Here is a 72089-nt window from a genome sequence, read left to right as displayed (position 1 = left end):
AACTGTATTAAAATTGTAATACTCAATATATACTGATGACAAAAGATGAATACAAATCACGTTTGACTTCTGCAATTACAAGTGTTGCTCAAAGTGGTTACCATCAGTATCATTTTAATACAGTTTTTTTTCTTTCTTAGAATGTGTATACATTATTTTGGCTATGCACACACACACACACACACACATTACTCTTTATATATCTGTATGTATGTATGTATGTATGTATGTCTATGTATATATACATTCTATCAGTCCCATTTCTTTGGAGGACCCTTAGTCTCGTTATCAAGCATCTCACCTAATTTTACCAGGACCCTGTCCTCTCCAACATTCTTCTGCATCCATCTTTTTCATTACAACTTATGAGTAGAATAACTGTTTTTACAAAGTAACATACTGAATTCAAGCAATAGAATCCTTTCTTTTCTTACTGCAGGGGAATCTACAATTATCTCAAAAGGCTACTTCCCCCACCCCCAAAAGAATTCTTTATATTTGAGCAAGGAGAATAACAAATCTTTACTTGACCAAATTAGTTTCTTAATTGATCTTGCTCTTGTAGTTAAATGTATTATGTTAATTCTGAACATTTTTAATAAGTAGATTTATATTAGAGACCAAGTGTTAAAATTGTTTAAACTCGAAAGGCCCAGTTTACAATGAAATGAAACAGATTCTGGTAGATGATACTGAGCTGCCAATAAGGATTAATTGAAACTCAAATGTTCTTTCTTATTAGTTAATGATGTAATTGTTATTCATCCAGCCTTCTTGATTTTCCATGTTTAATAATCATGCTTGTATTTCACTCTAGCCTTTCTGTTTAGTTAACCAATTAATTAAGGATGGGGATATTCTGCATTCATTAGCATTTTAATGGGTGGATTGATTCCCTGCAGCCCAAACATCTACATATGTTCAATTTTTGAGCTTAGCTTTATCTCCTTTTAAGTGATTATCATCCTTAATTGCAGATACTAGAAATGAAAAACCGGGCTCTAATATACCCAGTCCAATCCAGCTCATTAAAACTGCCACTGGAAGACAAAGTGCATGTGTTGGTACAAGCAGCAGGAAGGACTCGCACACCGCCAGAACAAGGCATAGCTCATCACCAGCCCGGGGTAACTGGTCCTGAGGTCTGGGCCGTGGCTGTCCTTGAATCCTTGAAGTCCCAAGGGCAATAAATTTGTAGGCGCATCCATTGGCCTGAGGTTCACACACATCTAATTCTTGTTTTCTTTTCCAAAAGCCTTGGGATCCAAAGCCATCAACATTCATTGAGTTGATTGGCATCGAATATTGAAAAGTAGGACATTGTCTCTGAGTCAAAGACTATCATCCATGTTTTAAAGAACCTTTGGAACATAAGCTACAAAGCTTTGCATTACATTCAATTAACCACAGCAAGTCAAATACTGGCAAAAGAGGGCTCTCTGGGTGCTGACTAGGAGAAAACCATTTGCATTAATAGGGTAGGTAGATAGAAGGATGGATAGTTGCTAGTTATGCATGAATGCCTGTCTTTCATTTGGGGAGAAGGCAGAACCAGCTGCATGATTTGCAGGGCCCAGTGCAAAATGAGTGGTGTATATGTACGTTGCATTTATCTCCTCAGCTCCCAAGTTCACTGCATTGTCTCATTGGTCTTCTCTTACAAAACACAAGTTCAAAGATTAAATTATTAAGAATTTCAAGACAGTGACAGCAGAGCATTAAAACCAAATGTGGGTCCTTCTGAGTGCTGGTCCCTATGTAACTGCACAGGTCACACATCCCTGAGTAAGGGTGAGACTCTTCATCCCTTTATGTTGGAAGAAAGCTTTGATATGAACCTTTTTGTGTGCCAAGGTGGGTTTCTTTGGAAATAATCCTTTTTATTTAAATTCAAAGATGCCAAATCTATCATCTCGATACACTGGCTCCGCATTGTCAGATGTTACTAAGTTAACTCTGGTATCGTGACTTTGGCTTCCCACAGTGGATCACATCCTATGAAGAGGAAAATTTAAGACTAGGATGTTAGGGGCTGTGGTGGAAGTGAAGCAGCAGAGTTTTGGGTTTAAGAATATGGGCTCTAGAACGAGAAAAGCTGCATTCAAACCAAGCCTTTTTCATTTCTAGTTGTATGACCTTTAGTGGCTTTCTTAATCTTTGTTTCCTTTCTTGAAAATGGGGGGAGGGAGCATGAGGCTCCATAGGGTTGTTGAACAGATCAGATCCAACCTAGCATATAAATATTATGCAGAGAACTTTGGGGATGTCACTGAGTTCTTGAAGATCTAGAAAGTTTGACCCCTTATTCCATCTCAACCCATTCAGGGTCTTTCTTACTATTTCCTTGAGCCCTCAGAGAGCTCAACTTTTCATGGTCTGCTTTGGCTCTGAGATCCTACTTGTGCTCAGTTACTTCAGTAGAGATATAACCTCATTTTCCCACAGCGCTGTCCCTGGCTGGAAAAGTCAGACATGGAAGTAGACTCCATGTCTGGATTTACACATGCATGGGCACAAAAAGTTCACCAAGACCTTTGTGTGTGTAGCAAAAGTGTAAAGGTAGGAAGGAGGAGTAATTTGCATTGCAGAACTGGGAGAAAATGCTGTTAAAATATTCTTTATTTTCCCCAACTTGGTTTCTAAACCAACCTCCATGTGAGGAGAAAAGAAAACCTGAAACCTCCTCTCCTGTTTTCTTACTCAGATCAACGGAGGCTTCCCTTAGGTTCACAAGTTCTTTCCAATCTAGACTCAACCCTTTTGCCATTCTGAAGTGGCCCTTTATAAGGGCCCTTTATAAGGTATTTTCCTAAACAAAGATTATTTTTCATTAAGGTTAACATGATGACATTATATGGATGAAGAGACTAAATTTAAATACTTTGTCTAAGATCATACAGCTAGGAATTGGTGAAGTTAGGATTCCAACCCACATTTTTCTGAATGGGGAGTCCAAGTACTTATCACTACATTGTGGTTATTTTCAAATTTGAAGACATTTATTATTTATCAGTCTCTGTGCTACGAGCTTCACATAATACTTAATCTTCACAACCACCTTGCTAGATATTATTATTGCTATCTGACGATGAGTTATCCGAGGCATAACAAGATTAAGTAATTTGCACAGCTAGTGATGGTAGATTTGAACTTCAAGTCTAGGTCTGTTGGATTTGGGCTTTTAACAACTACTAAGCCAATACGGCGTTCAGGAGTGTTTCCTGCTTACTTGGATTGACTGTATAGGTGTGAGTTCACTCACATCTTCATCGATTGCAGCATACCCTCTCTTCCGTGTCCTTCCTGCCTATATAATTTCAGTGGTGCAGTCTTATAACCAGGATACGTACCAAAGAGTCAGAATAATTAATAAGGGAAGGAAAGAAATGGAAGAAATGAAATCCAATCCACACAGAAGAAAATTAAGGTATGCGGTAGGAGGAAAGTAAATTAAGAATATAGGGTTTTAACGACATTTGAAAGGGTTTTAGTTTATTTTGGTAAAGTTGTTTGAAAATGACCTACACATTTGAATAGGTCATTTCAAATGAGAAGGGAATGAGATGAGAAGGGAAAGATGTAAAACCACTGATGAAAGAAAAGTATTTTGGTTTATTTCTTTGGTTTCCAGAGATGTAGAACAGGACGTGAGAGACCCAAACACTAAATCCTGTGTCCCATGAGCACTTCCGTCTCACACAAAATAGCTGCTGTATCTCAGGGAATATCATTTGCTCCATGATTGAATGGTATGTGTGCATCTACTAATATATCCTTCAGATTTAGGATATCTTCTCAAAAGAGCTTAGGCTCATTGTTCTAAAAGAAGTGGATTAACAAATAGAATACTGTTTTAGCTTGCCACTTTGTCTTAACTTGATTTTCCCACCATTCACTCATCCATTCAACTGTGCCAGGCACTATTCTAGGCTCTGGGGTTACAAGTCAAGTGAGGTGTTTCCTCTTATAGAGTATATTTGCTACTGCAGGGTGACAATAATACTCAAATCCCCAATGACACAAGAAAACAGAACAAGGTAGGGCTAGATAGTGCCTGGGGGTTACTTTACACTGTGGTCAAGGATGGCCCCTGTGATCAAATGACTTTTAAGCAGAGACCTAAGGGGTAAGAAGAGGTCAGGGATCTGGGGAAGAGCATTGCAGAAAGAAAACAGCATGCACCACGGGCTGAAGGAGGTCACACAGATAGTTTCTTTTTCCATACATATAATTTGTCCCCTGAAGCGTCTTTTCATGTCATGACACTGGGAGGGCCTCTAAAGTCTTGGTAGACACAGCAGAGGGAGTGAGTACATGGCTTTATAACTATTCATATCTTGCCATCGCTCTCATTAGGGCTTCAAAGGGGCCAATGGGCCACAGATTAAATTGTGATAATGAAGAAGAAAATGTGGTAATGAATGTTAACAAGTTATCACAGAACTGACTTTTTCTTCTTTTTTCTGTTTGTGCTAGTTTCCAAAAAAAAAAAAAAAAAAAAAAGGGGGGTGGGGGTTACACAATTTTGAGTATATCTAAGACAAATACAGGCTTCACTTCCCAAATGTATGTGAAACCAGCATGCCAGGTGAATTACCTGTCTTCGTTGTATAAATAAGGACTAAGGATCTTGGAAGCAAACAATGATGAGACTGGATGGGTAGGGAAGTGAGGAGGGTTGTTACTGGGATAATTTGATTAGGATCAATCATAATGTATCTCATGACTTCTTCTAAAAGAACTGGCAAGATGTTAGAATCCCATGCTCTCTTCTAGATAAAGTCAGTGGAAATATACTCCTACAAAGAAAATTCAGGAACCTGATTAAAGAAGAATATATATGAAAATATATATATATGTGAATATATATATCTATATAGAGATATATATTTCATTCAATACAGTAACTGACTCACTATTTCCAGTGCCCCTCTAGGATAGTTCTATTCAGTCCAACTCAGAAAATCCAAATGTTTTGGAACTCAGTCACTAACAGGACAGCTACCGGACATAGCAATTGATCACCTGTAGGAAAATATGAGGAGCTGGATCCTGGTCACCACAGTGACGTTCACCTACAGCCAAGTGCAACCAGCTCTAGAACACTTAGAGCGATGGGATGTTTGAGTCTGCAAAGTCCTAAGAGAGTGTCTTTGCACAACTCCCAATTCCAGAGATCACAGACTTAGCTGTCATGTCTCCCATGTCTACTTGGGTGGAACTAAGAACTCACCAGAGGGAAAGTGCACATATTAATCGATCAGCACAGTTTTATGAGATGTTTCAAAATCTTCAAGTTCTTCTTCATGTCTAATTAATACAACTACTGTACTGACAAATTGAGATATTACTAGGAGTTGAATCACTTTGGTCACTCTAGGAAAAGTTGGTTTATGGCATTGTGATATAATCAGAATTAATTCTGCCTTTCTTTAACCTAAACTAGGTTTATCTATAGTGATGTCTGTTTTCATCACTTTGCTGGATAGTCTCTGCTTCTCCCTCCAAGTCCCCTTTCCATCCTTCCCCCATGCTACTCTCCGCCCCAGAAAACTGACCCCTGCAGCAAGCAGGCTTTCCTCTCAGATTTCAGGTCTGGTTTGGCTGATACTGTTGGTATTAGCTGGAGATAAGAGAGTGGGAAGACAGAAATGTTGAGGTGTTTATTCCTCTGATTCCTTCCCTGCCTGGGCCATAACTCCTGTGGAAAGGAATCTCTCTGGCAACTACAACCACTCCTGTCTCCAGGCTCCTGTACCTGTCTCCTTCCCTTCCGCCCACTGGCTGAGAGAGGGTAAGAGCTCCCTCCTCCTGCTAACCCTGGGGTGCTTTGTTAACCCTTCTTGGTTTCCCTTAAACTCTCTCAGACCTTCGCAAACAGTCACTTTGTTAAACTCTCTTCCATTACCCCATCTATTTCCTATTAGAATCCTGACTGGCAGACTATTTTATCTTCAACCCATTTGTTCCTGGACCATAGCAGGCATATAGTTCAGTCAGGACCGAGACCCCTCTGGGTATTTCAAACTGGAAGGGATTGAGGACACGGATGTATAGAATCTTGGGAAGAACTTGGGAAGGAAGATCAGAGAAAACCTTGTTCGTTTTCCTAAGATCAGGAAATGACAGAAATTTCTCAAAACAGCAGGCAAAGCTCCCAGCAGTATTAAAATGGATGAATCACATTAGAGAGTTTGCCCAAACCTCAGCCAAGTACCTGCACACGTGTCACTGATGCTGGAGGGGACAGCAGCCTCTCTTCTCGTCCACCTTCTGAATCTCATGTGGTCCCTCTCTAGCAGGACTTCATCTAGAATCCTCCTCTCCAGGCATTTGGGAGAATGTATCATTCCCCAGCTTGTTCCATGGGATGTAGGGCATCCAGGCAGGGAAGAGAATGATGCTGAGCTGACAAGAACGAGTCCACACAGTGAGCACTCAAAACATATTGGACTCACCCTGGAAAATTTCCTTACTATCCTGGTACCTCAGTTTCCTTTTCCTTATAGCGAGGGATAATAATAGTAACTAGTACCCACCTCACAGTGTTAGAGTGCAAATGAAACGAGTAAGACATATAAAATACTTTCACATGAGGAAGAGCAGATGTTCTTCCCTTTTTGGGCCATGCATCCCTTTGCCTGTCTGGTGAAGACTGTACATCTCTTTTCTCAGGAACAACAACAACAAGTTCTGAAATTTAAAATAATAAGCATTCATAGGAAATCAATTATATTTTAACTACAATAATCAAAATAGTTTTTTAGACTGTGATATAGTAACACACATATTAAATGACAAAATAGAATGGCAGCACTAGTGGCTACCATAATTGCAAAGACGTGTGTTCAGCATAAATGATATTCCATGTTATTTAAGCACCTGGAATGTGGTAGCAAAATATCTGAACTCTGTTGGTAACAAAATCAAGGTACTGCTTATACTACCCCGATTTGTTGTCTTTGTCTGTAATTGAATGGAATGCTAAATTTCAGTAAGGCAAGAGTGAAAACAAGATGTTATTTTTTTTCCATTTACATTCTCAAAACCCCAGAATTAGAAAAATCAATGCTCCCAGTAGAAATAGCGGGACTTTCTTAGAGAGCTGGGAGCACGCAACCCTCTCCTTCAGGCACCCAAGCCCGGTGTCTTCCTAAGGACATGGAGTGGAAATCAGCCTTCCCTCTTTTCTTGCTCCCAGGGGTTTTCTTCTTCCGTGGGGCAAACTTCCCACAGAATTGAGAATCACTTGTAAACCTTAAATGACCCAGCTACCAGCTGACACTCCTGGGCTGCATCAACATCAGAGGAAAACATTTGGAGACAAATGGGAACATGATACAATGTTAAACACCGAGGCAAAGAGTGAAACATCCAAAACATGATGCTAGTTGTGAGTAGATAAGGTGACAGCTGGATCTCACCAGGAAGAGCCCAGGCTTGAGTGTCAGACACCTTTGGGTTGCAATTCTCGCTCTGTCACTTCTAACTCTGCCCTGGGGCAGATGACTTCATGTCTCCAAGCCTCTGTCCTCACCTGCAAAACAGATAATAATAGTACCGACCACATAGGGTTACCATGAGGATTAACTCGGGTAAGCCTTATGAAAAGATTCAGCACAGTGTTTGACGCAGAATAGGTGTTCAGCTAATGTTAGCTTTTAGAAGTAGCACGACTATGGAAATTCTTTTCTGTGTTGTTTTTCAAGTTGTGTGGGAAAGACAGCAGCTGTAGCCTATCACCTGTACAAACATGCTGCTCCTAACATACCATCCTAACTCTACTGAAGGGAATCAAACGCAGGCTCACGCTACCTCAAAGGCCAGGATATGAAAGGGAAGCCGGTGGGTGTCCCTTCCATAAAAGCAGAGTGTCTAACAGAGGTAATGGCCCATTGCAAGACTTCAGTCACTGGGCTGAGTGACTGCATTTTTGTTCTGCGTTAAACCTGTAAAATCCTGTCATAGCTGTCTGCTTTGCAAATAGAATTCGGTCTACTGCCAGACTCCGAAATAAGATGCTCAGTAACTTTGCCCCAGCTGTTCACTTCAGTTAGCATACGTCAATACAAGTGAGGTCTATTATGGTTCAGTGATTTTCCATCACTTGTCAGTCAGCGCAGCCTCCTCTGCTCCCCTCTGTCTCGTGGCTCCCAGATTTCTTAAAGAATTTCTTACCATTTTGCTCTGTTTCTGTTTCCCTGGCATCTTCCTTCTCATTTTCATTTTGAATGTTTTGTGAAAAACAGGCAACAAGTCTCAACACTGGCCAGAAAATGAAACGCATACAAACTTAGGAACAGGAAACTACACACGGCCCCCCCGCAAGAGTCTCAAGCCTAAAAATTAATCTCTGAGAAGCTATTGTTTACTTTCCCAGCATTAATTAAGCTAATAAATCTACCACTTTCCCAGCTAACAATTTTTAGTCCAAGACATATTCCAAAACAAATTCCTAGGTGAGGCAAGATATTTGCAAAGTAAGTCCAGGGACCCACTGCCTGGAAAGTGTCAAGGGAATCTGAGAGCCTTTGTCTTCATTGACACTTACAGCCCATTTTAAAATGACATGGGTGACTGCGAGGGGTGACAAGGGGCCACATGGCAACACCCCAAACTTGCTAGAGGGTAAGACTAAGAAAATTCAGGATGCACAGGAAGCACATATGGTCTGGAGGGCCCCAGATTCCCACAGAGAATCATACATTTATATAGCATAATTATGCAGGTTTTGATTCAATATTTTTTATTTGTTCCCTTGAAGACTTATGTAGGTTGAAATTATTTGAGCCAGTTTAGAGTCCAGAGAACTGAAGACTGGAGAGGTTATGCTCTGTCCAAAATCACTTGTTAAAAACGGTAGATTTCTTTATTATGGCACTAAGGAGAAAGTGAAAATCCTGTTGGATATAGTCTGGATAGTTGTGTAACTCAATTAAACCACTTTTCTGGAGCTCCTATCCTGTTTCCCCAAAAATAAGACCTAGCCGGACAAGCAGCTCTAATGTGTCTTTTAGAGCAAAAATTAATATAAGACCCAGTATATTATATTATATTATATTATATTATATTATATTATATTATACCCTGTATTATATTATAGTAAAATAAGACCAGGTATTATATTATATTATATTATATTATATTATATTATATTATATTATATTATATTATAGACCCAGTCTTATATTGGTAAAATAAGACTGGGTCTTATATTAATTTTTGCTCCAAAAGACACATTAGAGCTGGTTGTCCAGCTTGGTCTTCTTTTCGGGGAAACACAGGTACCGACAGCACCTTGCTTTTTGTTTGACAGAAGGCAGTCAGTCCATCACCAAACAGGAAGCCTCAGAACCGATCGTCACTCACACAGCAGAGCGGATGCTGTGAATTTGGATTTTTTCCTGAAACACTTCTACCTTCGCTCTCCAGACAGCTATTATCTATCAATTCATATTGGTCCAAATGAGCTAAACCTAGTTATCATTACTAACTAGTCCAGTGCTCTTTCTACAACACATCATATCCAGCTGTACAGGGGGAAAAATTTTTTTAAAGGAACTACTTTAAGTTCTGCATAAACTATTTCTATCATTTAAAAAACAGCAATGACACTTCAGGACACAGATAACTATCTAAACGATCTATCTTTCCATCAGCCATGTATTGGTGGCCATCGTGCTCATGGAATCTTAACTACAAACTAGACGGCAGTCTTTTCTCTTTCCCGCGTGATTTCAGCCTCTCTGCCTATGACACCTGGTATAAAGCAGCAGGGGCTGCAATACATGACTAGTTATGGAACATCTATGCGCCACATACCCTTCTAAGAGTTGGGCATGCAGCAGTGAACAAGATGAGATCTCTATTCTCACAGAGCTTACATTCCAGAAGAGCCAGACAGACACAATAACCAAATAAAAAACAAACACACAAGATCACTTCAGCGACTGAAATGAGCTGAAGAAATAAAACAGCACCAGGTGTTTGTGAAGCCTCCCAGACGACCCCTAGTGATTAGCAAGAAACGGCTTCACCTGACAGCGTCTTGCACTTCCGCTGTAGCTGAAGTAGGTTTAGTCACAGCCAGAGCCGCCTCAGCGTGGAGATGATGGTCAAGTTACTCTCACGGACTACCTTGGGCTCCTGGCGAGAAATGGCTTTACCCGACAGACTTCTTAACATCTGCTATATTTGAAGTATGTTTAGTCAGAGCCATTAGCAAGTAAATGTAAATTGTCTTTCAAAAAAGAGAGAAAGAAAACAGGATGAAGAGGATAGAGTGGGCTTTGAAGACCTCTCAGAAGAAGTATTTGAACTGAGACCTTAATGAGGAGACGGTGTGGGGACAGAGCCAGGAGTGCAGTTTCCAGGCTCTCGGCCTCACGTGGAAAGGTGCTGGATCAGGTAGTAAATGGCCATCAACTGTGATTGGATGGCCATCGGCTGTAACCAAAAAGAGCTGTTGGCCATTAATATAACTGCTGTGGCTACGCTAGCAGAAAATGGGGGCTAGCAAGAAGATGGTGCTGGCAAGCACAGATTGCAGCTAACACGGTGGATTGCAGCTAGCGAGGGGAGTCGGTCAGTTGGCAGAAAAGCGGACAGCAGGTCACACGTCGTGTGAATCCAGCCTCCAGTGAGACTATAGTGGTATGACTCCTCTACCTATGGCCCCCTTGGTGTTCCTTTTTGGCCTAGCCGCATCCTGTGTTCTCATGTGGGGAGCGGGAGCTGAGACCCCGCAGCCTGCCCCACACGACAAATGGAGCAGCCAGCAAGGTCTCCCACACGACAGAAGAGATCATTATTTGTGACCTTGGAGCAAAGCATGTCAGCCTACACAGAACAGGGACAGTATACGCGGGCACTGAGCCCACGTGGCGGGTCAGAGGACAAGGGAGAAAGCCACGTTGGTGGGAGCCGAGCAAGGAAGGCGAGAGCATTACCTAAGGTAAGACCAAAGGGCTGGCAGAGCCAGATTATTTTAGTGCCTTGGAAGCTATGGTAAGGAGCTTGGGTTTATTTTACATTCATTTGAAAGTCATTGGTGGGTTTTCAGTAGGAGAGAGACCTGAAGTGATGTACATGTTTAGCAAGTCAGTGAGAACACAGCGCAGCTGCTGCCCGCAAAGCAGCTGACAAGCGGCAGCATTGTGACACAAGGCGGTAGGTGCAGGGTGAGTGCCAGGTGCTCAGTATAGCTGCTCCGTGGGCTTCGGCAGCCTTAGGCGTCCAGCTGGTAAATGGTGTTTTGATCGCACCATGTTTATAGTCTAATACCAGGAGTTTGAATTAAAGGGTAAAATTAGTTGGAGCCTTGGAGCTCAAGGGGAAAGAGTCATCATTTTAATTTTCCTTGTGAAATGCAATCACTGACTTTCAGAGATTACAGTAAGATCTTTTCAGTCCCTTCAGAAGGGACTTGTGAGGTACAAGTCCCGACATCCAAAATCTCATCTCTTTGATTTGTGGACACTGTGCATTGAGAAACAGAATTGAGGACAGTTGGATTTGGGAACATTAGATATCCTGGGCTTTAGAGGAATAACTATGCAATGTCCCCAGTTGGGCAGTGGGACCCTCATAAGGGGTGGCAGACAGTTCTTGCATCAGCTATTTGTGATCTCCACAAACATTGTCATTAGCTTGCATTGAGTGTTTGAATACTGAGAGGCTTATCAAGGATTATAAGACCTGCTTCAGAGAATTCCTGATGCGTCTTCAAAGGTAAGACATAAACACATGAGCAGTTAAATAATACATTGCAAAGTGAGTAATGTGATATGCCACAAGGAGCTGCATGATTGATTTTTAAATGAAAAAAGTATGAGAAAAATAAATGTAGGAAAAACTGAGCTCATAGCTACAGAAGGATCTATCCATTTATTTATTTAATTTGTTTAGTCACTTAACAAATAGTTATCACGTGCTCACTTTGTGCCCAAAACTCTGCTAGGTGCTGGAGAGGAAGAGGCGAGCCCACGTGGACATGTTGCTGGGTTTACATGTCAATAATTAGAATTGTTGGAAGGGACTCATATCTGCTTACGTGTCAGATTTCTCATCTTTTCCATTCGCCCCCAGATTAATGTGCGTCAGTCAAACTGTGAACTTAGGTTATCAGAATTTCCTGTGACTTCTCCCAACACTGGCAGAATTTGAGAACTATCCAAATATTAGCTCCCTATTACCTTTCTCCAGTGTTCCCCACAGAGATCACAAACCCTGGATTCTAATGCCTCTGAGAACAAAGAGCTCTTTACTTTGACATGTCTGTTTTTATCACTGTGTGGCTTTAGCAGTTATCCATGTTTTCTTCATAGTGAAACAGACTCACTGCCCCTCTGCTCTTTTCATACAGTCGTCTGCCTGTTCATAGGGAAAGCTGTGGGCTCAAGCCCCAAAGGAAACCTTGCAGACCTTCTCTGCTGGGACCAAAGAAACACTTAAAACACTGCAATGTCAAAGAGATAATAATATTTTAAAGATAATAATTAAACTACTTCGTTACCTTTCAACATACACGATAACATAGTGGGTGAGGTATAGACAGACTGTTTCAAGCTTCCTTAGGTTTAGTTATTCATTTAGAAAAGACCACTATCTCATTCTTTTTGTATCACAGAAAGGTGTGTTTAATTTAATAAGCAGAACATATACTCACATTAAAGCCAAATTTCCAGATTTAAATGGTGGCATTGAATTTCAGAAGTTATTTCCTAGAAGTTTGTCTTAGCTCCTGCTCAATTAGGATGACTTGGCAATCATAGAAAGTGATGATTTGCATAGTGGTTTTCCATGTTTGCTAGTTCTCAGTGACTTCTGGGACCCTGAAATATATCTATAAGCAAATAAACTCATTTGCATATTCATCATTGCATTTCAGAAATTCTTCATCTTGCACCACTTAGATTGACATCTTATAATGACGTTCATGACAAAGCACGCTTCCATTCATTAATCCAGTGTCTGCTATGTGGTAGCACCTGTTGTGTACCTGGGCCCCAGTGGTCAATAGTCCCCATTATCTCAAGGGATAGACACCCAATCAGGAGGCTCCGAGCCTTGACTGGCTTTCACAGCTGGTAAGTCCAGGCTGCAGGCACAGCTGCTCACTCAGGGGCTCGTACCACGTCCTCAAGACTTGGTCTCTCTCTTCATCTCTCAGTTGGTCTTCCCCTGGGCTGGTCCTGTACTCAGGTATGTTTCCTTCGTGGAAGCAAGGTGATTGCCAGCATCTCCAGGCTACCGTGTCCTCTCAGCAGCACCAGTGGAGAGAACTGCCTTCCCAACAGGCTACCAAATTCCTGTAATTGAATGCCATTGGCCTCGATTGAGCCATAGGCCCATTTCTGGATCAGTTCTAGATTGTTTCAGGGGGGTAAACCATGCTGATTGGCCAAACCTGGGCCATAAGGACACCCTGGAGCAGGGCTGAGGCTGCAGTGGGGTCATCCCGCTGAACCTAATAAACACTTGGACAAAGAGTGAGAAGGAACAGTTCTGAAAGAAAATGGGGGAGTGGATGCTTGGCAGGCAGAAACAGAACAGGTCCTTTGCAGAAACCTTCTGCTAATGCAGGGTTGCGTAATTTTTGACTTAGAAGAGAGGATGTTTCCAGTGGGGAGATAAATGAGCGCTGATCTTTGTATTTAGCTAGTTAGTAGCAGGGCCCAGGGCAGAACCAAAGTCTTCTAGTCCAATTGGTCTTCAGTGACATTTCGTTTTATAAAGTCAGTCACATAATGTGTTGCATCCATTGCAAAATGAAAACGTGACGCCCCTTGTTCAAAAATGGAAGCCGGCTAGTGCAGCACATTAAACCAAGTGCACAGATCACAGTCCCGTGAAGCCGACCCTGGTCAGGAAGTACCATTCTTTGTATGCAGTGCACAGTATTTGTCACAGTACACGCATGCAAAGAATTAGAAGCTATTCCCTTCAGTTCCACCCAGTTTTCAACCTATTGTGGAGACAGAGGTTACATAGACACTGACAAATATACAATGGCTTTAGAGAAATACATAAAACTGGGTTCTCATGTCAACCAATATGCTACAAGAGTGAATGCTATCTTGGGCTGTGTAAATAAAGGTATTCATTCCATAAAGAGAGAGCAGATAGTCCCACTCAGCCAACATTGGTTGGTTCTCCCATCTAGTATTGGATTAGGCTTTAGCTGCTGTATCCCTTAAAGACATTTTTAAAAGATTTGAAACCATGTCATTTGTCCATAGTACCAGGGTTTTGTTTTAGTTTCTGCTGTTTATGTAAGTACATGTTATGGATTGAATTGTGTTCCCCCAAATTCATACATTGAAGCCCTAACCCATAATATAACTGTATTTGGAGATAAGGCTTTTAAGACAATCATTAAGATTAACTGAGGTCATAAGAGTCATAAGGCCCCCTCATAAGAAGAGGAAGTGACACGAGGAACGTTGGACACACAAAAACGGCCATGTGAGGACATAGGAAGCAGACAGCTGGGCCAAACTAATACAACATCGGATAAATAACCATTTAATGAATAAGAGGAATGCTTAGAGAAACTGAGTAACCCAGAGGAAATTTAGAAGTATTAGAATTATCTATGGAAGAAGGAGTGTGTTCTGTGTGTCCCTAGAGGGAAGACTAAAGGCCAATAATTGGAGGTAATGGAAAAGTAGGCATTACATCAACAAAAGGAAGACTTTCAACAGCTAGACATTATTATAATTCCTCCAGGGAGAGTTATTATAATTATCACAGGCTTCTAGAGTTTAATAGCATCTCAGAGGGAGTCCAGTTGCAAGGAAAATACTAGTGAGGAGAGACCGATAAAAGAAAAGCTCAAAGTGTGAAGCTTTTTCGGATAGGAAATGAAGGACAAGATTTGCCTCACCAGGGTGGTTACTGCCTGATGTTCTAGAGAGAGAATTCTTTCTGAAATTCAGGGAGGAAAAGGGAAGGTTGTGTATTTCCTAACTGAATAGTGGGTAATAAATCAATTTGCAAAGGAAATTATCAGAGCTGAGACTGGGCTACTTGAAACTGTGGCTTAATGTAAATTAATTATAAAGCAATTTTAAAAAAGTGTATCTCAAATACTTGGCAGAGTTTACCTGTTACTTTGCTCTATATTTGGCCCACTTTTATCGATAGTTAATAAAGAGAACCCACTATACTGCATCGATGTGAATACATTTCCACAAACACACACATGCTATTGGGATATTTATTTCCCTGAGGGTACTTAGCCATTAATCCTACAACCCAAGTCTACACTGCTGTATTACCAGATACTAGAGAGGAAGTAGTATCAGTTCATCTGACGATGTCAAACAGAGCAGAGGGCCAACCCAGAAGGGAAATCAGTTTATCGTTTTAGAATCTGTTTCAACCATTAATAAAATTATAACATCATACTAACCACTACTGATGAGTGAAGAAAACAATAGTTACAAGAGCATGAAACATAGCAGATCATTTCAGGTGAGGTCAGGACTTACCTATAAGGCACTGAGATTAATCCCATTGTTGCCTAGTCCAAAAAGCACACATTAACCAGCCTTTTGTTTTTTTCCTAACACTCTGCCTAATGCTCTAGGTCAGTGTTACCCAATAGACATAACGGGAACCACATATGTGATTTTAATTGGCCCGCAGCAAATTCCAAAAATATATTTAGTTTACTTAAATAAACCAGGTGAGGCAATACGTACTTCACCTCAAATGAGTGGCCTGGCTGTTTGTGTATTTCACCGTGTATGGCCCTTGGAAAAAAACGTTGAAAAAAGTTTGGACACCCCTGCTCTAGGCAGTAGACCCTAAACTGTTCCCATGCTCCTCACCCAGGGAAACTGAGATTAAAACAGTGTGTGTTCTTTTAAGCTGCTAACTTTCTGGTGATTTGTCATACTGCAAGAGAAAATGAATACATTCTGTTTGTAATTATTTGAAGCATGCAAATCTGAGAGATTTTATAGGTGGCACAGGCTCACACTGAGCTACAGAATCAGAAAACAACGGCAATGTTTCTGAATACCTATTTTCCAAATGCTCTATCCAATACAAGAATTTTTTTGGTCTCCTTCCCACACATTATTAAAATGTTAATTTTATAAAGAAGGGATAGACTGGGTTTTAATACTTCAAAAATGTTTGCCAAGTGAACTAAAACTGATAGGCCCTTGTCATTAAAGAAAAAAAATTAGCAAATTCTGCATTTTTGTAAGAGAAAAATATGTATCTTTAAGTTCCACAACACTTTTAGTGAACCCCTAAATGGTCAAAAGAAAGTTGTCAGTTCTTTATAAAGTTTGGATATTAACTCGTTATCAGATATATGATTTGTAAATATTTTCTCATTCAGTAGGTTGCTTTTTCATTTTATTGGTGGTTTCCTTCACTGTACAAAAGCTTTTTAGTTTCATGTAGTCCCATTTGCTTATTTTTGCTATTGTTGCCCTTGACCAAGGAGACTGGTTCAAGAAAATATTGCTAAGACCAATGACAAAGACCTTACTGCCTATGCTTTCTTCTAGAAATTTTATGGTTTCAGGTTTTACATTCAAGTCTTTAATCCATTTTAAATTTATTTTTGTATATGGTGGAAGATAGTGGTCCACTTTCATTCTTTTGCATGTAGCTGTCCGGTTTTCCCAATACTCCTTATTGAAGAGACTGTCTTTTCCCCATTTTATATTCTTGCCTCCTTTGTTGCAGACCGATTGCCTATATATACATGGATTTATTTCTGGGATCTCTATTCCATTGATCTATGTGTCTGGTTTTGTGCCAGTACCATACTGTTTTGATTACTATAGCTTTGTACTATAGTTTGAAATCAGGACGTGTGATGCCTTTGTTCTTTCTCAAGATTGCTTTGGCTATTTGGGGTCCTTGGTTGCTCCACATAAATTTTAGCATTCTTTGTTCTTGTTGTGTGGAAAACACCATTGGTATTTTGATGGGAATTGTATTGAATTTGTATATTGCTTTCGGTTGATGGACATTTTAACAATATTAATTCTTTTAATCCGTGAGCATGGTATATATTTCATTGCAGCACTATGTACAATATCCAAGATAGGGCAACAATCTAAGTGTCCATCAATAGATGACTGGATAAAGAAGATGTGATACACACACACACACACACACACACACACAAATATTACTCAGTCATAAAAAAGAATGAAGTCTTGACATTTTCAACAACATGTGGTCCTAGAGGGTATTATGCTAAGTGAAATAAGTCACACAATAGATATAGGAAAGAAACTGGTGGTTACCAGAGGAGGGAGGGGATAGGAAACAGGTAAAGTAGGTGAAGGGGATTAAGAGGTACAAACTTCCAGTTATACAATAAATAAGTCATGGGGATATAATGTACAGTATAGGGAATATAGTCAATAATATTGTAATAAATTTGGATGGTGACAGATGGTAACTAGATTTCTTGTGGTGATCATTTCATAATGTATACAAATATTGAACCACTATGACATACACCTGAAATGAACAGGATATTGTATTGTATGTCAATTATACTTCTTTTTTTTTAATTAAAGTTTATTGGGGTGACAATTGTTAGTAAAGTTACATAGATTTCAGGTGTACAATTCTGTACTACATCATCTATATATCACATTGTGTGCTCACCACTCAGAGTCAGTGAATCTATTGTATTTTAAAAGTCTTGATTTAATTTTTTTAATTAATTTTAAATTAATCCCATCAGTGCAGTTATTTGTTCTTTTGTGGATTTGACTTCTTGCCTGTATTAGCTTGCCTGTGAATGATGTAAAGAATAAATTTCAAGTTTGGTATTATCTATGTAACATCCCAGAAACTTTTTAAAAAATTCATACAGAGGAGCCACTCTATCAGTGAATATATTTAAACATTTTTTGAAGAAAGTATTGTTTCAATTATAGAAGTTATTTACTCTCAAAAATATATCTTCTTTGGTTATCTTTCTGTTAGTGACACACCAGAAAAAGGCAATCCTTCATGTTGTTTATTATTAAAACCTACTGTAGCAAACAGCATACTTGTACATCAAGGCATGCTAGACTCATCTGTACTTCCGTCTTGGCTGCAGAACAAAACTCCTATCATGTATCATCTGTTCTAGAAGTTGTTTCTTCCAATCTTCAGCAGTATTTGTTATAAATATTCCAAAAGTGATTTGCTACTGTGACATAATAAAAATATACATAGTTCTGTCACTGAGCTCATAAAACCTTTGGACTTTCCTGAGTGACAGAAGTGTCTTTTGTCATTCATAACAGTCCCCTTTCTGATCAGACCTGAGTTTATGCTAATGAGGTAACTAAAGGCAGGACCCCTAGATAGCTTCAAAAAGGTAGTGCGTCACCAGAAAGACCAAGCATGTGATTAGAGTGTTGGAGCTTTCAGCTCCCTTTCTTGATCTTTATGGAGAATAGGGTGGGGCTAGTGATTGAGTTCAACCACCAATGGCCAATGATTTAATCAATGATGCCTATATAACGAACAAAAACTCTTAAACAATGAGGTTCAGTTAGCTTCTGGGTTGGTGAACACATCAATACATTGACATGCTAGGAGAGGAACATGCCTGAGAGGGTATAGAAGCTCTGTGCCCCCTCCCACCTCTTCCATTTGAGTGGTCCTGAGTTATATTGTGCAGTCCCATAGCTTGCCCTCTGCATCTCTTTCATTTGACTGTTTCTGAATTGTAGCTTTTATAATAAAATGGTAAATGTAAGTAAAGTGTTTTCCCGAGTTCTGAGTCATTCTAGTGAATTATTGAACCTGAGGCAGGTCATGGGAAGCCCCAAATTTGTAGTCAGCTAAGCAGAAGTGCCTTTAGGCTGACCACCCTATCTGTGGCTGGTGTCTAAAGCAGTCTTGTGGACTGAGCCCTTAACCTATGGAGTTTGTGAAAACTCTGAGTAGTTAGTGTCAGAATTAAATTGAATTGTAGGACTACAATATACCTATATAATCTATACATAAATAAACATATTCCTCAGTATCGCTGTCAACCAATACTGAGTGAAATCATGTAGCAACGTGACATTTTTCTAAAATGGAAGTTAGGGGACTAGTCAAGCCTACTTAGCTAGTAATCATAGTGTGCTGGGTTTGAAAAACAAATTCAAGGGTAAGTTTCTATTCCTATTGATGACACTGCATGTGTTAGGTTCCTGAAAAGCTTCCTCGTTCATTTCAAAAATATTATATTTAGCAGTTATTTTGTTCTTGGCTTTATGCTAGATGCTGACCATAAAAGATAAACAGGACAAATATGGTCTCTGTTGTCAGGGAGCTTTCTTTCCCTTATTTATTCTCATCAAGGAAACAAACAAGGAGTTGGACAGAGAAAGGTCTAGATCTGTTTTAGGAACAGTGGCCTTGAAAGGCTTCTTTTGGGAGGTACCATTTAAACTGAGACTTAAAAGAAGAGAAATGGTTAAGTGATGCAAAAATTCGGGAAACACATAGGTAAAACTAGATGGTTGGAAAGAGCTTGGCATGCTTCAAGTATTGTACCAGTGTAGCTGTATATACTTGGTGAAGAGGAGAGTTTTGTAAGATAAGGTTGTAAAAAAGGAAGCACGGAGTAGATTATTTAGGGCCTCGTGGCTCATGTAAGTGCAGTTGGAAGCCACTGGGGGCTGATTTCCTTTTTAAAGCTGATCTTTTTTGATACTACGTGGAGAATGGTTGGGAGAGGGGCTCAAATGGATGAAGTCATCCAAGTGAGAGACAGCAATGGCTTAGACTAAGGTGGTGCCAATGGATAAAGCAATAGTGGACAGATGGGAGGACTCAGAGATGAAATGAACAAGATTTGCTGGTGGATTTGATATTTGAAGTGAAGGAAAAACAAGAATGAATGATGTCCATCAGGGTTCTTGCTTGAGTAACAATGTGGAGGGTGGTACCATTTACTGAGAGGAGGGTGAGTGAGCAAGGGTGGAATCAAATTTGGGATGGAAAATCACGAGTTCCCTTTCATTCATATTAAGTGTGAGGTGCCTGTGAAACATACACGTGGAGAAGAATGATAACGTCAAACTGAGTATGAGTGGAGCTTAGAAGAAAGGTTTGGACTGGAGGTGTAAATCTTGGAATCATTAGCATAAACACGGTATTTAAATCCATGGGAATTAATAAAACACCCTCTCTTTACTCCAGGATCGAGCCCTGAAAACCGTAGGTATAGAAATCTATTAGCTATGCAGGTACCAGCAGTAATATTGAGAATGAGTAGCTTATGAAGTTGAAGGCAAACCAGGCAAACCAATATAGTATCATGAAAGCCAAGAAGGGATAGTATGTCCGAAAGGAGACTCTTATTCTGAATGCTGCTGAGAGAGTCACTAAGATGAGGATGTTGCTTTGGCAAAAGGGAAGTCACTGGAGACTTTGACAAGAGCAGTTTCAGTGGAGTAAATGGGAAGAAGCCAGATTGTTAATAAATAAGAGTCAGCTGAAGGCTAGAAAGTGGGGTCAGCATGTGTAAACAACTCTTTTGAGAAGATTAATATAAAAGGGAGCAGAGAAATGGGGCCGTGTCTAAAAGACTATGTGGGGTCAACGGAAGGTTTGGGGTTTTGTTATTTATTGGTTTTATGATGGGAGATATTGGAGCATGTTTGTTTGCTGAGGGAAATGAACCAGTACAAAGGAAAGAGAGAGACTAATGGAAGGAAAGGGGATGAAACATAAAGCTGGGGGTAGCGGGTGGGGTGGCGGGGTGGGGTTGGCTTTGAGAGGAAGAGGGACTTGACCCCCACTGTGACTGGAGGGAAATAGAAGAGGATTCCAGATTGTAAGTATAGATCGGTTCGGTGCTTTGGTTGTTCAAAGATGAAGTATTCCCTGGTGACTTCTAATTTCTCCATGCAGCATGTGTGGGGCTCATCATCAGTGGGGAAAGGAATGTGGGAAGCACGTGGGAAGGAGATGGAGAAAGGCATGAAATAGCCTTCTCAGAAAATGGGAAATCCAGTCTATTGGAGAAGCAGAAGCATTACTGGAGCACATTGAGTACCTCATGGAAGTGAAAATAATATGAATTAAAGTGAAAATAGCTCCGTTTGTGAGTTTTTCTGGTAACATTAGTCTGCTCGCCTGTAAGCCTGGAGAAGACAGATGACGCTCATCTGGGCTGATGTTTTTCCAGCAGAAGATGGAGAAGGAAATGGAGCTAAGTGGATGTGTAAGGCAGTTATTATAATGATGGATGATGGAATCAAGACTACATAAGATGGTAAATGAAGCCAGGAGGGACTTTTAGGGAGGAGAGGAGGGTGTAATATGTGATTGCAAATTTTCTGAACTATGAAGGGACTGACCTTAATCGGTTGACAGGTCAAAAGCTTAGACAATAAAATGGTAGGTTTTCCTGTTCAGGGCCATGCACCTGGTTTGGATTTCTCTTTTCTCTGCAGAGATTGGCTTGAACATTTATTTATCTTACTTAATCCTATCAGTAATTGTTTAGCCAACGGGGTTTGGTATTTTCCCCAGTCATTTCAAGGTGAAGCTTCTACTTTTGTTATATGAGTAATGTCTCTGAAGTTAGACTCCTTTCTTTGCTTCCAAAAAGCATTTAATTTAAGATCATCTCGAAATCAGTAATTTTCCCCTTTTCCACTTAGTGTTTCATGCGGAGAACCAAGAGTCAGGTGGAGGAAAGCAGACCAGCCCCGTTGCTGTTCTGCACCCTCCATGCCATCCAGGATATTTTACCTCATTAGCCCATTTATAGTCTCTGTCAGCAAATAAAGTGACAACACACACCTGTCATTAGCATCTAAATTAAATCCTCCAATGCCATATGGCTTGCTTCTTAGCAGGAACCATGTCTAACCACACATATTCTTTAAAGGTCAACAAGTTTAGACTCTGGTGGTTCTGCAGAGGCAGCTGAAAATAAACATGGCTTGGTGAGCAATTATTTCTTTTTTTAATTGCTTTTTAAATTATAGTTGATGAACACTAGTGTATTAGTTTCAGGTGTACAACATAGTGCTTAGACATTTATATACCTTGCAAAGTGATTGCCACAATAAGTCTAGTCATGACCTGTCGCCATACATAGTAACGGCAATATTATTGACTATATTCTCTATACTGTACATTATATTCCTGTGACTTGTTTTAGAACTGGCAGTTTGTACTTCTTAAAACTTCTGTTTTCACAGTCTCCAAGATTTGAACTCGGACTTCATTCAAAAAATGGAAGGTCAAAACTTAGGGAAAAATATGAATATCACTTTGAGTCTGGGCCTACTGAATCACTTTCAGTTAAAAGACCCACTCTTGCATGATGTGGCCATTATCACATAAAAGTCATCCTCAGATACCCACATTGACCTGGCCCAGCTTATGTTTTGCTCCCTGTGTATCCTCACGTCTCACTTCTCTCTTTTGCATGACATCTGGCACTGTTTACCTGGCTTCATCTTTTTGCTGTTTCCCTCAGCCTCAAACAGATTCTCCCTCTGGCCGTGTCGTGTTGTGAACATCTTGAATAATAAGCATCCTCTGTAGTGTAGTGTGGCCTCTGGAAGCTTAGATGCTGACATAGGCCTTCAGAAGCACCTCAGTCCCTGGATTTGCTTTGACCACAAATGCAGACAGTATGTGCTTTGTCAATACTCTTAGTCAGTTGCTGAAATGGCAGGGAGCAAGTCTCATGTGTCTGCCAGAAGCCAATCTTCATTGCACAGGCCTGTCTGGCCTGAAGAAGCCATAAGAATAGCGCTCACCCCGCAGAAGCCACTCAATGAATATTTGAATGCATAGTAACAATAGATAATACATAGAGACTGTTGACTTTGTGAGGATATTACCTGTACCTAGCATTGTTGTATAAAATGTAATTTAACCTTGAAGTAGGCACTATTATACCTTCCATCATTAAATTAATACAGTATAGGGAAAGATTTCAACTCAGTCTCCTTCTGTACCCCACTTCGGTCAACGAGGAGACGGAGTTTTCAGACAGCTCTCAGTCTCATCATTATAATTGTAGCATCTATGGCAGCATTCCTATTCCCAGCCCTAAGCAGTGGGGGCAAACATTAGATTCTGAAGCCAGACCAACCCTCTGGGCACATAAGACCCAACGTGGATAGCTAATGTGCACTGGTCATTTTCTATAAGCCAGGTCCTGTGCAGGTAGTCAACATGCATCATCTCATCAAACCCTCACTACTTCCTCTAGGTATTGTCCTTCTTCTGGTTTTTCAATGAGTCAGTCAAGGCTCCAAGAGGTGAGTGACTCATCCACAGTTACCCAGCTAATAAGTGATGGAGCCAGACTCAAACCCGGGTCCGTCTGGTCCTGAAGCCAGTGCTTTTAACCACTGTACTTTCCTAAAGGAGTGAAACTTTATATTGCAAAGTCATGTATCAAGACTGTTTTATCTTGAACTTTTACAAAAGCTCAATTGACCAAATGTTTACCTAGGATACTGCCTTATAAGGTCTTCTACTTGGTCAAAGTTGAAGAATTGATTTAGAAATTGCCTCACCAGTTAACAGCTACCTTTCTTCTCCCAAATGTTGTCAGTTCTGAGAAAAAGGAGAAATAGTTTTACACACACACACACACACACACACACACACACACACACAAGGGAATCCTCCTCTGGAGTGGAAATGGGGCCATTGTTTGACCCTAGTCAATGATTTGTTGAACTTTCCTTCCACTCTTAATGTGAGTTTTAGCTGGGAACTGAGATAGCTGAAGCAAACTGAAACTTTGTTAATAAAAGAAAAGTAAAACTGTCAATTGAGGTCTTTAGTTTTGGGGATAAGGGCTCCTCTGGAGTGAGTGGGCTATCTGACCTTCCTCTCTGAATGAATCAGGCTCTTCTGCTTGGGTTTCATGGCCATCAGAACTTGTCTCTTGCCAATCTATCCAGTTCCAGCCCTCACACTCCTTGGTGACCAATAGGCCAATCCCCACTTCTCTGTCTCTATGTATGTTTTTGCCTTCTTGTCTCCCTCCTGCTCACTTACTGAAATTTGCCTGCGAAGTTGTCTACCACCAGCCATGATCTCACCATCCCTATAAACTCTTACCTGACTGGTGTGCTGACCAAGGGCACAAACTTTGAAGTTCAGAAGACCTGAGTTCAAATCTCAGAGACTCCACTTACTGTGTGACATGAAGTAAATGCTTTAACTTCTCTGAGCATCATTTTCTTCATCTGTAATAGTGTGAATAATCAGACCATTGCAGGAGTTGTTAAAAGAATTAAATGCAATAGCACTTGTAGAATACAACTCAGGGTCTGGCGTGTAGCTAGTGACTACTAAATGTGATTTACCTTTATGCTTCTCACTAAGAGGCCTTTAGTCTAAGCTGTTGGCTCAAAGAAAAATGAAAGATTCATATTATTCATTTGGGGTGTGCTGATAGAATAGGAACGGTTTTAGAAGACAGTCTATTGTAACTTGTCTCCAAGAAGGCCACCATCAATCCCTTCGTTCCTATACTCACATATCACTTTACCATCTAAAGGTGAAATCCTTTCCTCCACCAAGCCTTTGAACCTAGCTAGCAGTGACTTATTTGACCAGCAAGAAACGGCAGAAATGACATTCTGAAACTAACAAGGAGAGGTTCAGTGAGGCCTTGCAGGTTCCTCCCAGGTCTCTTAGAACACTTGCTGTCGGAACAATCACTTAAGGAGAAGTTGACATCATGTAAGAAGTCCATCTATTCTAAAGCCACTGTGCCATGAGAAATCCAAGCTGCATGGAGAAGCCCAGGATGATAAGAAAACACAGTGAAACATGTGAATAGAGGCAGACACACCAAGGAGCACAGAGACCCCACTCACGTGAGCAAAGAAACCATCTTGGAAGTGGCTCCTCCAGACCCAGCTACCCTAACTGGTAAGATCTGAAACCATAAAACACCCAGAAGAAAACAGGGGGGAAGATCCTTGACATTGGTCTTAGCAATGATTTTTTGGGATATGACACCAAAAGCACAGCCAACAAAAGCAAAATAAACAAGTAGGACTACATCAAACTACAAAAGAAGCAGTCTATAGAATGAAAAGGCAACCTGCAGAATGGGTGAAAATATTTTGCAAACTATGTATCTGATAAAGGGTTAACATCCAAAATATGTAAGGAGCTCATACAACTCAACAACAGAACAAAACAAAAGCCCAATTTAAAACATGGGCAAAGGATCTGAATAGATATTTTTACAAAGAAGACATGCAAATGGCCACCACGTATCTGAAAAGGTGTTCAACATCCCTAGTCATCAGGGAAATGCAAATCAAAACCATGATGAGATACCACCTCACACCATTAGTATGGCTTTTATCAAAAGACAAGAGATAACAAGTGTTGGCAAGGGTGTGGAGAGAAGGAACACTTTTGTACACTGTTGTTAACATTAATAAGTACAGGAATTATGGGAAACAGGATGGAGGTTCCTTAAGGATAGAACTACCGTATGATCCAGCAGTACCACTTCTGGGTATATATCCAAAGGAAAAAAAATCAGTATCTTGAAAAGATATTGCACTCCCATGTCCATTGCAGCATTATTCACAATAGCCAAGATATGGAAACAACCTAAATGTCAGTGAATGAATGAATCGATAAAGAAAATGTGGTATACACAAGTACAATGAAATACAATTCAGCTGTAAAAAAGAAGGAAATCCTACCATTTGTGACAACAGGGATGAACCTGGAAGTCGTTCTGGTAAATAAAATAACCCAGACATGGAAAATCAAATGCTGTATGATGTCACTTATATGTGGACCTAAAAAAGTCAAACTCACAGAAACAGAGAATAGATTGGTGGTTTCCAGGGACGGAGGGGGAGTGAGGAAATGTTGGTCAAAGGGTATAAAATTTCAGTTATACAATGAATGAGCTCTTGGGATCTAATGTACAGCATGGTGATATAGGTAATAATTCTGGATTATACATTTGAAAGTTGGTAAGACAGTAGATGTTAAGTGTTTTTACCATACACACACAACATAGGAATTATGTGAGGTGATGGGTGTGCTAGCTTGATTGTGACAGTCATTTCACCATGTATACGTATGTCAAATCGTCTGGTTGTAGATTTTAAATTATACAATTTTTATTTGTCAGTTATACCTCAGTAAAGCTGGAAAAAATTAAAAACATATTTAGAAAGTGAAAAAACTTAAATCTTAAAAATGAAACTACTCAACCAAACTCTACCCAGATTCCTGATCCATAACGCTATTGGCAGAATAAAATGGTTGTTTTAAGCCACTGTGTGGAGGGTAGTTGGTTAGGCAGCAACAGATCCTGGAGCACGGTCTTAGCCTTTAGAGACTTACATGGAGGGTGGGCAAGGCAGTGGTACAATGACATCGCCCTTGGTGTCTGGTGTGGGAAGCAAATCAGCATTAGGGACCCCTGGAGACTGTCCCAGTCAAGCTTTTCTCCTGTTCTGAAGACTGGCCTGGGAGGTACCTCTTTCTTATATAAAGAGGGTTTAATATGCTGGGTGGCAGAAGGTAAAATAATTAAAAAGAAGGCTTTGGAGTCATAAAAACGTAGGTTTAGAGCTTGTCTTTGCCACTTGTGACCTTGGACAAGCTGCCTTACATTTCAGACCTTCTGCTCTCTCATTTGTAAAATGGGATCATACTTACCTCTCAAGGTTTTGTAAAACTTAATCGAGATAATGGACATAAAGCACTCAACAGAGAGCTAAGCACAGAGTAAACATCCAATAAATAGTAACTATAACTATTAATACACATGTATTCACTCTGATTATTCAGCTTCTCTTCATGATTCCACAGTAGAAAACCTTAAACTTCATACCCTACCTTTAGAAAAGCTAGCCTAACTTCTGCCAAGTAATTTGTATCATGACACCCAGGCAATATTTACTTACACTGCCAGCATTTGTTCTCATGGACGATGATTTTTCCCATCAGAACAAGGGGAGCTGTGTCATTAGGAGATAGTTCAACTGCTGATGGGCTGAAATTGGAATATTCACTTTGTCCGAGGTCAGGCTGCTGTTTTAAGGGGAATATTAAAGTGACAAGTTTCCGCTTGTTATTCACACTTCATGCCACATTTGGACTGCCTTTATTTGCACCCAGATAGATGCCTGTGATTATTGCTTATGGTGCTAGGCAGTGATCGCAGAGTACAAAGGGTGTGTGATACTGTATAATGGGCCTTCACACTCTTACTGGCTTGTTGCACCCCACCTACACGGCTCTGCGGCACCTTCCGAGCATTTAGGGCCTCCCCCAAGTCCACAGCTGGGGCCTGAGAGCCCCATAGGTAGCCTGGCCTCCTACTTCACTAACATCATAGGGCAATTACATCTTGATGTTGGCTTGTGGGTCCTATGAGGTTAAGAAGGAAGAAACCTACTTTTCAAAGACTGGAACAAGATCATTTCTTAGGATATGGAGAAGAGCGGTCCCAAAGGACCTATATTCATTTATTCCCCACATTGTTATTGAAGCCCTCCTATGTGCCAGGCACCATGCTAGGTGCTGCGGCTCTAGCAATGAAGAAGCTCAATGTACACAAATAACCACAAATAATTTTTAAGTTTGAGTAGGAATTAGCCGAGAGAGGAGTGAAGAGCTAAGAAGCAGCAGCCTGTGCAAAGGCCAGGCCCTGCCCCTTTGCTGGGTCTAGGACAAGAGTGCAAATGGAGGGCCCGGGTCCAAAGTCCATCCCTCTTCCTTTTACTTTCCTTCTCACATGCCTTCGTTCTCTACTGTGAGGGGATTCATGCTTATGTGTGTGGAGACCTATGCACTCTGTGACATGGGGTACCCTAGAGATGGCAAACCCTGGGTGACAGGCTCTGAAAGTGGGTTCCGGGTCTCCAGAGAGTTAGCCTAGAATTAGATGCATGACCTAGGCTCCAGGCAAGCACATCTTCTTCCTCTGTGGATGCTTTGCCCCATTGTGGATCAAAATAAAGCCAGAAAAAGGCCAAGTGTGTCTTTATGAAGTACACAGCCTGGCAGGTCCCTGATTGCCGGGCTTATGGACGATACCGGCACAAGCTCTTAACCTGCAGACCCTGTAACTTAAAAGTCTGGAGATGCATCAGACAGGCTTCCTGGAACCTGATTCAAAGTTATATGTGACCCCTTCCATGTGTGCATGTATCTGGGAGGTGGTTCCCAGTTTTCCTTCAGCCTCAAGCCTCATAAAGCCCCAACGCCCCCATGTTAGCAATCACCACATGGCTTTGGGGTCTCCTTGAACCCAGAAACGCCATGATTTCCAGGCAATCTCTACTCACTAAATTGACTTTAAATCTGGGCCCAGCTATACAGAACCTAGGGGGAAAGGATAGATAAGAAAATATTTGAACATTAATTGAAAATTGTACGTTCTTCACATTCACATATGACTGCTAAATATTTCAGAAAAACCATACATCAGTCTAGCAGACAATGTATCTCGCCTGCTTCCGAAGCACTAAATTTCTCAGCAGCTAAGAAAGGACATCACCAATATTTTATTACTTCTCCTGCAGTCTAGAATGAAAACATTTTAGGTGGGGGAAAAAAAAGGTACTTGGTGGGGGGAGGATACAAAGAAAGCAGTGGTAAAATATAAAATCAAGTCATTAATTTCATTTAGGAAAATAATCTATTTTGCTGACAGAAAATGTCTTAAAATATTGGTGGTTAATAGTGTTTACCTCTATGCCTTCATTCTGTTACCGAGGGGGAGGGATTGCTTGGAGCTGTTCTTGGTTTTGTCTTAAAGTAAGAGTTAAAATGATTTTAGAAAATTAAGAGATTATGAGATTGTTCCAAAGAGCTAAAGCAGCTTTGGGATTTGAGAATTTGATTATCCTCCACAGATGCTAATACAGTACGTTTATAGCTAAGGGTGGGGGGAGGGGTTCTCTTTTCCTAGGTTTATATGTTACAAGAAAGTCATGTCATCACAATGGACAGTAGCTTTTCCAGACAAAGGGAATCATTCTTACAACCACTTCTTGGTCTGTTCACCATCACTACTGATGAAGCAGGCTGTCATGGTAGAGTTAACATTTATTGAGTGGTTATTATGTGCCAACCCTCAACTGAACCTTTTATGCATGATAAGTCCCTATTTCACTGATGAGAAAAGCAAAGCTCAAAGAAGTTCAGTCACCTAGATGCTAAGGGGTAGAGTGAATATTTGAACCCAGGTCTAATTAACTACAGAGTCATTGCTCTCAATCTCTGTGGGGAGATACGGAAGAAAGAGGCCCTCTTTAAAAAAGGCAAACTCATGAGAAGAATACTGTGAAAGCAGAAATGCATACAGGGCTCAGAGTGTACAGGAGCACCCAGGAGACAGGAAATGGGCTCATTAGTACCAGATGGGGCCCGTCAGAGTTTCATGTGTGGTCCTGCAGGGGGTGAACGTCAGAGTTTCTGCCTGAATGCACAGCCTTGCTCCTTACTGCATTTCCCTATACTGATGTCTCCTTTGGAAAAAATTTGCCCAGAGTGGTTTTCAGGTAGGGATGAGGTTAGTGTGTGTGTGTGTGTGTGTGTGTGTGTGTGTGTGTGTGTGTGTGTTTGCGGGGGGGAGGTGCGGTGGGCAATCAGACAGATGACCATTCTTTCGAAAGATGAACTGGAAAACACCAAGTTGAGAGAATCTGATTATGATAACATATCACAACCTTTTCCTTCGGCAATCTAAAGAGAAAGGCAGCTTTGGCATAGTAGCGACTGATTGCAATAATACTGATGACTGACTTTTGTTGACCTTAATGTCGTGCCATTGCAGGCACTTTATGTGCATCCACGCAAGCAATCTGCACACAATCCCAGACCATGGGTATCCCCATTTTACAGGTGACAACCCTGAAGCTAAGGAGGTTAAGTGGCTGCTGGCCAAGGTCGCGTGCTAGAAAGTGGCAGAGCTGAGATTGGAAGCCAAATCCTGTTCATTTTTAGAGCCACCGTCGTGAGCTCAAGCTGCCTCATAATGCCTGATTCCTGACTATTGTGAGACTAATAAGTGATCTTTCCTGATGAAACCACAAGGCAGGGTGACCACTTTGGAAAATGGAAGCATGAGACCACAAGGGGTTACTTACAACAAAATGCTACCAGTTTCCTTTTGAAGTATTGCCCAAAAGTACAAAGAAAACAGATAAGTCCCTAAAAATCTACATTGTTATTCATGGAGGATGATGCTTGAGGAATTTTTTAATGGAACTGGGGAAATCATAGGTATTGAAATGGGCTACTGTATCTGGTTTTACGTGTCTATCTTATTAAGGGCCTTCATTGATGATAAAGTGATAATCTGACACCAGCCTCCTATAGTCGTCCTTCGAAGAAGAAAAGAACACCAGAAATGAAGATCTCTCCACTCACCCTTTTCTATTAATACCCTCCATATATTTGCAAGAGGAGTCTATGAAAAGTCTCAACCCAGAATCTTGGTATATTCAATATGTCAGCCAATCACTGAAGTATTTCTGTGTCTAGAACTGGGCAAGGCACTTTGGGACACACACGCAAAGTATTTACATGCTTTTGATACATTTTCTACTTAATATAATTAATTCTATTATCACAACAGCCTTTGGAGGTAATGTGACCCGTTTTCCAAAGGAGGAAACTGAGGCTCAGAGAAGCTGATTAAGGACTTTAGGGTGACCACATAGCAAGCGACAGACCTGGGAACTGAAGCCTTCAGCATCTGTGCTCCTGTGGCATCACGTATCTGAAAGCACCATAAAAATGTGGCCCCTGATAAGGAAAATGAGACTTGCGACTGGACCCTGACCTTCGATGCGTCTGACCACAAAGCCTTTCTCATCCCGAATGGTCCCTCCTTCAACATTAGTGAGTATCTGTGAGCTCTGTGCACTGGAAATCAAGCCCTTTGCTACATCTGACCAATCTAGGGCCTGATTTCTTCAGAAAATGTGGAGGACACTCAGTCTCCATGGGGGTCTTCACCTGAGGAGTGGTTGAACAGGAATGGTTCAAGTTTTAATTTGACTTTAAATCTAAGGATACACATGCTCATGCATCCCGACTGCGAATCTAAGAAGTACCAAGCTGGGTCTTAGTGGCTTCATCTCAGTTTTCTAAATGGCAGGAATATCAACCATGTTCAGCGCTCCAAGTAAACACGTTATGCTCATTGTTCAGGAGGAGGCCTCCAACGTCACCCAGAGCTGACTCAAGGCGACTTGACATACATTGTTATAAAAAGACTCTTCAGTGGAGCTCAGTGAAAACAACTTCTGAGACTTAATGAAAGGACCAGAAATTTCCCCCTACTTTGACAATAAGAACTGAGTAACATGCTCCAAGAGACGTTGCATAGGGTTGGACCATATGCCCTCTAACATCTCTTCCAATTCCTGGAGCTTCAGCTTTGTTTCCCATTTCATTTAAAATTTGTCTTCCGTTCACTGTTCCCCACGTTGACAATGCTTTATTGAAATGTACCATGAATTAACCACATTGAGATCTCAACTTTAAAAACTGAATTTAAAAGTGCTAGTTTATAGCAAATACTCTAACTTCGTATAATTAGAGTTAATGGGAAATGATGAGTTGGTATGACATTGTATTAGCACAAAAGTGTACTTCAGTTCCTAGAAAATACACTATTTAAAAACTTACCTAGTTCTCTCGAGTCCAACAAAAGTTTGTACCCTGCTGTAAGTAGATCCCAGATGTTTCTCATTAATATTTCCTAAATATCCTGAGATATGCATCCTTTTGCTCTAGCAATTATATGCTCCCATTTCTACTGTAAGTTGAGCATTGTAGACCAATGAAGAATATTTAAAATGCAAAATAAAAACACTACCCATTTGAAATAATCAGGGCTCATGGGTAAACATTTGCTTATAAGACATGACTGTAATATGTGTGCCTATTATACTTATGAGACTATTTTGTAAAAAGTGCCTAGAGAGCAGGCATTCTGTTTCACTGGTCCCAGCCAGTATTTGCTATATTAATCATTCCACCTTGTACATTTATGGGCAATTAACCAAATTCTTACAATGTCTGCCTATTCTCTAGGAAGAACTAAGCACAGTACTAAGCATGGAGTAAACATTCAACAAATACTGTCAATTGGTTGCTTAATTGGACCGGAAACTGCTGTAAATCTTTCTGGAAACGAGGGTGCCAGCTAGCATAATGGATCAATGAATGACTAAGCATTACTAATGCTGAAATTTACTTAACACGGGCTTTGACGAGGGCTTACCTACTGCCTGGAGATGAGTTTAGGCAAAACACTCTCCGACTCAGCTGGCATTAAATTGTAAGGCCTTAAATACAGGTCAGGATGAGCTGCTGCATCTCTGTGTGTGTGCATATGTATATGTTATCATCACAAAGTCCCTAATTTCATATACAGGCCAGAACATCCAGAATGACGGTGAAGAGCCAAGATAGGGGAAAGGAGTTAAATGGGTTGATTTAGAGAATGGCTTATTTCTAATACTGAGTCTCTGCACATGTTGCCCACACCCTCCCATTTTTATGCCCTTTCTTTGCCAATAGGCACCCATTAAAATTGCTAAGATCCATCTGAAAACCTTTCATTTCAGGGAAAGTTAACATCTACTGAGTGCTACTGTATACCAGGCTTTACATGTATTATTCCACTTGATCTTCAGAATAGTCCTCTGTGGACGTGTACCAGCATCTGTATTATAGATGAGGACATGAGCCTTAAAAGAGGTGAAGGTGACAGAGGTGGGTGACGGAGCAGCATTGGAACCCATGGCTCTCTGGTTCCAAAACCTGTGCCCCTCATTGCTTCAGAGCTTTATAGGACTTACCCAGTCCCCCCTGGCCACACCTTATTCTGCATCCCCTCAAAAGAGCATTTAAACTACAAGCCAGAGTTATATACATATGACTGAAAAGCCCTTCTACTTGTTTTGTATTAGTAAATGCTGGCTGCCCAGATAAATGCCAAGGTCTTCTAGAACAGGAACTTGGATTTCTGCCTTCTCTATATTACAGTTTGTGTGGTGGGCTATAGAACCATACAATCCAAGTTCAAATCCTAGACCCACCACCCAGTAGCAGTGTGACCTTAGGGAAATCACCGTATTTCCTTACCTGTAAAATGGGTATAAAAACATACTTACCTTATAGGTGGATATTTTGCATGAGGATTAAATATCATAATACATGTAAAGCCTAGGGGATATAGTAAGCAGATGCGGTTGTTAGTTACTGTTCTCCCCTACCTAAACACAACAGTGATGGACACACAGCAGGTGTCCAGTTGTTGTCCGGCCAATAACTGAGTGACCATTGAAGTAAACGAGGGATTTTATCAGAAGGCGTAGGGTCCTATTTCATTTGGGGAAACCTTTGCCCATCATATATCAGCGCCTGGCTCAGTCCCTAGCATATTGTGCTCAATACATAATTGTTGAATAAAGTATTTAATGAACTAACCAACCAACCAATCAGCCGTTTTTTGTTGTTGTTGTTGTTGTTGTTTTTAACCTACCAACCAATTCTAGTGTTCAGCAGATTTTCTTCTTCTGTAATGGAGCCTTCACCCTGCACACGGTAGCTCTTCAGTGCCCACCAGTTACCTTGTTTTCAGCATTGTGACCGTGCCCTAATATAAAATGCCTCACACCAAAGCAATTTTTTCCATCATCTATGGCCAGCGGAGAGTTGCTGTGACTATACCTACAAATGAAAAGACAGTTATGACCAATGCATTTTGCAAACTGAACGTTAGCCAGCCAAAAGGGCAGCCGAGTGTGAGGGAGGCTAGATTTAAAATTTCCAAGTACTGTTTAGCATTTACAGTTAGACTTTTCTCTGGGGGCAGTGTAAAGAAGATAAATGTCTACAAAATTGGTGGTTCTACTCTGTAGACCTTTATTAAATATTAGCAGACGGCTGCCAAGATTGCAATGCTTGTCTGTGAAAACTTCCAAAACACATGATTTCTATTCAAATGATGTGGAGTGGAACATCCTTGATAATGGCTAACCTTCCTGGATCTGCTTATCCTGGAGCTGAGGAGACAGGCCAAATGTTTTGATTTGGCACACAGGAATGAGATAAATGAATCAGGCTCTGTGCCGTGTTTATTATGAGGTTACAGGATCAGAGAGCTATTCCACTGGGAAGATTTTATCACCGTAAACAGAATTAGATACATCTCAGAGGTGGATATTCAGAAAAAGCAGTTTGTCTTATTAGTCTTTGCAGAAAATTGGTTTCAAAGATCATGGTTGCCCATGTGTAATGAGTTGGCTTTGCTGGGAAACTGTGTTTATTTTCAACAGCCAGCACAGTCGCTTCATTGTTTTGCTGTTAATTAGCTAAGGATGCAGTTTTAACTGAGACGAAAGTATTCAAGTTGCAAGGCATGCTTAAAAGAGAAAAATGTCTAATGAGCTGCCTAGTATATAACTCCATTTCTTCCTAGGCAATGGGGATAACACAAGGCAGAAGTCAGGTGTGCTTACTTGTTGCCTAATTCTCCAAAGAAGGGGACTGAAGAGCTTTTCTGGGTTATTAAATGACAGTTACAGTGGCTCAGGAATGCATATATGAAAGCAACAACACAGTTATGGGAAAGTGTGTTTGATGCAGAATGAGAAAGGATTTTTGACTAAGGGGTCCTCCCTAAGCTACCTGAAGTGGGCCTCGAAAATATTTTTTCCCCAATGATAAGAGATTTACTGAATTCTCTCCCGCTGCTCCCACCCCCATTTTTGGTTCAGAGTTGAAGACAGTGATAAGAGTCAAAATCATTAATTACATTAAGAAAGTGTGGTTGGTAGGGGTATGTGTGTGTTCACATGTGTGAATTACTAAAACACACTGCATGTTCTATTGGGGTGGAGGGTGGAGCGGGGGGGAAACCAGCCATCACGTCCTGGAGCTGGAAGAGCTCTGAAGGCCACTCACACCCCTTTCTCCTTGGTCCCTTCAGCAGGCCTTCCAGAATTAGCTCTTCCTTCTTTCCTATTTCCCACACACTTGGAAATCACAAGCCAATTATCCTAGCTGTGAACATTAGCACAGATCTACCTTACCAGAATATGGATAGGGTTTCTTTAAGAAAGGACAGCGGTGAGTTTTGCTTACAAATCAAATTTGTGACCCACATGGACCAAAGTCTTCACAGTGCATTAGGTTTGGGCACGTGGAATCAATTGGTTGGAATGCTCATTCAAATAATTTACTCTCCAGGGCAGGAACTTATCTGTCCTGTTCTCTGTTGTGTCTCCAACTCCTGGCAAAATGCATGGCTTCTAGTACAAAGGCTGTAAATCCTGTCAGATATTTTATGGATAAATATTTTATGAATGAATACAATCATGTGGGGGTCAAGTAAAATATTCAAATCTGTTTTTGTTTTTTTTAATGATTAAAAATAGTTGAGGCTAACGTTTGCCGAACGTGTTCCAGGCTCTGTGCTAAGAGCTTTGCCTGCGTCATGATCATGGAAGGTCTTGTCATAATTTGACCTGGAACTCCTTGGTCGTGAGATCACATACGCTGTAGGATAGAACAGACAACAGGGAGAAAAGGGACTGAAGGAAGAGACTTGGAGGGTGGGTGAGAAGTAGTACTTAAATGCAGCATACTTCACAAAGACTGATCTCTCACCTTTTCTGGCTATTTATTCAGCCACCCATATTTATTTAGCTCTCTACTTGGCATTCCCAATGGCTTGGCAGTCATGGAAGCAGAATTACTGATTCAGATGTGTTTTATTCAGTCAATCAAAAAATTCATTTTTTAATTCACTTCATGGAAGAATTTTTTCAGTGCGTGCCGTAGGCCAGACATGGTCCTAGGGATTCAGCAGTAAACAGGAACTTGACTTCTATGTGTGTGCCTGTCCCGGCAGAGCTTCTGGTCTGTAGGGGAGATTCACAAACAAAATACATTTTATAAATTGTTCAGTGACAGTGAAGCCACCACAGTAAGAAAGATAGTGGGAATTGATAAAAGGATAGGCGTGTAGAACACTTGAACAGAAGAGAGAGTCCAAATACAAATATGGCCAATTGATTCTTTAAATAAACTTGTTGTTTTGAAATGATTATAGATTTATAGGAAAGTTGCAAAGACAGTACAGAGTTCCTATATACCCCTCTTTCAGTTTCTCTTAATGTTTAAATCTTACATTTCCATGATACGTTTTGCAAAACTAAGAAATTAACATTGGTACAATACTTGTCACCAAACTCTAGACTTTATTTGACTTTACCACAATTTTTCCACTAATATCCTTTTTGTACCCCATGTTCCAATCCAGGATACCACATTGCAATGGGCCAGTTCATATTTTGCCAAAGGTGTTTTGCCAAAGGTGCAAGGGCAATTAAATGGAAAAAGAATATTTTTTTTTTCAACAAAATGATGCTAGAGGAATTTGCACTTACATATATAATAGAATAAACTGAACTTAAACCTTACACTCTACATGAAAAACTTACTATGGATCACAGATTCATTTACATAGATCTAAATGTAAAATGTAGAGCTACAAAACTTTCAGAAAAAAAAAAATTGAGAAAATCCTCATTATCTAGGGTTAGCCAAAGAGGTCTTTAAAAATAACACCAAAAGCACTATCCATAAAAGAAAATATTTGGAGTTCATCAAAATTAGGAATTTTTATTTGCAAAAGATGCTGTTAAGAGAATGAAAAGACTAGGAGAAAATATTAGCAAATAATATATTCAAAAAGGACTTATGTTCAGAATATGTAAAGAAATCTCAAAATTCAACAGTAAAACCACCTACCCATTTAAAAAGTAGGCAAAAGACTTGATCAGACATTTCAGCAAAGATAATATAGGAATAACCAATAAGCACATGAAAAGAAGTTGAACGTTATTAGCCATTAGGGAAATGCAAACTAAAGCCACTGTGAAATATCACTGCATACCTATGAGAATGGCTAAAATGAAAGAGATTGACAATACTAAGTGCTGATGAGGCTGTGGAAGTGGAACCCTTCTATGCCGCTGATGGCAATGCAAACTTGTACAGTCACTCTGAAAAAGTTGGGCACCTTACTACGAAGTTTAAAAAATACCCGTCATATGAACCAGCAATTCCACTTCTGGGCATTTATAACAGAGCAAGGACTGGCAAACTATGGACAACAGGCCAAGTCCAGCATTGTTTACATTTGTAAATAAAGTTTTATTGGAGCACAAGCACACTTACTCCTTTATGTATTGTCAGACTGCTTTCACACTATGTAACAGAAACTGTAGTGTCCACAGAGCTAAAATATTAGGTTGGTGCAAAAGTCATTGCGGTTTAAGAGGTTAAAAATTGCAAAAACTGCAATTACTTTTGCACCAACCTAATATTTCATATCTGAAATATTTGCTATCTGGTTCTATACAGAAAAAGGTGACCATCGCCTGCTCTTGAGAAATGAAAACATATTTATCCTCTAAAACATGTACACAAATGTTTTTATAGAAACTCTGTTCATAATTGTTGACCGAAACTCGAAACAAGTCAAACACACTTCAGCAGCTAAATGGCTAAACAAATTGTGGTCAATCCATACAATGAAAGTATTTAAAAGAAACAGTATTTAAAAGGAGCAAGCTATTAATACTGGCAACAACTGGGAGATTCTCAAAGGTGTTATGCTGAGGGAAATAAACAGGTTTCAAAAGGTTACTTACTGTATGGTTCCATTTATATGACATTTTTGAAAAGACAAAATTCTGGTAAGGGAGAAAAAAGCTCAGTCTTCACCATGGATTATGGGTGGCAGGAGGGCGTGATTACAAGGGGAAAGCATGCAGAAGTTTCATGCAGTGATAGAATCATCCTATATCTTAATTGTACTGGCGGCTTCATGAATCTATGCATGTGTCAAAATTCACAGAACTGTACACCATGAAAATAAATTTCACTGTACGTTAATTTGAAAAATTAAAACAATAAAAATTAAACGTGAAGCTACCTGTGCAAGGCCACACCAGTAGTTAACAGTAGACTTGAGAGTCTCACCTAACTCAGTGTCACTCCGTTACCTTCTAACCCAATACACTCAGAGGGCTAAGTCATTTGACTGCTGTCACTTTCTGAACAAGTCATGGTGGCACAGTTACAACTGGGATGGCCCTTGTTCCCTTGGGCGTGGGTATCTCCTAAACATTGTACCTGGGGCCGAAGCCCCTTGCCTGTTCTCTAGTGTCATAGCTCGGTACCTGGCTTTGTCAGTTCATTCCTTTATGCAGTTTGGGGTGGAGACTTGAGTGCGTAGACCTCGGGATACCCCATCAGCAGCCAGGCTACCACCAACATCATCATCACCACACTTATTACGTCTTACACTGTGGAGTCCTAAACGTTTTCAAACAGCTCTCACTTTCACTTAAAGTTCACAACCACCCAGGTAGAGAGATGGGTGGGGCAGGAATTAGTTGTCCACATTTCCTAATGAAGAAATGGAGGCTTAGCCAGATTAAAGAATTTCCCCAACATTACAAGGTCATATGTGGCGGGAGGTGTGTCTAGATGTTAAGAAGTCTGACTCCTCGCACACACAGCTTTTTCCACTGCTTAGCTTTGTATACAGGCCATTCTTGACCTTTGCTGGTTCAGATTGTTCAACTGTGGGATGAAGGTATTCATAAAACTGCCGTGTAAAATGTAGCTTAGAAGGAAACCTCATTGATAAACGGGTGTTTTTCTGAGTGTATCCACCCATCTGTGTTTTCTGAGGTCTGCTGAGGCCAGAGTTCATGAGCTTTACCCAAAACTGAAGTCATTTTAGATCTTTATCATCTGGCACTGAATCCCATCTTCCTTTGTAGATTCTTCCCTTCAGCAAACACAGGCCACAAAAAATAAACGTTCTGTGACCCATAAATCCTGAAGAGAAAAGTTGGGTCATTGGGACAAACATCTTGCGCCTGCCTGGTGTGTCTTGATAAAAACTGCCATTCAGGTTATTAATTAGGTTTAGTCAGCATGTTAAGTCACGTGATTGCTCACCTTGCCTTTTCATCGTTGTTCATCCCCTGCCCCTCAAATTTATGTTTAAAACAGGTTTCCCTAAAGCATTTGAGTCTTGAATCAGGAAGCATGTGTTTCTCACATATATTGAGCAGCAGACACTTAAATGATAAAGGTGAAAATGATTTGAAGACAGAAAAAGAGTATTTGACGATCAGCTAAGTTAACCTAAATATTTTTTTACTCTGAATAGGAAATAAGACGAGGAGATGACACCCTAGTATAATTAATAGGCTACAGAGCAAGACTCGATGAGCAAATCTAGGCGAATGTGATTAATCCCCATTCTTTCCTTTCCCTCTTGGCTTCCCTTCTCTTCACTTTTCATGTACCGTGGAGAAGGATGAGCTGATGCAGGGAAATGGTGCAGGGAGAGTAAACTGTGATGGGCACTTGAAAAAGCAGGTTTGCTCCAAAGACAGGCTGGCAGGGCCGAGTGAGCTGTGTTCAGTGAGCCAGACGGTAATTCTATCAGCTCGCTGCTGTCTTTGAAAGTGCTGAATTTCTGCAGCTTCCCCTGGGCAGGTGATTCAGCACCTTCTACATCCAGAGCCAGAGCTGACTGAAATTTCACTCTTGTGTAACCAGATTATTGTTGCTGAGTCAAAAGGAGACCTGATGCTGTGTGCACATATCAATGTGCGTCTGCATATTTCTTGGCTGGGATGTTTATTTTTCTTCACGTGCATACTGTCCCACTCAGCCTGCTTTCTGTGGTGGCGTCTGCTGCAGAGTTTCTGAAGGATATTGGTTCATTATTTCTGACTCTCGTGACATGCATCCCTATTATGCACCCTTAGGAACCTGTTTCCACTCATTGCTGGAGGTGGAACCAGAGAAGAATAACACACGCAAAATGATTTCTGGTTTTAATTTTAATGGCAACTGCAGGCTCTCTACTCCGTTATTTTTCTTGGAAATAATTCCTGAATGTCTACTTGCAGGGAGAAACCATCATCAAATAAACATAATATCAAGTTTGTATTAATGCAATGGGATGGCATTTAGGATGATCAAATCTTGTTACTATGACTTACAGCGATGTCTCTGAGAAGGAATACAAATTCACTAATTACTGTAAATTACATGGAAGAGGAAATGTGATTTTGTCTAAATATGTAAAATTTGGCCTATGCCTGTATAAACATCCACACATGGCATGCTGTGGGGAAAATGAGACCCTTCATACATGCTTATTCACTCAGTCAGCCAACAGAAGAGCATGGTCTGATTAAGATGGTTCCACAAGGCTGGCCATGGCAGGGGCAGCGGCTGCAGGTGGTGGAAAGTTTGCCAATGCCACAGCATATAAAATGTTGTTCCTCCTTGCAGAAGCACTTTTCTGAGCATCTATTATGTACCAGACACTGAAAATACAGCAAGGGGCAGGCAAGATCTCTTCCCTCCTGGAAGTTTTATTCTAATGGAGGATATTCATTAAACAAAGAAAGAAGATAATTACAAAGAGTGTGACTGTAATCATGAAGGAAATTAATAGGGAGACATAATCAAGAGTAATGAGAGAAGAACAGTGGGGAGGATACTTTAGGAAGGGTGGTGATTGGAGGCCTAAGAGGTGACATCTAAGCTGAGATGAAGGAAGAGGTCGTGCCTGTCACAAGGAGAGTGCAGGGAAAAGTAGTCCAGGCAGAGAGAACATCAAGTGCAAGGACCAAAGGCTGGCCTTGGAGGCACAGAACAGGGATGAGGTTGGTTGGAATGTGAAGAACCAAGTGGGCACAGGTGTGCGATGAGATGGGAGTCAGGGATGTGCAGACCATGATGAAGGGTTGGTTTATTCTAAGTGCAACGAGAAGGGTTTTAAACAGGATGGTTCTGTGATCTAACAGCAGCTCATTCTGGCTGCTGGGAGGAGGGAGGAGGTGCAAAAGATGGAAGGAGAGAGAAAGCAGAGAGAGCCATTAGGAAACAACTGTAGTTTTCCAAGCAAGAGAGATTGTGCACGGTACTAAGTAGCAGAGGAGATGGAGGCTAGCAGGTAGACAGAGAATATGGACAAACAAAGGGTCTGCTTATTTACTGGATATGAAGGATGGGAAAAAGGGAAGAAGTGAAGATGGCGCCTGGGTCTGCTGTGGCCATTTAGGTTAATTTCAGCAGAGACAATGTGATGTGTTCCTGGAGGAAGTAGCGTTTTATGCTGAACACCTTGACTTTTTCCTCACAGAAGGAAAGTGGCCTGGCAGGGGGCTATCATACAGGACTTAAGAGGCCAAAGTCGTAGTTTAGCTGTGTGATCTTAGGCTAGACACTGCCCCGCTCAGAGCTTCCGAATTATATCAACGGAGCTCTTACAACCCTTGAAGATGCTGAGTTTTTCAGTGGTATGGACTGCACCATTTAATAGCCATCCCCTGGGTGGAGGTAGGAGCATGCTGAGAAGAGTAAGTGAGCCAAACAAATCCATTGACGCAGTGCATCCCTCACGGCTACGCTGTAATCTCCAGGGAATCTCCTGATTGGTGCTCTTTCTATAGTTCATCTTTGTACCTTAATGGTATGTATCACTGGGAAGGTCAGTGCATGGGGGCAGATCAAAATGCCACCACCAGAGGGCAGCATCGAGCTACACACGGCCAGATCGGCGCCTGAGGTCATGAGACCCCTGAGGGAGCGGACTCTACAGACTAACCTGGTCCTGGAGAAGAGCAGCTCTGGGGTCAGGAAGCCCTGGGGCTGAAGCAAAGCAGGAAAGGAAATGTTCCTTATGGCCAAGGTACCAGGAAGAACAAGAGTTGCAAATAATGACAAACTCTAAATGCAACTGTAGCTTACATAGGCCAAACAAAGATAAGAAAATATTTTTATCTTTAGCTACCATGCACGGAGTTGTTAAATATATTATCTCATTCAAGTTTTACACCAACCCTGTAACTTATATAGCCTGACTTTGTCCCTATTTTTCAGATGAGGACGCCAAGTAAGATCATGAATATCACTGGTGGGGGCAGTTGTCTGACTCCAAAAGTCTGGTTAGCTGCAAAACGTCCCCTCACGGGTGCCATACACCTAATTATTATTTTCCCAGTATTTTCTGGATGCTCTGGGTCTAGAAATGAAGTCTTATATAAGACTTGAGTCTTGACCTGAAAGAATGTACTGTCAGAGTGCAGAGAACAAATTAAGCAACTAAAGAATAATACAAACAATTGTATAGGATCCAGAGTTTAACAGCTTGGTAAAACTATGTCTTCACAACTCTCCAAGTGTTTTTTCACCCATACCACACAACTGCGAGACACAGAGCCCCCTTCAAATTTAAAAAGATGGATGAGAGACAGTGAGGGGTAGTCATTCATTCATTCATTGTCCAAATATTTAATGAGTATCTCAGATTATGACAGAGACTAGATATTACACTAAAAAACTACATGCCCTTGCCCTCGAGGAGATTATAATCTAGTTTGAGGGGGTGAAAATTGGACAATAGCAAGTAAACCGACAAAAAAAATGGGGGGTTACAAGTATACATACCATAAAAAGGGTCCAGCGGTGAGCTATTAACAGGTGACCTCAGCTCTTGGTCTAACAATTTCTTGACCTCGATTCCTATGACTCACCACTCCAGCTACCCTGCAGCTCTGCCTCAAGCAGATCTTCTGTTCTATCGGAACAGAAGATCCTATTGGAATCTCTCTGTGATCACAATCTCACAAACGTGTCTCTCACACTCCTTTGGACCTAGTCAGCCTTGCTGTGTTCTCAGGCTGCGTTCCTTTTTCTAATTTCTCGTGCCCCATCTGGACTCCATGGAGGGTCAATTCAGCGATGCCCTTGTTCCTGCTCTAAAATCCCCCTGACGTTCCTCAGAAACTTTCTCCATGTGTTTCCATTTGTCCTTTGCTCTCCAAGCAGAATCGGGAGTCTCTTGCCCCTGTAGTCCTTCCATGGTCAGGGTGGATGGTCCTGGCAATGGAGCTTGTAGAGCTGATTCATGAATGCAAGCATACACGCATGCCTGCATTCCCGACTTCACTGCACAGCTAGGTATTGACCTCCTGCTATTTTCCAGCTTGCAGCTGGCACTACAGAGCAGGCTAGGATCCGGGAGGAGCCTTCCGGGTGGACTGAAGCATATGGAATGGAAGAAATGGGGTGTCTTGGTACAAGATGAGGCCAGAGAGGTGGGGCCCTTATCTACACAGTCTCAAGGTCACGTTAACATTTTGAACTTACTCTGAGAGAGAAGGAAACAAAGATTCTGGGTAGAAGTGTGATATGATTTGATTTGCAATCTCCGAAAGACCATTTTGGCTGCTGTATGGTGAACAGACTAGAGAGGGGCAGAGCAGGAATGGAAAGAACAGTTAAAAACTGGTGTAGTGACCTGGGTGAGAGGCCATAGCTTCCTGTGGATAAAACCTCCACGAGTTAAACACTGAGTTCTCTTCAACCTCCGAAGCCCTTGGACTCTGTGATTCCTCACAAATGCCTCAAGGCTCTGGCTCCAATCTCCCTCCCCTAATTTATCTCATGCAGAGAGCCTTGCCCCCCATACTGTACGCTATGCTCTAGATGAAATGAACCTCTCTGTGTTCCCTGAACACTCTGGCACATTCTCCCCTCCAGGCCTTGGCTCAAGCTGTTCTCTCAACCTGCATAACCCTACCCCCCACCCCTCCCTTCTGCTCCTGTGTTCCAGTCTTTTCTAAAGGCTGCTCTGATCACTAAGATAGAATGAATCCGGTCCTCTTCATAATTTATGTTCCTAAGTTTATTATGTCACTATTACAGTACGATTTGCATTCTAGTTGGTTCATTCCTGCTGTCCCCTCAGTTGCGACTCTTGTTGGAGAGGGAACATATTTTATTAGTATTTTTACTCTCTTTTTTTTAAAACCATACTCCTTGCGCAGGGGGATATCTTAATGGATATTAAATGTTTTTTGTAGCAAATCAAAAGAATCCAATTCAGTGTAATCCAATCCGATCCAATCCAATCCAATCCAATCCAATCCAATCCAATTCTTTGAATATGAATTATTTCCTTTACAGACGTTAAGTCCCTTACAGTTAGGCATTTGCTTAGTGCTTCTTTGTATGTTCTACCTGGCTCACGCAGTAGGCACTCAACAAATGGTTACTGATTGGTTCACTTTAAATTAAAGACACTCCTTGATAGAAGTGTCCAAGTTGGGCTTGGACTGTTATTTCTATCTTATAAATGGTGAAATCGCTTTCCTATGTCAAATATGGCATGGGTAAGCTTGAAAGTTATAATTCCATGCAATTAAATGTCAGAAAATGTAATATGGACTCTTAAGGAATTTCAGTGCAGGTCTAATAAGATAAAATTAGTTTAGGCAGCTGTATGCAAAAGCATTAACATATTACATTATTCTGGATAGGCTCAGCTTTAAAAGAAAGCAAAAGTCATTACTGAAGAGGGGAGGGGATTGTGGTGATGGTGATTGGGTACCATGAAGAATCTCCCTCTAAGTATCTACCAAAGGGAAGTCTCCGATGAGGCTCACAGGGGAAGGTGACCTTGGTTTTCTCCTAACCTCTCCAGACATCATCTGTGACTCTAGGTACCCTAGAGACCCCTAACTTGGGTCAATTCAGATCTAAATCATTGGTGCCACATGCAGAGCACTTTACAAACAAGGCCAGGCTCCCTTCCCAGCCTCATCTTTAATGCAAAAGACTGCGCACTCCTTATGTAATGGAGATGCCCTTGTGAAGGAGGCCATTTTACAAAGTGTGATAAAATAGTCTTAACATTGATACTTACCATTTCAACTATTTTTAAGGATGCAGTTCAGTGGCATTAAGCACATGCATATTGTTATGAAACTGTCACCACCATTCATCTCCAGAACTGAAATTCCTTACCTAGTTATAGTTGTCTTATTTTTTAAATTATAAAATGCCTTGTAATGATAGGAAATTCAAACACTATCACAGTGTATAAAGTAAAAAGAGTGAGTTCTTCTTTTACATCCATTCCAGACCCACTTTCCCACTTTTTCCTGCTACAGTGTGTTATATATCCTCTGGATCTGTGTGTGTGTGTGTGTGTGTGTGTGCGCGCGCGCGCACATAACACACAAACACACAGGTCCATAGAAATATATTGTTTTATAAAAGTAAAATCATAGTATAGGTACTGTGTTGCTCTCTTCATTTGACCAAGTATTGTGGATACGCTCCCTGTTCTAATACGCAGCTATGCTCCATTCCTTTTACTGGCCATTTGGTATTCCACCATATAGACATATCATAATGTAACTATTGCACTAATGATATATATTTTTTATTTTTAGATACAGTGTTAAAAATCCTGGTCCACTCAACCAAACATTCCTGTAGGACACATATCTAAAGGTTAAGTTCCTAAATATAAAGGTTTGCATATGAGGAAAATCATTTTCTATGTACCGACTGCCATGTGACTGTGCACAAATGTTTTTACTACTCGTTTCCCAGGAGTGTGTTGTGAAGAAGAGGGTCTGTGCTTAGCAGCCATTATTAACTTACATCTTAGTGTGAGTTTTCTTGAAGTCACATTCCTCTTTGATGGGACTCTAGATCCTCTCAGAGGAGGAGCTAACTGAAAAGGAGGGAAGCCCCCAACAAGGCAGTTAATTCATAGAGCGTGGTGGGCCGATCCCGTGTAGAAAGATGAGAGATACATACAAGCTCATCTGTGGACTTCTCACTTTGCTATGCAGAGCAAACACTTTGGGCATGTGTCCTGCCTCCTGGATTTAACTCTTCCTCGCATTCAGCCTTTCATCCCCACTCGTCCACATGAAAATGCTGGGCTCTGAGCTGGACATCAGCACGTCCATATTCATAAGTGGGGAAAGAGCTATGCCTTTGATACACATAATACTCAGCTTTGATCAATTCAGATTTTCCAAACATGCAGACAGCCTGTGGAAAAGAATGGCCTAGTTGAGAACTGAGCTTGAAACTTCTGAGCAATATTTTCTGCTGAGTGTTAGCAAAAATCCAAAGCAGAGCTGCTACCATTTGAGGTAAAGGAGACTTATAGTTTTTTTACGGCAGTACTTGTAGTAATTCATGGCTCTTCGGTATTTGCCCAGCCTAAGCTTACATCCATTAGAGAAACATGTTGTTCCTTTAATTTTCCACTAAAATCAGTGGTTTTAATTAAGGAGAAAATTAATGAAATCTGAAACTTAGAGGGGCGATTGGTTTTGCCAATAAAGGACCATGCTAAGTCCTGCAAAAAAAAATAAATCTGATTTTCTGTAATTAACTCATATGCAATTCATTTATTAGAAAGGCAGTCATGTATACAAGCTGAAAACCAGACTAGACTACTGAGCTAGAGAATAACCGGACCCTGAGAACAACTGTTGAAGAACAGAAAAACATCAAGCCAGTATTTTTCCTGAGAGTGTATATTTCATGGCAGCTTTCCATAGCAACTCTGTGAAAGGGGCCTCTTATTTTAGTGCCAAGCCTATCTGAAATGAAATGATTCTCTTAAGAATAGCATTTCCATAAGCCCAGGTTTTCCGGGCAAGAATATCTGATCTCACCCTCCTCATGACTAAGTCAAGGAAAGAGACTGAAAAAAACTTGTTCTGTGGTTATGACTCTGAGTATTTAAGAAATCAATAAGAAGCTTTGGTAACAGATAAAATATAACTCCTTAGTGTATCAACATTGAGACATGAGGCATTGCCATTGTGGGCCTCTCTGTTAAGCTGGGAATCTTTCAAATATGAACAAGAACTCCTTTTAGATGCCTACCAACAAGTTGGCACACACTGTAGTAGATTTTCAGGTGTCTCTGCCCAACTTACAATGACCTCTACTACTGTTCTTTTCTCCATGAGTGGTGGCTCCCTGGCCATCGTTTTACGTTGTATGACTCTACTGGCCCTTCCCTGCCACTGGCTGACCAAATTCTCTTACCCAGGAATTTGTTTTTGGGAATAAAATAATATGATTGAGACTGGGCTGGTAAATGAAGGACATCTGTCACAAATTGTGGAATTACCATGTACCTGGAGAAGCGGAGAGAGAGGGGAGAGAGAGAGAGAAGAGAGAGAAGAGAGAAAAGAGAGACAGAGAAAAGTAGATGTAGAGAGAGAAGCAGAGAAGACAGATGGAAAAATAGGAGTCTTTGTGGTTTCTGGTTCAGGCGATTTTCTGAAGCCTGGCTCTGTTCTTGCTTTTGGGGTCCTCATGATACCCCCATCCTTATAAAGGATCCTATGCTTTGGCTTATGTCAACCTGAATAGAATTCTGTTATTTGCAACAAAAGTTTCAACTGGCAGGATTTCTTTCTTTTTTTATGGCTGAGTAGTATTCGTGTACATATATACCACATCTCCTTTATTCATCTATCGATGGACACTTAGGTTTCTTCCATTTCTTGACTATTGTAAATAATGCTGCAATGACCGTATATCTTTTTGAATTGGTGTTTTTGTATTCTTTGGATAGATACTCAGAAATGGAATCGCTGAGTCATATGGTAATTCTGTTTTTAACTTTTGAGGAGCCTCCATATTGTTTTCCATAGTGGCTGCACCAATTAACAGTCTCATCAACCGTGCACAAAGGTTGCCTTTTCTCCACATCCTCACCAAATAGGACTTAATCAGAAAAGAATGAAATCTTGCCATTTGCAACAACATGGATGAACCTATGATAAGTGGAATAAGTCAGACAGAGAAGGACAAATACCACATGATTTCACTTAAATGTGGAATCTAAAAAAACAAAACAAATGAACAAAACAGAAATAGACTCATAGATAAAGAGAACAAACTGATGATTGACAGAGGGGAGGGAGTGAGGAGAAGGGTGAAAAAAGGTTAAGGAGAATAAGAAATACAAATTTCCAGTTTTAAAATAAGTAAGTTATGGGATGTAATGTACAATACAGGGACTGTAGTCCATAATATTGTAATAACTTTGTATAGTGACAGATGGTCACTCGACTTAACGCTCATCACTTCATTAGGTATATAAGTGTTGAATAACTATGTTATACACCTGAAGCTAATATAATATTGTATGTTAACTATACTTTAATTTAAAAAATTTTAAAGTTCTAACTGACGCATGTTGAAACATATATTTAAGGAGAGGTCAGCTAGGTATAGAAGACAGAGAGGGAAAGAGGAAAGAAACAAATTATTGAGTACCTTCTTTGTGTCAAGCAATTTGCTACACATTGTAAATGTTATCTTATTATCTGAAAAAAATTGATGCATTTCCCCCTATATTTTCAAGTAAGGGATGTGAATTTCAGAAGCTCACCTTTGAATTACCCAGCTGGCTGGTGGCAGATCTGGGTTTGTACTCAGATTTGGTCATCTAGGGTTGGGCTCTGGTCTAACCTTGATACATGACGGTCACCTTGATATTTTATGATCTTGAGAAGCCACTTCACCCCATTTGGACCTCTCTTTTCCTTTTTTGAAACACAAGGCGTTTGGGTAAATATAATATTCCTTAAGGTCCCTTTCAAATCTAGTGGCGTGGTGTCACTTGAAAGATTCACTTAAAACAGTGCTTCTCTATCCAAGTGGTTAGTTGGGGGAGGAGGACAGTGGTGAGTTATATCCAAGCTTCCTTGGGTGCCTTTGCAAACTATACCCATCCTTTATCCCACACCCTTCCCCAGAAGATTCCGAGAAGTTTTTCTGTGAATGGGAAAGTTACAAGTAACAGAGCTCGATTTGAATACATGGCTATCTTATTATTTCATTATGCTGATTCTCTTTTATTTTACCTATTGGAACATAGAAGAATCTCATTATTTTTTTTCAACTGAATTGGATTAATATTAACCACACATGACTAATGTGTCCTTTGCACATTTTACAATCAACTTATCAGTTTCTAATTAAATTCCTGCTGGTAATATTTTTTGGAATTGCATTGAATCTATAGATCAGTTTAGAAGTACTGCTCTCTTACTGTTGGGTTTTCTCATCTGTGAACATAGTTTACTTCATTTTTTCAAAGGTCTTCTTTAATGTCTGTCAGCACCACTTCACGGTTTTCCGTGTAGAATTTTTGCATATCATTTATTCATTTCTGTCTCGGTATTTGGTGTCCTTGAATGCTATTGCTCATGTATGATGTTGTTTGTTTTCCAATAGGATATTAATAGTAAATAGAAATACAATTTAGGTTTCATATATTAACTTTTATTTCTTATAACCTTGTTATACTAGTCATTTGTTAATTAATGACATGAGAAACTTTGAACATGAAAAGTTCTGCTTTGAAATTCAAGTGACAAAGTGTCCCCAATGTGTAGGCAGAAGCGTGTCCCCACCCCCAAAGCTGTCCCTGCCCTAATCCTCAGAACCTACAACTGTGTTAGGATCCCTGACAAAGGGGAATTAAGGTTGCAGGTGGAATTAAGATTGCTAATCAGTTGATTTTAAAATAGGGAGATTATTTTGGATTATCTGGGTAGGCCCAATGTAGCCAAAAGGGTCCTTAACAAGGGAAGAGGGAGGCAGCGGACGAGGGATGCAGCGTTGTTGGCTTTAAAGAGAGAGGAAGCGGTTATGAGCCGAGAAATGCTGGCAGTGTCTAGAAGCTGAAGCAGGTAAGGAAATGGATTGTCTCTGGAGTTCCAGAAAACAAATAAACAAAAACCTGTAGCCCTGTCTGCACCCTGGTTTTAGCCCAGTGAGGCCCCTATTGGACTTCTGGCCTCCAGAAATGTAATAAATTGTGTTGGTTTAAGCCATTGATTTTGTGATAATTTCTTACAGCAGCCCTAAAAAACGAGTACAGTACAGTTCAGAGTTAGAGAAAAGACAGTTCTCCCTCCCCACTTTCCGGTCATGGAAACTGCCCCGTGCTGGCATCCTGCAAATGGCCAGCTTTGGGAAGAGAGGCAGACAGCAACACTTGCAGTTTGCCACCACCCAGGCTGCAAAGCTGAGAGCTTTTCAGGAGGGTTTGATCGTGGATAACAGATATCAACAGACGATCTGGAGCTAGAGCATGAGAAGCAAACTTGCTACACACCACATGGTAACTGCAGAGGGATTTGTGGGCATAGGTGAAGCACCACTTTAGAGGATGACTTTCAATGGGGACAAATTGCATTGTGAGGAAGTCATCGGAAAGACATAGTTTTTATAAATATGACCCTATTTGTAGCCTCCGGCAGGTGAGGGCAAGTGACTTGTATTATACTGCTAATAATAGTTATTTATACTGATACTTGTGATTTCTGAGGTTGATAAATGAAGTGATTTTAAATGTAATCAGGGAAGCTTGAAAGTGGTCCCTATAATGAGATCCTCCTTGCATGCTTGTATTCCAATACCTAGAATGGGAGAAAAGGAGGTAGAATTGGAAGCGTTGTGCTGGGAATTGCACGCAACCCGCATATGGGCCTCTCTCTGCCATCCAAGCCCCACTCAGCGTCCCCTATGGGTGAATCAATAGGTGGAGTGGTTATGGATTGTTGCCTGTGTCTAAGTTGTGATTTGAGTCTCTTCCTGCCATTCCTTTTTTATTTTGCCTAGGTCTATAGTTTTAATAAAGAATAAGACAAGGACCGATGAGAAAAATAGAGTGTATTTTTGTCTTCAGTGCGTGTCAGTGAGAATGATGCTATGACGTTTCCATTAATAATCAAACAGAAGCTGCAAAGACCAAATCAGAAGTAAAGTGAATTTGCAGTGTTACTCATAGCTACCTGTAAAAATGTGTCAATTTCATGTGGCATGTAATATTTATCTCTAAAACTAGTTATGTGCGTGCTTATTCTTCAATCTTATAATTACTCGTCTCATTTTTAGTGTCTGTGGAGCAAAAGTCTAAAATTAAAAGTTTAAAATAAAAAAAGAATGCCCATATATATTATTTTCCTTATAGAATGTCAGTTTGGGGGTTAAAAAAGGGGTCAATTTTATAACTCAAGTCCTTATAAAATACTTTTATTAGTTATTCCACCCAAAGAAATCCATATGCTGTTTAATCTCTCCCCGATAGAAGAGATATGGCTATGCTCATGGAAATGACTTTTTTCATTCGAGTTTCTGAGTTAAGGAAATAAGGTTGGAAAAACAGCTAATTTACAGTGGCCCCAGCAAATTTCATTTCCCTTTCTTGCTTTGCATTAGTTAATATATACGGATGGCTTTTATGGTACCAGACACTGTGCTAGGTGCCAAGGATACAGAAATGATTAAAATGCAGTCCTTTTTCTCAAGAACCTCATGCTATGATGAAGGAGGCAAACAAGCGCTTCAGAACAAAATGCAAGACTATAGGGCACCAAGGAGGGAGTAATTTATTTTGCCTGGAGAGAAATAAAACCTTCATAGAAGGGGTGACATTTGAAAGGGCCTCGAAGGAAAAGGAGAAGGTCAATAGTTGTACGTTTTAAACAATGAAACAGTGTGAAAACTCGAAAAGAAAGTTCTGTTGGTATTCTGTCAGCTGCCTGTGTCACTGGGACTGAGCACTCATTCTGGGAAGAGGGTGGCAGAGGGGACCAGACAGGAGGGTGGAAGAGAGCAAAGGCTCACCCAGCTCCATCAGCCTCATCTTCCCAGGCCAAGCACCCTCCATCTGTGGGAAGAGAGAATGTGACAGACCTCTTCCGTGTACAGCACCAGGACCTCTTGCAAAGTCTGTTCAGCACTCCATGTTTCTGAGAGGGGGAAGGAGAGAGGGGAGAGGAGAGGAGAGGGGAGGAGAAAAGAGAAGAAGAAAGGAGAGGAGAGGAGAGGAGAAAAAAAGAAACGAAAAACAGAAATAACAGCAGGGACTTTCTGCCATTTCCTGGCTCTAAGATGGTGTTAGGGGAGTTACATAAGCTTTAGTTTCTTTATCTGTAAACCAGAGAATGTAATCCCTCCCTCAAGCGTTTTTGTGAGGATGGAAGAGACATGTCTATGAAGTCCCCAGCGCATCGCCTGACCGCGAGAAATGGTAGCAGCATGCCAGGGATGACTGCCGGTGATGTTGGTTACGATGATGACGTTGATGATGGTGCTGATGATAAAGAATGGGCCTGTTCTCTGGGCTTCCATGGGAAGACTCTGAACATCCCGAGAGGTGGGCAAGAACACCGTGATCCGGGCTAACCTGGCTCTGACCCAGAGCCACTTCCTGCCCATCTGCACTTCCCTTGCCGTTTTTTCCTGTGGCTCAGGTGGTGCAGGCAGCTGCTCCAACTGCTGCTGCTGGTGCTCTGACAGCTGTGGTGAGCCAGGCAATGGTCTATTAAACCAAACCTCAACTGGAAACCCTCAGCCCTAAATAATCCCAGCAACAGGTCTCCGTCCTCCCTTGCCTGCCCCCATCCTTTAATTCACCTACTTTCATTTTTGTCTCATCATTCCATCTTGATTGCGTTCCATTTTCTTTGACCCTTTGCTGCCCCTTTCCCTCTCTCTTTTCTCCCTGTTACTCACTCTCTCACTTGTCTTGTCCTTTTTCTCCCCCGCATGCTTGTTCCTCCTCCAGTTGTCTGTGGGTTTTCAGAATGGTGTGGTGGAAAAAGTCCTGGATGTGAGGCCAGGAGGCTCAGAGACTAGTCATGCTTCTGAGATGATGGGCAAGCCACATACCCCTCCTGGGATGTGGTTTCCTTATCTGCAGAAACTGGGGGGTTGGGTCAGAATAATCTAGAGTGTTCTTTCCGCTCTAAGCTCACATTCTGTTACCTTTTGTTATGTGTGCCTTTGTGCCTGCTTTTCCTGTTTCAGCTGACTCATTTGTCCACCTGCATCTCTCATCTGCATCCTCACCACTTTGGTCCCAGCCACCATCATCTCTCACAAGGTTCACTACAGTAGCCTCCTGCACGGAGAGGTCTCCCTGTTTCTGCTCATATCCCCGCCTAACGCGTTATCCACATAGAAGCCAAAGTGACTTTAAATTCCTCCCAACTCCTTTCCAGTCAGCATCCATCCAATTACCCTGCTTATTCTCTTCAGAGCAGTTCTTACTGCCTGAAATGGTCTCTATTTCCTCACTAATAGCTGAATGCTTATGTACTTGTTATTGTCTGTCTTCCCCACTAGAATGCAGGCTCCATGAGAGAGGGAGCTTGTCAGTCTTGCCACCCTCAGGTAGTGCTCTCTCAATAAATATTGATGAGAGAAGCCTCCCTTTGCCACAGAACCCATCTCTCCCCTTCTTGACACTGTGTGCTAACCACACAATTTTTCACTTAGAAATATGTCCACCTGCCAGAAATCTGACCCATCCTTCTTCATTAGCTCCGAGACAATTTCCCTCATTGACTTTGCTCAGCCAGCCAGGCCCTATGTTTTCATAGGATATGGGAGAGAACAGTGGCAATTTTGAGTTCTTCTCCCACTTCAGTTTCAATCTGTGCTATTGGATAAAAATAACAGAACTCTTAGACTCTGATCTAGACAGCTCTTTCCCCGCAGGCCAAGAAGGAAACATCTTCAAAAAAATTTACCAAAATGTTCAAAACTCTGTGTTTGGCTCTTAGGAAGATGTTGGGAGTACCCAGATTCTTTAAAACAATCTTTTGAGGTTGGTAATGCTCACCTGTTTGTTATTTTGCAGATAACAAAACCCGGGGACTAGGGAGATTGTGTAACATGGATCTAAGTTAAAGAGCCAGTGGGGCGTGGAGCCAGGCTGTGAACTAGGGGAGTGAGTGCAATGTCAGAACCAACCACCTCGTCACCGTGCTATCCCTTCTCGCTCTCTAGATTAGAACCGTGTCCTGCTTTATTTTCATCACAGCACTTGGCAATATCTAATGTTGTCTGATTTATTTACTTACCTTTTTTTTTGTGGCTGATTCTTTCCATCAAAATATCAGCTACATCAGAGCTGACACCAGGTGTGTGCTGCTCACTGCACTTTACTCCGTACTTGCAATAGCACCTGGCCCATAATGGACCCTCAGTAACTATTCACTAAATGAATGGATTATTTGCATGTTAGAAGATGAGATGTAATAGAAGGCTTGATAATTTTGGATATAAAACTCAGTCTTTGTTGATGGAATTTTTTTCAAAAGTATTTCCAATGGCGGCATATCTTTATCCTTTGAGAGTATATTTTGTTTTTGCATTAGTCAAAACCATTAAAGAATTTATCTTTCAAGACCAATATATGGTCATAAAGCATTATGGCTACTTTTCTGTCTCAGAAATTAGACCTGTTTGCAGGCAGACCTAACTTTCTGTGTGATGGGGGCTTTTGGCACTCTGGTAAAGCCTCTGGACTCCATCACAGAATCATATTTTTAAGAGCGTAAAATAAAATATATAGTATTACAAAGGAACAAATTGTATTGAGTAAGGTATCAAAATATAAAAATATGGGGCATAGCACTTTAATTTCTTCTTTATTAACACATTACCGTATTTTGCCATGTATAGTGTGCATTTTTTTTTGCCCAAATTTGTGAGGGAAAAATAAGGACACACATTATACATGGGTAGTACTAATTCTGCAGCTACATAAATGTTTTTAATTCCTTTCTTTGTGCTTATGCGTTAAAAGTGTAACTCTAGAAATCAATAATAATATTCATATACAAAATAATACCCTGGAATACGGTAATTGGTTTTGTTGAACTTACAATGAACTTGCAAAGACAAAGAGTTCTTGGCCTTCTATGATGTGTAAATATCATAAATTTGTTACCGGTACATAAAATTTCTTGTACCTTGTATCTGTTCTTGTGTTTTGTAATTATTTGTTACATAACTTTTCTTGTACCATAATATGTTAAAAAACAAATGCTAAAATTCCTTTATAATACAAAAGAAAAGTACCTACATACAAACAAATAAAAGTTTTAATTAAAAAATTACAACCAAAGATTTTTACTTCCCTGAAAGTTTGGGTCAATAACATAAGTGTGCATTATACATGGCAAAATCTGGTAAATAATAACATCTAAAAAAAAGTCTAATATCTACCTGCAAAAACTGAAACATTATATGAAAATAATGGAAAAAGATCCAGGATTTCTATTAGTGACAAACTCCTAGGAATTACTAATGCTTTCATAATTAAAGGAAATGTTAAGTTTCATAAACAGATTGCCAAAAATAAAGACAATTTTCCCCTTATAGGCTCACAGTCCCCCTGACACAGACTCCACAGACTCCATGCACCCCAAATTTTGAAAACTTACTTTAGAGGAATCCAAAATAGGCTCAACAATAGCAGCTTCATTTAAGTAAATGTATTACTTCCAAAGGTGAGCACTAAAGAGGTTATTCTTCATGTGGTATACATGTTCTGACATATATGATTATTTTCTAAATTCATCCCCACAACACCTTTGTAGCTATTGATAAAGGGCGTCATTATCATCATTTAAATATGTTTACTCAGTACCTCTCTATACACATATGAAGTGATAGTCTGAAATTTTAATCCTTGACTGTTGTGCATTCATAATTTTATTTATTGATTTTAAATATTAATTTTAAGTAGTTAATCCATTCACATGATTCAAAAATTCAGAAAACATGAGAAAAGCAGGTCTCCCTCTTATCTCTGTCCACCAATCACTGAGCCTCCTCCCAGGCGACAACCAGTATTATCAGTTGCTCATATATTCTTTCAAAGATGATTGATACATACATATTATTTTACATATACATTTACATATTCCTTTCCCCCTTTAATAATACAAATTGTTGCATATCATCCATACTGTTTTCCACATTTTTTTTTCATTTAAAATATGTCTAGAAGATAGTTCTGTATTGGTGCATTAAGAACCTCTTTATTTCATTTGTGCCTGCATAGTGTATTGTAAGGATGTACCATAATTATTTAACCAGTCCCTCATTGTTAGACATAAAGGTTGTTTCTAAATGATTTACTATTATGAATAATAATAATAAAAAAAGGGCGGCAGCAAAACATATCATTTAAGATGGGCCTTTTGTCGTGGCTACCTACATATGTGGGTCTTAGAATCATAAAACCCAAGCATGAATAGTCAGTAAGGGACTGATACCACATAGAGGGTACTGTATTGCGAATTACAATATAATGGATAATTCACCACCAGAGTTGCGAGGGAAGACAGAGATGTGATCAACAGTCTAGGAGATCCTCGCAGTCTAGGAGGAGTGGAGCTTTTTTAGGACAACAGAAGTGATCATTAGGATGGGGAAGATGGCCCAGGTTTGAGAGCCTGCTTTGGAGAAAGCTTGGAAGTGTCAAATAAGCAAACTTGTTTTGTTTTTGTTTACTATAGCTCTGAGAAACAGATTCAGAGTAAAAATGCTCTTTGATTCATGGCACAATATCATCACTGGGCCATGAAAATCTCCTCTCTTACTGTATTTATTTATTCTCATTCACTTCCATTTCCCACTTCCATTCCTCCACCTCAGTCCTTCTAGTTGGATGCGTTTAAAGTGTGTATTTTTCTTTATATGCAAAATTGATATAATGATGTGTGTGTGTGTGTGTGTGTGTGTGTGTGTGTGTGCACATGTGCTTTAGATTTACATAAATGTTACTGGGTTATAACTCGTTCCATTTCTGCTTTCATAATCACTGTGTTTGATGGTCCCTCCTCATCGCTACACACACATCTAATACTTTGCCTCCAGCTGCCACATGGTCTCATCCACCACATTGTGTCCACCTGCTTTCTCAGGGATGGACAGCCAGGTTGCCTCTCGCTCTTGGCCACCACAAATAAGATAGTTCACTTCCTCCTACGTGGCTTCCTCTAGATCTGTGTGAGAATGTATTTGGTATTTACACCTGGAACAGAATTGCTGCATCATAGAATTACATATTCTTAGTTTGACTAAGTAGTGCCAGATTACACCCCAAAATGGCTCCTTAGTCAGCAACACAAATACACCTGAGTTTCCCAACTCCATATTCCTGCCAGCTCCTGACAATATCCGGCAAACTTAATCTTCTTCAGTCAAGTGATATATTATCATTATTATGTCTGTTTGCATTCATCTATTTACAGGTAATTTTGAGTATTCTTCAGTGTGTGGGGGTCTATTCACAACCACTATCCTTTGTTCTCCTGGGGTTTCTGATTTCTCCTTTATGGTGGTTAAGCATTTCTTTTATAATGTAAATAAAAATCTCTTGTTTAGATGTGACAAATATCTTTTCCAATTTTGTCATCTGCCTATTAACTTTGCCCTACATTGAACAGGAATTCTTACTTTTGAAGTAATCGTATTAATCAGTTTTTTGTTTTTTGGGGTTTTTTTTTTTGCTTTATGGTTATGCTTTTAAGGTGATGTTTTATTCAATAAGTCCTTGCCACCCTAGATAACAAAGGTATTCTTCTACATTTTCTTCTATTACATTTATCGTTTTATCTGGTATATTTAAATGCATCTGAAGTTCACTTCTATAAATGTTAGGAGCATCCAGTTTCTGAAAAAAGCAGAAGGTGCAGGGTGCGGAAAATGGAAGAGGGGAGGAAAATAAGATATCTGAATCCCAGAGAAACAGGACATAGAAGCAGAGTCCAAAGTTTCTGTCTGACCTATCCAAGGAGGTGCCCCTCTATCTGTGGTCTGTACTGAAATACTGAAAAAGTCAGCATTAAATGTACTTCTCTTACAAATAAAGTCATTTGCAGGAGGAATTCCCCAGCACCACTGAGCTTCCGGTACACGGTTTTAAAAATATACCCTGTACACAACAGAAGGAGGACTTTCCCAAATGGGAGGGGGTAAGCAGGGAGAGAGGAAGCTGCCAGAGGGAGAAGAGCCAACGCATACACAAGCAGATAGTTGAGAATTGATTGTGCTAAAGATGGACCGGATGATGGAAAACATTTCTTGCTCTCAAAGATGGAAATTCACCCATTGAAGAAAGGGAATTGATTCCTGTCCAGTGTCTAAGTCTTGAACATTCTTCTATTTCCAGTTTATTATCAACTGCTTTTAGTTAATCCAAGTTCCTATCAAAGAAACAAAACACAGTAGAAAACAATCTAACCAAATTATAGACAAACGGTTATGTTCAGGCATCTGTTATAAGGACCCCAATGTATATTTTAAGCTTTCTCCTTTGTAAATGGACCCAGTGGTCAGCCGTTCATTCTTCTGTGGATTTCTCACTATTGAGGATCCCATCATAGCTGCAGGGAGGCTGTGAAATTGTCCGAAGACCATAGTTTTTAAAAGGAGAAGGAAAAAGAAAACCTTGGGAGAAGAAAAAGAGCGCTTTTTTTTTTTCTCTTTTCAAATCTATAAAAATGGCTCTTAAGAGCTGGCATTTTCTTGTCCAGCAAAAAAGCAATGATTATGCTGTGGGAGGAAAGAGCAGAAGGCAAGTTAAAGGTCACAAAGATAATTTTTTGCTTGTTTGTTTTTGTTTTTGCCCTGAATACATTTTTCTCATGTGAAAAAAAATAAAATAAAATCACTGTCCTTTATCTGTCTGATAGGCTTGCTCTTACTACCTCCCCCGCAAAAAGAATATACTACCTGATACTGTGTTTCCCTGAAAATAAGACCTAGCTGGACCATCAGCTCTAATGTGTCTTTTGAAGCAAAAATTAATACAAGACCTGATATTATATTGTATTGTATTATATTATAAAGACCCGGTCTTATAGTAAAATAAGATCAGATCTTATATTAATTTTTGCTCCCAAAGATGCATTAGAGCTGATGGTCCGGCTAGGTCTTATTTTCAGGGAAACACAGTAGAAGGCATCCTCCAGGTTCTTCACAAAAGTCACGGTTATGTAAAATATCCCCAAGTTTGAAAAACACCAGCAGGGTGTATTAAAGCATTATGACATATAAATAAAAGTCACATGTAAAGACCCATATCTTGTCTAATACATGGCTTCTGTATCCCATGGGGAAAGTTTCTAGGACTCTGGAGTGAGGCAGCCTGAGTTCAAATCTTGTCTCTGGCCCTTACAGAATGTAAGGCCTACTGTGATTTACTTAGCCTCTCTGAGCCTTGGTTTCTTCACTTACGAAATTGAGATAATAATAGTACCTACTTTATAGTGTTATTGAAAATTACATGTCACACATCTATTGAATGACTAAAATTAAAAATTAGTGACAGTGCCATGTGCTGATGAGGCTGTGGAGCAACTGAAGCTCTCACAGGTGTCTGGTGGGGATATGAAATTGTCCAGCCAGTCTGGAAAATAATTCGGTAGTTTCCTATACATACACTTACCATATGATCCAACGATCCTCACTCTTGGATATGTTCGCCCAAGTGAAATGAATTCTTATGTATTTTCACACAAAAAAACTGTATGCTAATGTTTACAGCAGTGGTGAGTCAAAGAAACAGGAATGGGTTTGGCCAATGGAGGAAAACTGGCTATGTTTGGTTTACTGAGATCCAATTTGGTGGACCGTCAAGGGTAATTTGGGCGCTCTGTGACGTTTACCATACATGCTGATAATGATTTAAGATCAGCTCTATGGCTCAGAGATCAGAAAGCCAATTGATGTTTAATCTAGGCTGTCATGTACACCTCCTGGATTGACTGCTTGGAATCATTTGTAGTCCCCATGCAGTGTTCCTTGAAAATGTACCAGCCATTATAATAGCTCAATATCTGGACAGCAGAGATATTTAGACCCAATAATGAATGCAGGGTCTATTCTCATGGGCTCCAATCTGCCATAATTTCGATTTAATGGAAGGCAGCTAATGTAATGTGCTTGACCTAAAAGAACTTCTCTTTGAGGGTATTCAGAATCTGGAACACACTCTTGTCATTGCTAAGAGTCCACAAATTCTTCATCTTTTAAAGTTGAATTTGATTTCTAGCAAAGCAAATGTTACTTTGAGCTAAATCTTGTGTTTAAGTAAGATAATTCTGTTGTAGATACTAATTTTGATTTTTTTTTAAAAGAAGACATTGCTACAAAGCAATGAGTTGGTTTTGGGGGGCTCCCGAACTACTTGAGGCTCCTGTCGACGGGAAAAATGTTAACAGCACATGGGAAATTGTCTTTTAAATGTCTTCAGCTCAGATATATTAGACTCTCAAGTTGTCTTTAAACAAGGCAATATTCATTTGAAAGAATAAGTTCTAAAAATGTGATTAGGTCTCATGTTTCTCGAAACCTTGTTTTGTTCAGAGCACAGCGTTAATGTCAGCGCCAGAGGTGTTTGATTGAAAGAGCCAAGTTGGGTAATGCATAGGCTTGCATAAAAACAGAGCCATTCTAATATTTGATTGCATTGGAACCATGTGCATGGCCCTCTTCTAAACATTTGACAAGTGTTATTTAATCCTCACATCATCTTTATGCAAAAGTCTCTACTTCTATCCCCATTTTAGAATAGAGGATTCAGAGCTGGAGAGATTAAGTAACTTGCTACTTGTGCTCAAACAGGTAAGGTGCAAATCAAGGCTCCCTGACACGGCCTGCTTGACACTAGAGTGACTCTTTCCCAACCCCTGTGCTAAGCTGCCTTCCTGAGTTGCATAGGAAAGGATCAGAATGATAGCACAACCGTCTAAGCCAGGAAATGAGAACCAAGAGAGATACAGAACAACATAACTGGGGATTCAAAATGATGAGTTAGAAAGTTGAGCTTCAAAGTAGCTAAAAACCCCTTGTTCTGACTCTCTCCAATACTTGAAATGTTATCCAGAGTAGTCCAGCTTTTATAATTTCACCCAAATATTTCATTTGTTAATTCACTCACCAAGTATTATTGATCCCCTATTATGTGCTAAGCTCTGAATTAGCTAGGCACACAGAGTTGAATCTAACAAGATTGCCAATTTCAAGGAGCTTTTGGTCTACTATGTGGATTGTATTTTACGCTAAAACACATTGTCAGATGACAAATTACAGATACATATGTGTTCATCTCCACCCTCATCAGAAGTTCACACTGCAGGGTGGTCACCCAGCCCTTACTCATTAGAGCCACACCCCAGAAGTGCTGCTACAGCGGTTTCAGCTCACTTGTTCTGATCAACAGTAGCTCTTGCTTATCAGCCTAATGGATGAGAGAACGTCATTTTCATTAGTGAAATTATGGTGTTCAAGGTATAGTTTGGCTAAAATAGTCTAGAGACACACTCCATCCTTGTATGACAGGGTATGAAAATCTTCTGGCCTCAGTGGTCTTTGCATTTTGGGTGAATGTAGGATATTGTGCATAAAAACTTGTGGAAGTTCTAGATAATATCTTTCACCAGAGGGCGACCCTTTTCTCTGCTGGGCTGATAGATTAGGACAGGGCAATATCTTACTCAAGCCTGTGACTGGGCGGGGTCTGTCTGGGGTTTGCTCCTGCTCACAGGATGGGGCCATCCCCATCCTCTCAAGTGAGAGCTTGATGCATTGAGCAGGACTCAATCCTCCAGAAGGTCCTTGACGTCTCAGTTCTAACAAAATACAGAAAATTCCACTCTGCTTTCCAAAGGTTTTTGATTTTCACTCTCTGAAGCTTTAGAGCTCTGCAAATTTCTTGAGGGGGAAACCAGCTGTGTGCTTAGGCCCCTCAAGTCTCCAGTTTTGTTATTGCAGCCTCACAGGAATGCCAAAGTTTCTGGTTTCCTATCCTCCAACAGTGGCCCTCTGCTGGGCCAAGCTGGATTCTCAGTTAGGGCGACACTTAGAGTTGGCCAGTGTTCCCGGGGTAAAGGCGACTGCAGGCAGAGCAGTTCACCACTGCACCCCCACGCCCCGGCCCCCTGTTAACCAGACTTCCTCCCCACAGGTCAATGTCTCCTCAGAACCATGAACTTAAGGGAAATTCTGTTCTGCTTTTCAGAGATTTTTCAGTTTAGCTTCGAAGTCTCTCACCCTGCACAGCTTCTAAATTCAGCAAATGTCTTAAAGGGGACACTAGCCTAGTGTTGAGGCCATTCAGGTCACCAGTTTGGGTCACCTGAGGGCTGCATACCCGCCGCAGTCTCTGCTGATGTTTCCATCCCTGCATGGGCCTTTGCTGGAGCCATCTTGGGCTTCTCAGCCTTTTGGCCAGACCCAGAACTGGCAAATGCCCCCTGGGGAAAAAACTGCTAAAGATCCTTTATTCATCCCTCTGGGAGTTTTCTTCTGGAATTTTAGCCCATGTAATCCTCATTGCTTTTTCAGGTCTCTGATGCCTTGGAACAGATTTTTTAAAAATTGTATCAGCTTTTTAAATTGTGCTCAGGTGAGTGTTAGGCTGCCATAAACCACTCCTTTCTAAGTGGAAGTCCCTACCTGCACCACTTAAAGTGACAGGCAAAACTGGGTCCATTAGGTCACTGACTTGGAGAACTCTGTCTGATGCCAGCAATAGGCTTGACTGTATCTTGACCCAGAATATTATCAGCTCGTGTCTGATGAGACTTTCATGCAAAGTATGATACTAAAAGGACAGAACTGGGATTCAAGAAGATTACCAAATGGGTGGTAGACTGCATGATGCCTGCTTTCTGATAAATGCTGTATGTTTTTAGTTTAAGACTTGTTTTCATTTGAACTGGGTAGCAAAGTTGTAGAGGAGGGGAACTTTGACTGTAACTACCTCTATGTTTTTGAAGACCAGCAGTTCTAAGAAGATCCTAATAATTGTGAGTGACCAAATTGGTTTAGATCCATTCTCAACATGCCTCATATAAAGACCAATTTATATTTTTTCAACTTATATTGCTTCTTGAGTAGTAAATGCTATAAATCAACAAAGCAGTATATAAAGCATTGCATCCTGTTTCTTTTCATTCTAACTTCCTGTCCACTGAGCAATTTAATTTACCTGCTTCTAGAAGTCCACAAGTTTGTAAATGCATTTATTTTTCACCTCTGAGCCCCCTTCATTGTTTAAAAAACAAACTTCAATCCTAGGTCTTCTCAGTCTTGCTTTTTCCTAAGTGCCTACTTTCTCACCTATATATTTACCAAAATCCCTAATTCTGGATTATTTTAATTGATCTTTTCTGGAAACTCCTTCTCCAGTGCTGTATTTCTTTATTCATTCATTCAACAAAGATTTACTCAACATTTCTTTATTACATCTACAGCTATGTAATATTGGATAGCCACACCGTGGTGGTAGCAGAAGAAAACAGTGATATTTGAGTCCCTATACCTGAAGGTAATTGGTAGTTGTGTAATCACCCTTTTCACTAAAAAACAGAGAGTCTGGTGCAATGCACACCTTTGTTTACCAAACTTTAACATACTATCTTGTACATAGTGTGTATTTAGTAAACGTGACATTAATAAATTAGGCAACGAATAACACAGAGGACTCAAGGCCAGTCCTCTACATTATTTATGTAGTGAGTAAATAAAACTACACACACAATTTGTAATATCCTCCACTTTCTATTCCTGAATTTTGTCTAAACTGAAAACCCATATTACAGAACCAGAGATCTGTTTGGCACGTTAGGACAAAGAAAGTAAGAAAGCACAAAAAAAAAAAAAAAAAGTCAGCCTTTGCTTTTTTTTTTGAAAGAACAGAACAGTGAGGCTAGGAGGTTCATCAAAAGAGAAAGGCTCAAAACCACTCTTAAAAAGACAAAACAGGTACAGGTGAAGGTTTCCATTCAAACCAAGAATGACAAGGGCATGAAAAGGCAAGACTATGGAGGTGTTGAAAAGTCCATTTAGAGTAAACAAGACAGGAAGTTGAATTGACTTTCTAGGTAGAAACTACAGGAAAAGTTATACTGAGAAGCCCTGCAGCAAAAAAGAAGGAAGCTCATTTTACTAAGTCCTCTTTCAGACACTAATGCATCTCATACACTACACCATTTGTATTATACATTCTCAGTGTTCTAAGCACTGCGCTATAAGGGAAAGTGGAAAAAGAGAGTGTGTGTATACACTTTGATATGTATGAAGAAACTATTTCTTTTGCCTGTGGGTCTTTCTTCCTTTTTCTTTTTTTTTCATTTTAAACAGGAAGAAAATGGAAAAAAATGAATGATTTCTAGAAACCAGTTCTCTGATCAAAGCATTTGTCTCTTATCTCATCATCACTCATCTTCTCTGGGGAGCACTTTTCCCCAGGTTGATAGAACAATCAAGTGTGGTAGGAACTCATTTAACATAATGGTGGTTGGTGTGAGCAACGTGCCAGATGCAGGAAGAGTATATGACGTGGTGAATTGAAGAGCACTCCATATTCCTTTGTGTGTAGGTGCAGAGGATTAAGGCGAATGCCAACCACAGAGCAAACACTTGATAAATACAGTCAAAGGAATGAATCAGTGAATGGACAAAAAACAAGTTGAACCCCCAGGTTCTCTGCTGGGTCATAGATTTATTGTGTCATCAACAATTTATTGCATCAACAAATGAATCAGTAAAATGAGTCCAAACTTGATTTGAACATCTAAAAAGTTGCTTTCTGGTAAAGGTGTCTCAGACTTAAAGAAAAGGAGATGGAACCTTGAGGTCTTATTATGTATGTAGACCATGATTAAAAAACAAGGAAACAAAGTAAATAGAAACACTATTCCATCCAATTGGAACATGTAGTGAAAACTGAATGAATATTAGGCCTAAGGTTGGATTCCTGCTCCATCTCAACTGTTTAACTAACAGATGTTATTTCACTCTGTTGAGCCTATTTCCCCATCTGTGAAATGAGATCATAATACTTACTTGGAAACATGAGTATTAAGTTAGTAAATATACTAAGTTAGAACAAGAAGTTGTGGGTCGTTTTCTTTTGATAGGGATTTTCCATTTAGCTATTTTCCTCTTGAAATCTGGTTACTAGTGACCTTTTAGATGCCAACTACAAAGCAATGTGCTCATGCCATTTTCCAAGAGAAATGGAATTTTGTTAGGTGGATTAGGAAAGCATGCAGTTAGAATATAGTAAATACATTGATACCAAGAAAAGATTTCTTCTTATCTGATTATGGTTCTTGTTTTCTGAGGACATTCCATCTCTGTAGACCCTTCACATTCAGCGTAGATCCAGATATGACATTCCTCTGAAAGAACACAGATAGAAGGGGCCTCACAGAGTTCTGATCTTTTTGTGTCAGGTCACTTCTCTTCCCTGACAGCTGTGCCAGCAGCCTAGAAATGTCTTTCTGGCTAACTGTATGGTCTCTCTAAACGCGTTTTTATTCTATTGCAGAGTACCACAAGTCCCATTTCATAGGTAGATTCAGGCGTGTCTATCACGTCTTCATTCTCTTCGAGCAGAGAGCCTTGGATGGCTTTAAAATAAGGCTAAGTGATCCTAAGGCCATGTAAAGCAGTTGGGGCTAGAGCATTAGTTCCCAGACTTCAGCCATTTTAATATTACAGCCATGATTTTTGTCCCATTGGCATCCCAACTCATATTATACTCATATGTTTATCATGATTGCTTAATATTTACTGAATAGTCTTTTAAATTACCTCCCTTTGCCCAACATTATTTAAAAGGAAACTTTATATTATTATTTTAATTGTTAAAAAAAAATCACTGTAAAAAGAAATTTTCAAAATGAAAGTTTAGCTAGTCAGTTGCCTAAGGTTCTGAGCTTGTGACTTGCTCTTTTTAGATAAAAATGAAGATGATGAAGTGCAAACGATGCGTTCAAGATTTAATAACTCCAAGCAGACTTTCTGCTTGATGAAATCAGTATTAAGAAAGTATTAAAAAAAGAATCACTTCCTCAGTCTATTCCTCAAGGAGATTTAATGCTTTATCTAAGGACTACCAGTAAGTAGGAAATATGTGTTACAAGTGGGGTGCTAAAGGCAACCCCATTTCTCTGGTTACAGGGACCTGTAAATTCAGTGGGACCCAAGGAAAGTATCTTGGCATCATGGCCAACATGCAGAGATAGTGGTGAATACACTGGCATATAGTAGACATTTAACAAGTGTTCATTTCCTGGAAGCCCCTCCCACCTTCCTTCTCAGCCTTATAGGTTCCACCTTAATAAAAACAATAACGAGTTTTTACTGAGGGCTCTGTATTACCGAGGGCTAGGCAGTTCCAGATATTACTTCAACTTTCAAAACACTTTTATAATTTTTTAACACTTTTATAACTTAATAACTGAGGAAACTTTTGAAATATATAAAATACATATAATTGGGTAAAATTTTATAATCAAGAATCGGAGGTAAAGCAGCTTGCCCCAAATCACTCAGCAGATATAACTAATGTAGTGTTTGGGTCTTACCACCCCAGATATAATTGGAACTCAGAACGTTACTCAGCTAATGAAGTCAAACAGATAAACCACAATTACCCCAATTATCTGAATTTTGGCTTACCGTTATTAAAGTTAGGCTTAGAAATTATACTCTTCTTTTTTTCTAGGAACAGTTTTATTTTGATATTGGCTTGGGATATCTGGCTGATTGCCTCAGTTCTCTCTGCTGTGACTACCCCAGTATTGTTCACAGAGGCATTGCATAAATATAGATTGTGGGAGGAAGTCATGGGAGAAAGGAAGAGAGGGAGGGAGGAAAGAGGATGTGTCTTTGTAAACAAACTAACTCAAAATATACACCTGAGAATTGCGGTCCAAACCTAGTGATTGCAAATAAGCCTCACCACTTTCCATCATTTTCACCACTTCAGAATGTTCTAGCCCTAAAATGGAGCTCGCAGCACTGGCCCTGCTCTCCTAACAGGGCTTTATGACAATCTAATGGAATACTTTCCCAGAGGTACATACCCGTGAGCATATGGTGTTTCGCTTTTTCCTGGAGACCCAACTGGACACTCTGCCCTCATAGGACTCTGCAGCGCTGCAGGACTCGTTTGTTACCTCTGGCCATGGCTTAGGGGTGAAAGTAAATAAGAAACTCTCGATCCTGTGTAATTCTCCAGGCCTTATATTTGCAAATGTAGAAACCCAGAAACACCACTCCCAGCATCCATGTTCTATTAATAATATTCTTGCAGCCCCAAAACAATTCAGTGACTCCGAAGATTTAAGATACCTTTGCTCAATTACTCAAATTTAGATATTGCCTCCCTAAAACAAAACAAGACACATTTCCGAAGTGAACATGTTTCACTTCAAGTACCTGATTTGACAGTTTGGGGGTAATAATTAAGTGAATGAATGCCTCAATTGTCGCCTTCATTTTGTGTATGTGTGTGAGTACCCACAATATAGTCATATGTATAGACTATGGAGATTTTTTTCCAACATCTGATTTTTAAAAATCCAGTCCCTGCTGAAATTCTGTAATACTTGTAAACAGGATTATTTGGCCCTTAGCACTTTTCCATTTTGTTAAAAAAAAAAAAAAAATCTCAGGAGTAGTTTAATAGCTATTCAATCTGTGTGGTTTTCATGTGTTTATGAGCATGCTATCACAGTATAACTTTTACTTCCTAGTTATAAAAATCTTTTTAATTGCTCTTTGAACCTCCACTCAGATTTATGGGATTTATTCGTTTTCAATCTGTAGGCAGAAGCACTGAACGAACAAAGGTCATGGGTTTGCTGAATTTAGGTTTTCTCAACTCCCATCCATTGTCAACATTAAGTAACACCCACCAGTTTGCCAAGGAAGGAACTTAGTACTGCTGCTTGCAGGTTAATATTGTATGTGTCCCAAGCCTCCCCAGGAAATGATTGTAAGAAACAACACCTCCCAAACTGTCCCACCAGGAGGACTAACAACTGAAGAGTGAAAAGCATATCCTTGAGGGGCTTGGGGACATAGTTCAAAGCAACTCAGAGTGCATACAAAATTACAGGCTATATTTATTATATGAATCTACCGTGTTTCCTGGAAAATAAGACCTAGCTGGACAATCAGCTCTAATGCGTCTTTTGGAGCAAAAATTAATATAAGACTGGGTATAAAATATAATATAATATAATTAATATAATATAATATAATATATAATATATAATATAAGACCGGGTCTTATATTAATTTTTGCTCCAAAAGACGCATTAGAGCTGATTGTCTGGTTAGGTCTTGTTTCCAGGGAAACAGGGTATGTGAATTTTGCACACATAGCTGGAGTTGAGTGCATGACTACCCATATATACTTGAATCCATCTATTTATCTTCATCTCCAGCATGACTGCTCTAGACCAAGCCCTCCCCTGCAGGACAGTCATGGTCTCTTCACCCCCACTCTCCTCCCCTACATTCCACTGTCCACGTATCAGCCAAAGTGATCTTTGAAAACTCAAATCTAATCATGTCACTTTTCTAGCTAAAGAGGAAAAAAATATATAGTGATTTTTCAAAACTCATAGAAGTAAGACTGAAGACCTCAGCACTGGCCCACCCTCCTTACCTGTCTGATTTTCATCTCACACCATTCCTCTCTGCCTCCAACCCCTGTACAGCAGTTACTCCCACCCTCTGGGACGCTTCCCTCCTCTTCCTCACCAATATGGAAAGCAGGAGGGTAGCGGTTATAAGTACTGGTTCTGGGAAATAGTAGGTAGGGTTGGATTGAGGATTCAATAGGTTGCCACATGAGAAGTGCTTGGGACAAAGCCTGGCACATAGGAAACACTCAGTAAGTGACATTACTCATCCTTCAGCTGTCAGCTCTCATGACACTTCCTCAGGGGGCCTACTCCAGTTCCCCTAGATGAAGTCAGAACCGCCTACTACGTGCACTCATAACTTCCTGCATGTCTCTGTAGTACTGGTCACAAGTTGTAGTTATATATTTGTGTGATTATTTGATTATGTCTCTTCTAGACTGTAAACCTGGTGAGGTCAGGAACCATGTCTATTTTGTTCATCACTGATTTTTTATTTTTCAATTACAGTTGACATTCAACATTATTTTACATTAGTTTCAGGTGTACAACATAGTAGTAAGACATTTATATGATTTATGAAGTGATCCCCCCGATACTATACATAGTTATTACAATATTATTGACTCTATTCCCTGTACTGTACTTTACATCCCTGTGACTGTTTTGTAACTGACAATTTGTACTTCTTAATCCCTTCACCTTTGGGGGGGTGTGGGGGCTGGGTATTTATCCCAAGCACCTAACTCAGTGTCTAGAGACTACAGGGTGATCAGTATATATTTATCAAAGGATGCTGAAAGAATGAAAGGAAAGAGGGAAGGAGGTAGGGAGCGAGGGAGGGAGGAAGGAAGGAAAGAAGGAAAGAAGGAAAGAAGGAAGGAAGGAAAAAACAAAGAAAGAAGAGAGGAAAGTAAAGTGTTAAACTAATTAAGATAAAGCACCAACAAAATTATTAGAGGTCTCAATACAATATGGATGCTGTGAAAACAGAGACAAATGTTGGGTAGTGACATATTACCCATTATTTAAAGAAAGAGAGTTATCTGAGATTTGTTTAACAACTATTTACTCCCTGCAGAAGGTAGCACTCGGGCTGATCCTCATAGGGTAAGCAGGGCTGCAGGAAGACAGTGGCTCTGGAGAAGCCTCCCACCCTCTCGCTAGAGAGCACAGATCAGGCTTGAATTCTAGCTTCACCCTCCAGAATGGACAGCAGGGAGCATGCTACTTCACATCTCTCAAATCCATTGTTATGTCCTATAAAATGGGACAATAATAATGCCGTTTCACAGGGACATTACGAGGGTTAAGTGAATTTTGAATGTAAAATGTTCTGCTCAGTGCCTGGAGCATAGTAATAGGAAACTGCCACACTGGACCCAATCTGCAAATATCCAAGGGGAACAACATAGTTTGTGCTGCTGTGTTGCAAGGGGCCAGGGTAATTGGAAGTGAATCACAACCTTGGAGAAAATCTGCTTCCACTCCTGCAAGACAGGCCACAAAGCTGTCGTTATCATAAAGGGACATGTTTCTCTATCTGGTGCCTAACTTCCTGTTCCCTCCTTTCACCCCCTGTTGTGAACCCATTGTCCTTAGGGTCTTAGCTGGTGTATTTCACTGTTGACAAACCTAACTTCCTAATTACCTGAATCACTTGAATTACTGTAACTTGAATTTTTTTTTTCAAATATGTGTAATTCTATAGAGACCACTAATTCTTTTTTTCTTAATAAAATAAAATTCAAAATAATCTAGTTGTTCTTTCTCCCCCTGGGCCCTGCCAAAAAGAATGGGGAACACGTACTTTTGAAATCACCTCATGTCTCCTTGATTTCCTCATTCACCAGAAGAAAATTTAATAATGAACGCAGCACAATTCACAGTGGGGGGAGAAAATTCCTCACACCAGTCCTTGGGGGAAGAGACATGAGACCGATTGTAGAGTGAAAATTCAATAGCTGCCTGACGTTCTAAAGAAAAGAGGGTCTGAACCATTTGAACAGCTGTGTGTTTAGAGATGGTGATTGTGTTATCCCTGCTGAAAAAGGACATCGAGCCAGGTTTTCACTCTTGTGTTCAAAATATGGAGGACTGCAAAGCCACACAGATGACAGATGACACAGAAGAATCTGCCTTTCTGTGAAGGTGAAAAATAAGTTTGGCTTGGTGATAACACAGGTTGGGTCAATATGGCTGGTAAAAAATTAGTTTTAAGCTTAATGGGTCTGAGTGGTAAGGCTTCCATAATCTAGACAGACCTTAACTTTCACCAGAAAAAGTCCTAAATCCTTTAGAAATATTCATACTTATGGGCCTACGATTACCCCATAAAATTCAGATAATTCTAGATCATTAGTAATTCTGTATGTGAAAAACTATTATCCATGAACCTGCTTTTCTCTGCCTATAAACAGATAATCCCACTGATTGAGTAGCATAACTCATTTATCTCATCTCATTTTGCAATAACCCTTAAAGGAACTACTCATAGCCTTCCTCTATTGCTGCTAAGTGTCACTTCATTAGCAAGTGAAGGAGGAAGGATTCAAATTTATGTCTTTTGGATGCCTAAACTCCCCCCTCCCGCACCCCTCACTTCAGTATTGCCTTCCCAACATTCAGGGCCTTTCCAAGAGCACAAAGGTTTTTGATGTCCAGAAGTTTCTACCCCTTTCCAAAAATCCATTTAGAAAATGAAAAAGGCATAGAATTAGAATTTATACCTGGTATTTCCACAGTAAATTTTCATTTAAAAATGTTAGATGTTCATTATGCGACTTAATTCTCACAACAACCTATGAGGTAAATGTCATTTTCCTTATTTTACAGACAGAAAACTGAGGCTGGAAGGGGTCAGACAACCCGCCTTGGCTCCCACAGCCAGTAACTGATAATCGACCCCAGATTCAAACCCAGGTTTTCTGTTTCCACAGCCCTCCCTGCCTCTGCCTTACCATCAGTTCTCAGACCTCGAAGGCACAGCTTCTTTATTTTCTCTGCCTTTCCTGTCCTGTCACACAGCCCTTGTGTTCCCTTGCGTTTCCTGATGAAAGATCCAAGAACAAGTAGGGAAGTGTTTGATGGCGCAAACCTGTGATTCTGGGCAATCTGATGCAATCATCTTTCTGGCCATCTCCTCAAGGAACAAATCGCAGGAAAGAGAGCCGCTCGGTTTTCTGTTTTGTTTTAAGCAATAATAGATGTGCACGTTGCTATAGTGTTTGAGGTTTCTAATCAGCCCAAACTGTCTACTCTATAATATATGCTGACCTTCTAGGCTGATAAACCTGCATAATTATCGACTTCTGCTGAAGTTAGTGTTTGCATGTTGTTTTGGGGACATGGTTCTGACAGCATTGGGAACAGCAAGTATGAGAAGTCATTACGGGGCAGGCTGCCTGTGAGAATGGTACTTTCAATTGTACCAGGCAAATAGCAAGCAGATGAGTTTATATCAAGGCTAGAAGGAAATTTAGGTTTTCTGTACACACTTAGCTTCGAGATCAAATAAAACAGCAATTTTTGTATCCATCAATTAGGGGAGCCAGTCTTGAAAGGGTCACAGCTGGTTTATTTGCCATGTCTGTGACAGTAATTGTGCCAACAAAAGCTGATGTACGTCACCCATTTAAATGAGAGTGTATAGTCCCAGTTTTATTTGGTGAGCCCTGTCGTCAAACTAAGAAGTTAAAAATCAATCAACTGTTTCTTTTTGTGTGTCATGGCAAACCAAATAGTTTCCCTGTTTGTTTCAGAATTTTAACCTATAAATTGACTGACCATTAGTATGGCATCTGATATTCATTCATTTAAGAATATTTGTTGACTACCTACTATATGGAAAGTACTGTGATAGCACTTACATATATAGTTACGTATAACGTAGGTGGTACC

General features: G+C 40.3%; 1 long non-coding RNA gene across 1 annotated transcript; it reads right to left on the bottom strand.

Moving 5' to 3' along the window:
- Window positions 1-35731: 35731 nt before the first annotated feature.
- Window positions 35732-52580, bottom strand: LOC141567121 (uncharacterized). Its single transcript, XR_012489515.1, has 2 exons — window positions 52450-52580; window positions 35732-35900 (listed from the first exon to the last, which is right to left on the bottom strand). It is a non-coding gene; the product is annotated as an uncharacterized LOC141567121 (long non-coding RNA).
- Window positions 52581-72089: the final 19509 nt, after the last annotated feature.

This window comes from Rhinolophus sinicus, linkage group LG10 (assembly GCF_036562045.2).
Source record: "Rhinolophus sinicus isolate RSC01 linkage group LG10, ASM3656204v1, whole genome shotgun sequence".
Lineage (NCBI taxonomy): Eukaryota > Metazoa > Chordata > Mammalia > Chiroptera > Rhinolophidae > Rhinolophus > Rhinolophus sinicus.
The sequence above is the reverse complement of the archived record's forward strand: the minus strand, read 5'-3'. Positions and strand labels throughout refer to the sequence as shown.